Here is a 71,942-nt window from a genome sequence, read left to right on the forward strand (position 1 = left end):
CAGGGACATGTGGGTTTGGATTTTGTTTTCCCTTCTTAATAAAAACCTTCATTTAAAAATTGCGTGTTGTGTTATCTTTGATTAATATTTAAATTTGTTTGATGATCTGAAACATTAAAGTGTGACAAACATGCAAAAAAATAAAAAATCAGGAAGGGGGCAAGCACTTTTTATATATACACACACACATACCATTTCAGTGTGATATCAACTTTGGTAGACCAAACAAGTTTATGATCATTTAAGTGAATGTGTGTATGGGCTGAATGTACATAAGTTACAGAATGGGTTGAATACATGATGTTAGCTAACGGCATGATTTGTATTATTTTAGAACTGTACATTTCTGACACATGGATATGTACGCTGGTGCCTCGGATAACAAATTACTCTAAATTGTAATGTAGACATGCATTTTCTGTAAAGCTGCTTTGAAACAATGTGCATTGTAAAAAGCGCAATACAAATACATGCAAATTGATTTGAAGAAGGCCAGTACATCAGATGTTTTCTCCCAGAATGCATATGTATGGCATTCAATGCTGAATACATTGAAGGATTTCATATTGATAATTCTTCAAAGTTAAGCAGCATTGGATTTTATAATTACATATCCTCATCATAGAACAATGCAAAAGTTAAGTATAAATGCTAAAATAGTATACATCCAAAGAAACAGATGTGAAAAAACATAGTACAAAAAAAAAAGGTTTATTTCAACATCTCTTGGAGCTCTCAGAGGTCCACTGCGCCAAAATCAAAAAATCAAGTTAGTTATGAAAAACTGAAAACCAGTCAATACAGAAATCATTACAAAAATCAAAATAGAATAAAATTGGTGACATAAACCGAAGTTTCCTTTAAACAACATAATATTATCGGTGATCATACATTTGCTCTCCTTTCTACAAATGAAGAAGTCCACAAATATAACAACTATCCAGAATGGGGCTGAGTCTTTAAATGACATTACATGCACTGGTGAACACTGACACCATGCAAAGTCCCCCAAAACCATCCTAACTTGACATTTTATTTTCATGTTTAATAGAATGATTGAATGCATCAAGTCCAGTGTCCTCAGATTGGTTTAGGCAGAGATGTGACTTCCTCCAGACACTCATCATAGGCTTCTTTATATTCATCATGCGGTTTGATCATGATAACACAGGTGGGACGTTTGGATCCTGCTGAGGAGCCCAAATCCTACAGAAAGACGAATACAAACACATGAGTATTGTAACTCTGTACATTCAATTTGATCTAAGAAAGGCTAATATAATATCATATACACTTCTCAACTTACAACTTTAGATGGAACATAAGCATAAGGCATGTTTCTGTCTTCACACATGATTGGTAAGTGGCAATACACCTCGATGGGAAGAGTGTCTCCAGCAAATACCACAATACTAGAAGATGACAGAAAATAATGTTAAAAAAAACATACTTTAGTGTGGACTGCTCAACTAGTGACTATGATACTAAAACATGAGGAAAATAAAGCTCATCTTACCCAGTCTCCCCTTTGTTGATAAACTTCTGAACCTCTTTTACTCCTCGTCGGATCTGTTTGGCTTTAGCAGCTGTGAAAAACAACGAGTAACATTTCTAATGAACCACGTGCCTGTCTCAAACAATAAATTTATGTATAACTATATTTAGTATACTTCCATTCAGACTCAAAGGTGTTATAAATAATCAAGAGGACAAAAATAAAACATTTTTTACCTTTCTTGACGCATTTGTAGAGTTTTTTACTTAGTTTACGCGATGCAAGCGGGTTTGCGATTGGGTTTATATTAGCTAATAATTCTTGATAGGATTTTTCTGTTCCCCCAGTCTCCTCTTCACCGGTTTTCTCCTTCTTTACCTTTGTCATTTTTCGCTAAAATATGTTAAAGTTATTATTGAGAGATTAACTTCAGTGCGATTTTGTGTTGCAGGAGAAAACACACGTGCAGTGAATCTGAACGTATTTCCGGTGTTTTTTCACCACTCCAGTATTTCGTCGGCATGTAACGCGAGTTCAGTTTGGAAACACTGACCCCTAGTGCACAGGATGAACAAATGATGAGATTTTATTCAGTCAAGACCTCGCACACATACTCACAACTAATCGTTTTCATTATTTACAAAGAATACATCTGTAAAAACCTTAGTTTACATGAAAATGTAAATAGCATACAGTTTTTCTTCTCAGTTACAAAAACAAACAAAAAACTATCAGGGCAAAATATTACAAACAAAATAAATACATATAAATATTTTTGTGAATTTCATCTCCCAAATAACATTGTTCAATTCCACTTTGGATACATATACATCTCATGTGCATTTCTCCCCTCCAAAAGAGAAAAGTTCTAGCATTTGTTTTTGGGTAAATGGTGGCCTTATAACACTTACTTGACACATTCAACAACAGCCAATGACTTTCAGGGAGCATTACAATAATGTTCTATATGTTAACATGAACTACTCACTTTTACTGCATTTATTAATATCGAGTTAACATTTAAATGATGCATTATGAACTATATATGAATTAGAATAGTATATTTTTTAAATGAACATTAACCAAGATTAATAAGTGCTGTAAACATGACTGATGCCTACTTCATTAATTATTGTTAAACATATAGAACCTTATTATAAAGTGTTAGAAACTTTCTAATAAAATACTGCGCCAAAACTACTAATCACTTACAGAAACCACCATGACAAGGGTGTAAAGTGCATTTTTCCAGGTCAATTCTCTTTAACACACACAAAACAATAATGAATCTTTCCAAACATTAAATGGGCATTGGACATTCTGTAAATCGGGGGTTCAAAAAACAAAAACAAAACTAAAACACAAATAACAAGGCCTAATTAATCAGTGTAGATTAGAAGTTAGGAAAAGAAGAAAACGCAACTTTTATAAATACATATAAATAACCATTACTTCAAAGAGTAAGTCAAATGTGTAGTTGTCTAGAGATGTAAGAACATACTAAGGGTGTAAAAAAAAAAAAAACATAAGAGGACTGAATCAAGGCCCTGTCACTGCTCCTGTGTCTTCACAGCAATGCCCACATGGGCGTGGCGAATGGTACGTCCATGCAGCATGTAACCGTCTTGCTTCACCACAGCTATGGTGCCAGGCTCCACTCCCTCTGCTGGAGTATGACAGACGATTTCATGCTGATAAGGGTCGTAGGAGCCTCCCACGGGTGTCATCTTCTCCAGTCCATGTTTGGTGAAGACGTCCTGCAGCCGTCCCTGTATGTATGCCAGGTATTGTGTCAGCTGCTGTACTCCATCTCTCTCCTCGACTTCTGCGCTCTTCTCCAACAGGTCTGCCACCTCCACAATGTCACGGCAGAAACTCTGAATCCCTGCAGGAGGAGCATAATGTTTAATGCAATACTGTTATAGCAATGCAATGTGAACACATAAGAAATATGTGTGGCTAAATTAAAATAAGGTTACCAAATAGTTTGGCGTCCTCGACAAATTTCTGTGTTCTTCTTCTAACATTGTCCGAGTCAGCTAGGGCTCGTTTGTATCGCTCCTGTGAAAAGAGTTTGATTAACAATTGGCAAAAACAACCAAACTGCAGATACAACTTTGATTAAAAATCAATATAATGCAGATAGGGTTAAACGCCTTAATTATAGCAATTAGTGTTCATTTTATTAGTGAAATCTATGACGGAAAATGCTTTACAACTTTTTTTCCATGACTAAGACAAGACGACACAAACATCATTAAACAACATTTGTGACTATATCAAAATGCATTATCTGTGTGATGATAAAAGATCTTTTTTGCTCTTGTTTTAATAGAAAAACATGAATGTAATTTGGTAATATTAAGAATTGTACTGCTTTAAATTTTGTTAAGTATATTGTTTACCAGTTCTAATAATGTAGTGTGTGTTAATTTTGATAAATAGCCTATAATAAATCTAGAGGAGGTAAAATAAACCATGTGTATGAGTTTGCATTATATTGACATATAGGTATATAATGTGACTAAGTTTCCATTGACTAAAACTATGCTCAGACATGTTGTCGACTAGGGCTGGGCGATATTTTGTTAATAATATCTGATAAGCTACGCAATATCGCGTTCATTATCGAAGGTGATTCATCTGCGATAATGAACGCGATATTGCGTAGCTTATCAGTGATCTACGGCTCTGTTTATTAAATGCCGCTCCATTTAAAAGCAGGTGATGGCGATTTAGCAGTAATCAGGGAACCGGCTTTACTGACGAAATGCGCGTGACAATTGCATGCGATATATCGCCCAGCCTATTGTCGACTAAAACTTGACTAAACGAAAACAGGACAAGTTTGATTAAATATGATAAAATTTGACATTTGACAGCAGTAGCACCAGTGTCACTAAGTTCTACAGATGGTGGCACCAAGCACCTGATTTGGTAGCGCTTTTACAATATCATACTGAACTGACCGACAGCTCCAGTGATTAAGAAAGGAATGCACTTTACTTGCTTTCTGTGTAATTCAGTTGCAAGTTGAAAAAAAAAAAAAAAAAGATTTTGTGACTTTTCCTACTTCATACTTCAGTACAAAAAGCTAAACTTTGACAAAATGGATATTTTAAAATAGTGGATTCATAAATATAAATATATATATAATATACATATAAAATATATATATAAATATAAATTCAAAAGCACATGCGTGGAGAAAAAAAAAAAAATATATATATATATGTGTGTTAGAGAACAGAAATGGCTTATAAGCCAATAAGTGGTTTTAGTGTTAATTTCATTATTAATTTTAAACAAGTGTTTGTTTGCAACCAAGTACATCTCAAAACTTTTAGATTTACAAATGGGGACAATCTTTTAAGGATGAGCAAATAATGTTTTTGGTCATCACATTAAAAATTTACTGTAAATTGGATAATATTCAGATTTTTGAAGTTCTGGAAAATGTTGTGTGAAGCACTTCTTGAAAAATGCTTGAATTTCACTCTCAAAAGGTTGTATGAACCCTGAAATGAAATGACTACTTCTGCCAAAATACCATGTTTAAAGCCTTTTATAACTTGTTCATTCATGGCACAGTGTTTTCACGTCAGCGCTGTCTGTCTAATATCTATGGTTTATAACAGAGAATTATGTGCTGAATTTGAATGCTTCAGACTAGATCTCGCAGCGATGTTATTAATTCTTTCTCATTTGATTTAACAGTGCTGAGTAGTAACAGTGTTGTGTGTGATCAAAAATCGGCCCAAGTAATTGTTCTGAGCTCACACTGCATTGTCTATTATTGGTCCGAGCTGTTAAACGGTTTCCTTCTGCTTTCGTTTGGCTGTTTGATGTTTCTCATTTGCAACAGAAATGGCAGCTCTTATCAGTTGGGCAATGTGGTGATCGCACCAGGGCAACCTCTAACAAAATGTAGTCACACTGGCAGGAAAAAAAGGTTTCAAAATGAAACCATCTGGTCACAGTCTGGAGCTAACAGCAATTAAGATGTTTGTGTAATTACGATGTATATGTGAAGAATATTTACTTGAAATTCACTAATAAATACATAATTCAGTAAGGCACAGATACTGACCAATGCTAATGCTGCTGAAATTACTAAATACCAACCTGGTCGATACAGCAGTTGATAATTATCCCTACACAAACAGTACGTGACTGAATTTAAAAAACCCAATGTGAACTTACCGTGAGGTCGTGAACCTGCTCTTCCAGTTTTCTAGCTCTCAACTCCAACGTCCTGACATGTGTCACAGAGTGACTGTGGTCGTCATCTCCATCATCACCATGGCAGTCGTCACCGGTACTACGCTGTTCCGCCGCAGTGCTGAAGAGGCCTACAACAGACCTGGAGGACAGGAAAAAGAAAACAGTTGTAAAATGCTCAAAATGATCACCGCATCAAAATCTAAATTGTACTTTATATTAGGCAGCTTCTAAAGCCTCAAAATGCCTCTTTTGAACACAATACTGCAATGCTTATGTAGCATGTAACATGTTTTTTTTTTGAGACCAAAACATTTTACACTGTCAAAGTTTTAGTCATAAATACAGTGTTCTCTATGGCAGGATACAATGGAGATAAAGACCCCCTCAGGGTAAAAGGCCACTTGGGTAATTGTTCCCCCTAAAAGCACCGGTAATCCCACAACAAATTGTTTGGCATAAATGGAGAGGAATAGATTTGTTGTGATAGATGTGAAACATGTCACAATGGAGATTTATTTGTAAATTAAAACTATAGATGATGTACACAGTAATATAACAGAATTAACTAATTAATTCCCTCATTTTAATTTAGTTAAAGTATGACTTCAGTAAAAAGTACGGAAGAGGATTAGGGCCAAGCAATAATAAAAAATAAAACCATCTCGAGATTAAAGTTGTTAAATTTCGAGAAAAATGTCTAAATAAAATGTTGAGAATTAACTCATTAAATTACGAGAAAAAACTCATTAAATTTCAAGAAAAAAGTCGATAAAATGTTAAGAATAAACTCGTTAAATTACGAGGAAAAACTCGTTAAATTTTGAGAAAAAAGTCGAGATAAAATGTTGAGAACAAATTCGGTAAATTATGAGAAAATTGTCTTTAAATTTCGAGAAAAAAGTCGAGATAAAATATTGAGAATAAACTCATTAAATTTCGAGAAAAAAGTCGAGATAAAATGTTGAGAATAAACTCGTTAAATTACGAGAAGAAAGTCGTTAAATTACGAGAACAAATTCGTTAAATTATGAGAAAAAATGTCTTTAAATTACGAGAAAAAAGTCATTAAATTATGAGAACAAATTCGTAATTTAACTAATTTGTTCTCATAATTGAACGACTTTTTTCTCATAATTTAATGACTTTATTCCCAACATTTTATCTCGACTTTTTTCTCAAAATTTAACAACATTTTTCTCATTTAACGAATCTGTTCTCGTAATTTAACAACTTTTTTCTCTAAATTTAACGAGTTTTTTCTTGTAATTTAACGAGTTTCTACTCAACATTTTATCTCGACTTTTTTCTTGAAATTTAACGAGTTTTTTCTCGAAATTTAACAACTTTAATCTCGAGATGGCTTTATTTTTTTATTATTGCTTGGCCCTAATCCTCTTCCGTAAAAAAGGGAAAAAACTAGAACATAATTTAATTATTTCAATCGCCAGTTGTATCAATTGTTCATTTTTAATTGTTTATTTTAAGTTATTTTGAGTTTTTATAATACATAAAAAAACATAATTTAAGAAATACAACTATTTGAGACAAATCTTAATATGTGCCCTTTACCCATTGTATCCTAAACAAGAATTCTTGAATTTTAAATGATTTTCAATGTGTGTTCAATATGATCCAAAAGATCACAGGTGGATGAAGTATCTTGGGACAATAGGAGGGTTGTGTCGGTATGTGCCTCTAACAAAGACAATCCACAGGAATGCAATAAAAACCATTAAACATTCATTCATCACTCCGTTTAACGTGTATAACGTTAGTAGTGAAAGTAAATGAGCCGTAGGATTGATGATTACAAAACGGAAAGTAAAGTTATGAAAACACTAAACAAACCCTGAAAGAGAGAAAACCCATTAGAGTCTTACCGGTGTCTGACACGACTGAAATACAGATTGTAATAGCATTGTTACATTTCATTGCCCGCTAGAAGGACAAAAGGTTTTAAAGAAAGACACAGATGTGATTTAAAGGTGGCAGATGTGATTGATGGGGTATTTTTGCTAAACAACTTGTGGCAAGAAACACCATTTAAAACTACAAAACCACAGATGGTCGACGTGTTTGTTGTTTGTGAACAATTTAATCTCGTCTGGGTTGTATATTTATTGTTTACATTGAGGTTTGAGTCCCGCTAAACCGTTAACTCGCTCGTTAGCAAGTTAGCAGCGACGCGTCCCCCACAACACTTTAAACGGTAAAAATGGCGAAAATATGAACGAAAAACATCTCTTTCTTGTAGCATTTGCATATTTGTCTGAGTATTACACTATAAATCATGTTTTACCTGGTGACAGCACTTGGTGTTAACCTGCACAAATCGATCGGGTATCTTCTCGTTACGGACAGAAAACGCACGGCCATTTCCTCAGTAGCGTATGTGGGTGGCCGGGACGTGCGCGCGTGACCTGCTCGACGAGTCACTGTTCAGAATCAGTGAGTCGATTCACTAAAACAACTCACTTTACTGATTCTGCAGCAAAAAAGATGAAATCCTTATTCTACGGTCATTTATCTTTTATTGTAAAACAATTAAATCAGACAGGTGTTGTTTTTTCCCCTTCATTACTGTATTTGACTGATTGAATCCTTTATTAAACACAATAATCTGCCTGAGGGGGGTTGTAATCCTTTTGTGCCCCAGGCAAGGACCACCCACTCAGATTCACAGCAAGCTCAGAGACCCCCTAAAATAAAGCGGTCGATTTTATCCGTAACACGGTATTAAAAAGCATTAATAATATTTGAGGTGTCTTGGCAAAAGGGGAGATTGAAACTTTATCACTTTGAAGTGCCTTAAAGGTGCCCTAGAATGAAAAATTGAATTTATCTTGGCATAGTTAAATAACAAGAGTTCAGTACATGGAAATGACATACAGTGAGTCTCAAACTCCATTGTTTCCTCCTTCTTATATAAATCTCATTTGTTTAAAAGACCTCAGAAGAAGAGGCGAATCTCAACATAACACCGATTGTTACGTAACAGTCGGGGTGTACGCCCCCAATATTTGCATATGCCAGCCCATGATCGAGGCATGTGCACGCCTGGATGTGCACAGCTGAATCATCAAGACTAGGTAAGCAAGCAAGGAAAACAGCGAAGAATGGCAGATGGAGCAATAATAACTATGATGACATGATCCATGATAAAATGATATTTTTAGTGATATTTGTAAACTGTCTTTCTAAATGTTTCGTTAGCATGTTGCTAATGTACTGTTAAATGTGGTTAAAGTTACCATTGTTTCTTACTGTATTCACGGAGACAAGAGCCATCGCTATTTTCATTATTAAATATAATGTATAATTCATAAACACAACTTCATTCTTTATAAATCTCTCCAACAGTGTAGCATTAGCCGTTAGCCACGGATCACAACCTCAAATTCATTCAGAATCAAATGTAAACAATATAACAGTATACAATACTCACATAATCAGATGCATGCATGCAGTATGCATGACGAACACTTTGTAAAGATCCATTTTGAGGGTTATATTAGCTGTGTAAACTTTGTTTATGCACTGTTTAAGGCAAGCGTGAGCTCCGGGGGTGGAGAATGCGCGATTTAAAGGGACCGCAACCTGAATTGGCGCATTTCTAATTATGTCCCAAAATAGGCAGTTAAAAAAATTTATTAAAAAAAATCTATGGGGTATTTTGAGCTGAAACTTCACAGACACATTCAGGGGACACCTTAGACTTATATTACATCTTGTAAAAAAACATTTGATGGCACCTTTAACAGGTTGCGGTCCTGTCGTGTGAGGAAGATCCATTTAGATCTGCTCTGATGGATAGATCCGTTTAGATCCACTCTGACGGACAACAACAACAACAAAACTCCCTAAGACTTCCTAGCTCTTCCATTCAGATAGCAAAATTCTCTGTTTTTACTGTTATTTCTATTCCTCATGTTCTATTTTTATTCTTCTTTATGTAAAGCACTTTGAATTACCATTGTGTATGAAATGTGCTATGCAAATAAAATTGCCTTGCCTTGCCTAACACTCCACATCAATCACATTGAGAATGTATTTTCAAGGAAAACTCAATCCATGGACCCCCTACAGTAACTTAATGGATACCAAGAGGTCTGTGAACCCCCAGTTGACAACCCTGGATCTGCTTGATAAACAATTGATGAATTAATGCTGGTAAACCTAAGGCTTTTTCCCCATTTCACAAGATTTCAGAAGCAAACCCTATTTTAGTTGATGTTGTTATTTCAGTGTAATCCACAATGAAAATGCTTCTATAAACAAAACTCCAACAAAGCCATTTTTTGAAAACACATTTATTACAGTTACCAAGATATTGCAGAGATAAAGAAAAAACAATGATTCTTTTCTTTAAACTGGTTTTATGTACAAAGTAGAAATAAATAAATCTGGTAAATTAAGTGCCCTAGTGTAAAAAAAAGGGGGGAAATCCTTTGAACTCAGTTCAGTTTCACATAACATATAAAAGAGCGAGATATAAACACTATATCTCAGGACTGCACAAAGAAATCAGCAGGAAGTCCACATCAGTATCCTGTGGCATTATACAGTAAGAAGTGAAACGACAATTTCAAAGAATTCAGGCACCTATTTTAACTTTTATATTAAACAAATAGATGTTTATAAAACACTTTGTTTCCTGAACATTCCCTTATCCTTGCCATCCTCATGCTATTTTTTATTTAACATTAATTTTCATTTACATACAGACTACCATACGGTCAACTGTCCTGTGCATAAGTGTAGTGTAATGGACAGCCAGGATGATCACAGATGAAATCTTTCCTTTTGACGAGACTCTCTTGATGACAGCACTATAATTACATCACTTTCTTTGACTCCCATTCCTAAATATAAAATAAAATACCAATATTATTATTTACACATTTATACATCTCAAGCATCAGTTATGAATGTTTCATTTTATCTACATACTGTTAGAGATTCATTCAATCATATACCTTGGCTTTCTGCATGACATTTCCTTTGGCGGACGCATAAATGGACGGGGGACGTTTCTTCATTTCAGATGCACAGTTAACCGGCACAGTGGCATCATTGTAAATATGTTCCTTTTTTTTAACTGGAACCTACAGGTATTAAGATACAAAATGATTTTCAGTGTAAATTCAGGTTACTTTGAGGGAAAAGCATATTTAGAGTCAAAAATGCATGTACTTTAACGATGGGTTTGCTTTCCACAGGTGCCCCCAGAATTCCTCCAGTCAGAGACTTCTTTAGTTTCTCTTTCACCTCTGTGAGTCGCAATTCCAGATCCACTCGCTCAGCTTCCTTCTGACGGCAGCTTTCTTCCAGCTGGGCCAGATGCTGCTCCATGGCTTTCTGCTGTTTATCTGTTGCACATATGTACAAAACATATAACATTAAAGTGTCCCTATTAATTTTTTTTGGATATTAACTTCCATGTAGTGTATTATATAGCTGTTTTTGAGTGTAAAAGGTCTGAGTTATTGTCTCCAAAAAGAACCAATTTAGAACTGCATGAAACAAGTCATCTGTAATTCCAGTCTTACTTTCCACACAAAGCTATGCAGGTCTGTAACAAATTTGCATAATGCCAGCCTATGTTTTTCATTTGGCTTCCGTGAACAATGTCAACTTTGACCTGCCCTGAAACGCTGTAGCTGAGGCCTAGAAGAGTTTGGTTTACGTTGTTGAAATGCACTTCCTTTTCATGCACTTCCAATAGCTGAGGATTTGGGCTCAAACTGATATGGCAAAACCGACGCCATTGTTACTTTTCGTATCACTGTGTATCATACTAGCACTGAGGAAGCCTCCGGAGCTGAAATTCAGATATGGCAGTGGTTCCCAAACTTTTTAGCGTGGAGTACCCCCTGAAGGGATTACCATCCTTCCACGTACCATCCTTCCACAACTTTACCATTAAGCGACAATATTTGTCCCCTAAACAGTGGGACAAATCAGTGCATTATTTTACCTTTATGAATAACTTTATAAAATAAATAATGTTTTAAATAATAATAAAAAAAATGTTCAATAGAAAAATATGCAATGATGGTAAAACGAAGTAAAACTTTTAAATATTAAACTAAAACCGCCATTAGGTGGCAGCAAGTCACTGTTTTTATGAGTGAGTCATCGAGTCATTCATTCAGTAACGAAGCAAGTGGCTGTGAATGAATCATTGACTCTCACGATTCGTTCAAAGCCGCAGAATTGTTTTTGAAACACAGACGTGTGTTGTAGTTCTGCTGTGGTTTTCGTCAGAACTATTATTTCATTGCAAAATAGAGTACTTACAGTACTGTGTTTAAAATGTACATTTTATTTTTTGACCTGTTGTATAATAATGTCACGTTTGCAGTCATGTGGATATTTGGGAACAATTGCGTTCTTGCTCGTTAATATCATCATTAAATACAAGAACTCACACAAGGTATGTTTTTGTATCGGAGAAAGTTTGAGTCTTAAATCGAAATTAATCAATTATCGGTGTCTATATTTGTTCTTCATGCGAGTAAATGCTAAATCCTCACTTTTACAAAGGTGCATTGTCGAGAACGACGTGATTTAAGGGAGCAGATTCTGCACGCAATCTATCATATGCATGCTGCTTATGTGGATACAGTCATTTTTGACTGCAAATGATGAGGTAATTTGATTAAATGTACTGGATTTATGACATTTTGGCAGTTAGAAATAGATGCTCGATTTTAATATTATTTTAAGGTAGAATTAAATGAACTACTCAGCATTTTGTTCGCGTACCCCCTTTTGTCACCCCAGTTTGGGAACCACATATGGTAATGGCCGTTTTGTTTCTGACACATGCTGTAAGCGGTAGACCAATCATAACAGACTGAGTCATCTGACCAATCAGAAGAGAGTAGCTCATAGAAAGGAGGAGTTTTTTAGATACAGAATCATTTATAGAACTGTTTCAGACACTGTTTGAAAAGAGGTGATGCTACGGTGTATATCATGAGAAAATTAGTGTTTTTCAACCTTGAATGCATGTAATCTTTTTGTAGGAGACCTCCAAAACAAAAATAGGAGCCTTTAAAGGATTAGTTCACTTTCAAATGAAAACGACCAAATAAAGTCCTTCTGAAGCAAAGCGATGCATTTGTTTAAACAAGTATCCATATTTAACAAGTTATTAAGTAAAATATCTAGCTTCCGCCAAACCGCCTTCCGTATTCAACTTAGGAAGAAAGCGCAACGCAACTCGCAGTTCAAAAAGCTTATGCTATGTCCTAAGCCTTCCCTGTTTTTTTTTTTTGGTTTTTTTTGTAACTTAAATATGGAAGGTGGTCTGGCGGAAGCTAGATATTTTTCTTCATAACTAGTTAAATATGGATTTTTTTCCCCCCACTAACGCATCGATTCATTTCAGAAGGCCTTTATTAACCCACCGGAGCCGTGTGGAGAACGTTTATGATGGATGGATGGATGTGGATGGAGGCACGTTCTCAGCTCATACTCATTGGTATCGCTCACTGCCATTATAAAGCTCGGATGCATCAGGATATTTATTAAAATAACTCTGATTGGGTTCATCAGAAAGAAGAAAGTCATATACACCTAGGATGGCTTGAGGGTGAGTAAAGCTTGAGCTAATTTTCATTTGAAAGTGAACTAATCCTTTAAAATAGCATAATAGTGGCACTTTAAATGAACAGCTCATGTAACTGAGGGTATTGTCAACAGGTGGCGCCAAATACTGCAAAATTGTAACAAACCAACTTGCATGTTTTGGATTAACACTCAGACAAATAATTTCTCTTTTATTCTTCGAGTCGGTCACCTGTAGCGTTTTTCAGCCCTTCCTTCACCACCCTTTTTTCTGAGCGCAGTGACAGCAGGCTCTTCCTGATTTCTTCTTTTTCTTTCTCTAACTGCTCTTTCTCACTGAGATACCGCCGTGCATCTTCTTCCGCCCTCGTCTTTCCATATTTACCATAGTTATTCACAGCTACAACACGAAAACAAGACAGAATTGGTCATAAATGGCAATTCAAGAGAATTTATTCAGTAAAATTATGAGGCAATGACTGTGTTTGTGTAGACGATACTCAAAAGTCAGCCAAAAAAGTGATTTTCCTAAAAAAAAAAAAAAACTTACAGGAACCGTGTCGCTTCACTGTGATCTGTGTGTCACCCTTGGCTGTATCCACACTGGACATTGAGGAATAACGCTTCAGTTTAGACTGATTCTCATCTACTTGCTGTTGGAAAAGAGGGGAAAAATTGAGGAGTAATTACAGTTTATGTGAAAAACTTGAAGTACTTTATATAAACATTTAGACTTCTTGGCTTCGAGTATGATTTAAATATATTTAGGCATTACAAAGGTATATTTAAGGATTTCCTAAAAAGTTACTTTTTTTTTTTTAAAGGAACATGCTTGCAATGACAGAAGACTTGTAGCTGACTAGACATAAGAAAGACAGTTGCACAACATTACCGCTCAACAAAGGAAGAAGTGGTTGTTGCTTCCTAGTCCATAAAAAAAAAAAAAAGAACTACAGCTCTGAGATAACTGTGGTTATTCTTGCTGAACTGCAGAAAAAACACCCATGTGGGCCGAAACGTGCTTTTCAATAGTCATATAAAGCTGAATATTCAGCATCATTACTCTGGTCTTCAGTGTCACATGATCCTTCAGAAATCATTCTAAAATGCTGATTTGCTGCTCAAGAAACATTTCTTATTGTTATCAATGTTAAAAGGTGTTAAAAAAGGTGTGCTGCTTAATATTTTTGTGGAAACCATGTTACATTTTTTCAGGATTCTTTGATGGTTAGAGAGTGTTAGGGTAACGCATTACAAGTGTGTGATTTTTTTTCCCCAAACCAGTTCAGCGCAAATCCCGCCCTGGAGCCGATTCTAAACATTTTATTGGCCATGTCAATCACAATAACGATTGCCTACACCCAACCCTGATCCCTAAAACCTACCCGTCACAGTAACCTCAGCCAATGAAATTGGTTGCAGGGCAGGGATTTCCACTGAACCGTCTGGGGGGGGGGGGGAAATGACGCATTTACAAGTAACTTGAGTTATGTAATCAGATTACTTTTTTCAAATAACTGGTATGGTTATTGTAGTTCTAGACTAAATGTAAGCATTTACTCATCTCACTTGCACAAAAACAGTCAGTATTCCTCAAAATTAAAAGAAAACAGTGAAATGCAATCTCAGAATACTGCACAAACCTGCAATAATTAAATATATTAAATTAAACAAAATATACTATGTCTTTGCTGCTGACCTTCGACGATCCAATTTAACCATAAAAACATTTTTATTGCTGAAGTAAGAGTTTAACTTTCTTCTCCTGTGTCCTATTCTTCTTTAATTCAGAATGGCAGCACAGCTGAAAGGTTTGTTTGAGCTGCGCCCTCTACTGTACAGGCGTGAATTTGCATTTTATTTAGCCGCTTATTTCACTATTGGGGTGAAAGGGCCTTTACATTTCCCAAAAATATAACTTTTTTGCTGTTATTAAAAAACAAACACATGTTACATTTTCTCACCTAGGTTGGGGTGTATTACTTTCCATAAAAAGTAACTAAGTAATGCAATTGTTTTTTAGGGAGTAACACAATATTGTAATGCATTAAAGGTCCCCTAGAATTAAAAATTGAATTTACCCCGGCATAGTTGAATAACAAGAGTTCAGTACATGGAAATGAAATACAGTGAGTCTCAAACTCCATTGTTTCCTCCTTCTTATGTAAATCTCATTTGTTTAAAAGACCTCCGAAGAACAGGAGAATCACAACATAACACTAACTGTTACGTAACAGTCGGGATCATTAATATGTACGCCCCCAATATTTGCATATGCCAGCCCATGATCGAGGCATTACACAAGGGCAGCCAGTATTAACGTCTAGATCTGTGCACAGCTGAATCATCAGACTAGGTAAGCAAGCAAGAACAACAGCGAAAAATGGCAAATGGAGCAATAATAACTGACATGATCCATGATATCATGATATTTTTAGTGATATTTGTAAATTGTCTTTCTAAATGTTTCGTTAGCATGTTGCTAATGTACTGTTAAATGTGGTTAAGGTTACCATCGTTTCTTACTGTATTCACGGAGACGAGCCGTCGTTATTTTCATTATTAAACACTTGCAGTCTGTATAATTCATAAACACAACTTTATTCTTCATAAATCTCTCCAACAGTGTGTAATGTTAGCTTTAGCCACAGAGCATAGCCTCAAACTCATTCAGAATCAAATGTAAACATCCAAATAAATACCATACTTACGCGATTAGACATGCTGCATGACGAACACTTTGTAAAGATCAATTTTGAGGGTTATATTAGCTGTGTGAACTGTGTTTATGCTGTTTAAGGCAGTCGAGAGCTCGGGGGTGGGGGAGCGTGAGCATTTAAAGGGGCCGCAGCCTGAATCGGCGCATATTTAATGATGCCCCAAAATAGGCAGTTAAAAAAATTAATAAAAAAATCTATGGGGTATTTTGAGCTGACACATTCAGGGGACACCTTAGACTTATATTACATCTTGTAAAAAAACGTTCAATGGCTCCTTTAAAGTAACTTCCCCAACACTGGTTAGAAAGTTCAAATTTATTTTAAAATAGAATAGCTGGTGCTGCGAGGCTCAACACAACAATTGTTTACTGAAATTTTTAATTTATCTTAACACCTTACCAACACGCTTTCATAGGGAACTTCGTCGTAAGTCCGTGGGTCTGTGGAGGTGCTGCTGGAGGAGGTCGCCCACCTATGGCATGAAAAATAGAATTAGAATGAAAATACAAAAATTCTGAGTGAATTTCTATATACATCCCAACATAAAACAGGCTAAATATACTCACAGAAAAGAGTGTCGTGCTGCGTTCTGGATGCTGCTGATGGTGTCCACATCCACATAGTCATAATGCAGTGCCTCAGGAGTGGTGGCGCTGCCTGCTTCAGCCAACAAAACCCCCAGCCAGCGGCCCATCTCCACAGAACAGCTCGCCTGAGGTTTTTATTTTACAAAATTACCTTTTTTTTTTAAAGACAGACCTTAAAATGTAACCGAGATCCTTTTTATTACCTCCAGGGCGGCCACTTCTGTGCTCGCTCGCATGATACGGAAAGCAAAAGGATGTTTGGGCCCAAGGCCGGGTAAGACATCTACACCATGGAGGGCTATAGAGCTAACATGGGTGTGAATATCCCCTCGGTCCTTATGAAGATACAGAGTCCCATTCCTCACACAACACCAGCGCTCCTTCCAACACTGATTCACCAGAACATTCAAGTAACCTGGGAAAAGAAAATCCATTAGAGACTTGCAGGAAAGTCTCAACAGATGAAAAAGATCAACAGCTAATCGCAAAGGGAAGGTGGATTTATGTCTGCTCACCACAACGGGGATTGTCATCCAGGTGGGAAAGCGTGTTGGTTTCGCCCGGCAGAGGCGGCTTCTTCTTGGAGAAACTGATGATGCGGTTGATTTTCCTGCCAGCAGCTCGACTCATAGATCCAGTCAGCTCAGAGAATGTCCCTTTCTTGCCCTTTCCTACAGGAAAAAACACAGGAAGCATCATAAGAGGATGCATATAGTGCAAGGACAAGACACAAAACATGTTTAGATTATATTTATGAAAATGCATTTGACTTCTTATGTTGGCAATGCGGAGTTGAAAGAAAAAAAAAAAGCACACTTAAGTGTATGGCTGTTGCTTGCAACATTGTGTTTTCAAGTGTTTTTACACATGCTTTAAATCAGGATCCATCTGTAACTCTAAAACATAATTTTAGAGTTCATTTTTTAAAATCCTGAATTAAAATTTTTATGATGTTTTATAATGAGATGTTTCTAAAACATTTTATAAAAACAAAAAAAAAAACTTTGGATGATATAAATAAGTCATCATATATCAACAGTACAAAATGGTATTAAAATTGTGTAGAAGTCATGTTTCTCATGTTATGAGAATGTCCAGAAAAATTAATTTCATTGATGTCATTTGGAGTAACCAATATAAAGGGACCATTTTGGATCAAGTCATGTGGTCAACATCATTTAGACACCTGCAAAGGACCACATGGTCGTGAAGCAAAGTAACTAACTCTCTCTTAACTATTTGAAAAATTCATGTTTTCACTTGCTCATACGCATGTCCCGAAACATCAGGTCATTCGGTACAACCGCTATAAAACATGGAAAATGTTGCAATATTTTAAAAACTTGTACTAAATATATAATGTTTGATTGTCCTTTTGCTAGCTTGCTAGATATCAGCCTGTTAGCATTATTTGAAAATACTGTTATTCGGTATAACCAAAAGTGTCATTTGGCAAAACCGAAATTTTGGTTAAACCGAATGACTTTTTTGTAGTGACAAATTTTGTCCATCTTGTAAAAAAAAAAAAAAAGTGTTAATTGATAAGTGATAAGAAAAACACATAATCTCATTGTTAGCATTTAATAAAACTTTCAAAAATTAATTATATCTCCATTATGTTTTTTTTTTACACTTTTAAAAACCTTATTCGTCAATGACCCAAATAAATAAAGCAATAAGCCTCCAGAAGCCATAGTTTACAGTGAATTTAGAACAGCTAAGGGCCATTTTTAGGAACGATGCAGAGTGGAAATTCACGGGGCTTATTGCTTTTATAAAACGGTTATTCCACATATTGTAACTTGTGGTTCTACTGTATGTCTGTTTTGTTTCACTGTGTTTTGCTTCGGTTTAGCCTGTTCTTGCTTGCCAGAGTTCCCTGTGCTTATTAGTTTCCATAGTTCCTAATTTACACACCTGTTCTGTTTTCCATTGATTACTCAGTCTGTGTATTTAAAGGGATAGTTCACCCAAAAAATAAAAAAAAGGAAGATATTTGGAAGAATGTTTGTAACCAAGCAGATCTCGCCCCCCCATTGACTACCATAGTATTTTTTTTCCTACTATGGTAGTCAATGAGGCCAGATCTGCTTGGTTACAAACATTCTTCCAAATATCTTCCTTTGTGTTCAACAAAAGAAAGAAATTCATACAGGTTTGAAACAACTTGAGGGGGAGTAAATTATGACAAAATTTTCATTTTTGGGTGAACTATCCCTTTAAGCCTGCAGTTAATTGAGTTCTTCGTTTGGTCAGTATTTACCATGGTTGTGTGTATTATATCTCCTGTGTGTTCCTGTGTCTGTGTTAGTTAATTATCTCTGACTGTGTTGGTTAATTATCTCCTTTGTCGAGGGCATCATTACAACCACCCATCGTGACACATACCTGGCAAGTTTTCATTACATAAACACACAGACACCAAAATGTAGTGCTATTGATAAAAATATTATTCTTCCTCCAAGCAATGTAGTTCTTCAGAAGTGGAAAGTTGCAGTAATACTGATGTAATGCGGTCACTCACAGGTGTATGTTCATAGAGTAATTTAAAACGGTTTCGAACGCAGCTCAAATAATCGTAATCAAGGACCGGAACTATCCTTTTTTTTAAAACAATGTCTAACATGGGCTGATATTTGATATGGTATCAATATAATGTGCATGCCAATATAAAACCTAAAAAATAAGAAAAAAAGGATGTGACATACAAAAATGGACAAACTTTAACCTCAGGACCCATCAAAGACACAGGAAGTACTGCAGAGAGCAGCTACATCCTTCCTGAGTTCCTAATGCCATTGTTTCAGAGTGACATCACAGAACTAACAAGAGGAAACATGCTACACCTGGAAAACTGACTCTGACCCCAACAGTATTCAATAAGTAAAGAAGCTCATCATTTATGTCCATACCGTTCTCACAGATCTCGCGGGTAACGTCGCCATTGGCTGCGCTGTCAGAATCAGAAGTATGTTTATCTGGTGACATCATCTGTAGTAACCAGGAAGCAAACAGAACAATTATAGGGATGTTCATGTCAACATTGTAATCAATATAGTTTAGGTGTTTAGAGTCCTCTGGCTACTGGATGTTAGTAATCTGTTCAGACTTACCTTATCCAGCTCTAGTTTTCGCAGTATCATCGGAGAGGATGAACTCTCTTTTCCATTAATGTTGTTTGCCAGGTTACTCACTTCCTGAATGACCTACGCAGTTTTAAAAGAAGAGAGTCATACAGCTAACATTTGACAGAAACGGGGTATTTAATTTGATCTATGACACTCTGTGAAGTCTGAAAACTATGAAAGCCTGTTTCTGCCACTGAATAAAAAAAAAAAAATAAATTGTGACTTTTTATCTCACAATTTTGACATTTTCTCATAATTGTGAGATATAAACTCGCAATTGCGATTTATAAAGTCCAAATTGCGAAATATACACGACTTTTTTCCTCGCAATTGTGAGTTTATATTCGGGCTGTTCAACGATAATCACGATTATCGTGTACAAAATAAGAGTCTGTGTTTACGTAATATATGTGTGTTTGTTTTGTGTTTAATTATTATGTATATATAAATAAACATACATTCATGTATATATTTAAGAAAAATATCTTACATTTCTATAAAATATTTACATTTATATATTATATATATACAAATATAAATATATGCATATATATTAATACATACATGCATATTTTTCTTAAATATATACATGTAGGTGTGTGTCTTTATATATGCATAATACTTATACACAGAACAAACACACATATATTACGTAAACACAGACTCTTATTTTGTACACAATAATCGCGATTATCGTTGAACAGCCCTAGTTTATATCTCACAATTTTGACTTTTTTTTTTTTTTTTTTTCACAGAATTGCAAGATATAAACTTGCAATTGCAAAGAAATAAGTCAGAATTGAGAAAATGTCCGAATTGTGAGCTGAGGAAAATGACTTCCAGTGTTCCCACACTTTTTGACTAATGAATTTCCATGACTTTTTCTGTCATTTATAACTATTTTTTTTTTCATAGATATTGCACTTTCAAAGACCAATTTCTAGCCAAAGAAATAAAAAATATTTTTATTAATTGAAATAAAGCTGAAATAAAATAAAATTAAATATTAGATGAATAACTTAAATGAAAATTAGAAAAGTTGCCAACTAACTGAAATAAAATAAGTTGAAGCTGAAGTATTAAAACTAAAACCGAAAAAAAAAGAAATTAAAGCTAAACAGAAATATTTAAAAAAAATAATAAACATGACAAAATCTCATATAACAAAATTACTAAAACTTAAAATAAAATAAAAATGAAAAATGAACATATTAAAATAAAATAAAATTATTAAAACATTAATAAATACTATAATGTAAATAAATGTTACATTCACTATAAAATTTCCATGACTTTATTCATTTCATTAACTTTTTAATGCCTAGAAATCACAATTTCAAAACTCTCTATTTCCACGCTATGGGAATCCTGGATTTCCTACATATCTGTGCATGTTTCATGTCTTATTCTTCTCACATAATAATTTCAAATCAATATTTCTAGACAATATATTTATTTATATAATTTGTAAATAGCCATTATATTATGCTATATCTTGCACCTTGAGCCAGCTCTCGGCCTGTTCTTTGCTCTGCACAGCCAGCACTAGTGCCTCTCCTCCCGGCATGGAGAAACGAAGCTCGTGCTTCTTGCGGCGTCCATCTTTAGGCACATAGATGACATTGCAGAGATTCAGGGGCAGGTCAATATGTGGAGAGCGATCTTTGGGATTCTTGAAGCACTGTGGAGAATAAATACTAAGTTTAGAGCTTGGCAAATTAAAAATACATTTCTACTCATCCAGATATTTTCGAATATAGATTGTCGGTCTTCTTTTAAAAATCCCAGTGCGAATCACCTGAAGTCTATTCTCGCGGATGATCATTAGCTGCTTGGCCCACTGACCGAAGCGCTTCTTGCGCAGCAGAAAGGCACATTTGCGGCAATCTTTCATTTGGCCCAATGGACTCTCCTCTGAGGGCCACTGGTGCGTCCTCTCTCTGCTTTTAGCTTCCTCATCCTCTTCGTCATAGGACTCATAAGAACTGCTGAGTGCATCTGAATCATTGTCTGTTGACATTGAAAACCATTAAAATGCCACACAAATATAGAACATTTTGATTTGCACAAGCATGAAAAACAGCACAGGTTCCTTACAGGAGTTTTTGCTGGCCCCGTTCAGACGAGTTGTCGGGTAATTGTTGTCAGCGTCTTCATAATAAGCATCCTCTATTGAGTTTGGAGGGCTGGAGTTGTCTGGTAAATAAGTATACTGTGTTAGGTTTCATAGCTGGCTGTTACTTTGCCATCTTAGGCTTGAATGTGTTTGCACTTACTGCGTGTAGTTATATACTGGGGCGCTGTGCCCGGTCCGAGCGGGACGGCTTCTTCATAGTAATCGTCAGGAGGTGGTGTGGTAGGAATTGGAGGAGGTGTGTCTGTGGGACTCTGACAAAACAAAACCTATAATTATTCAATTCAACTTTGCATGCTAAAAAATATATAAAATTTTCTTTTAATGATTCTCATTTGGCATTTTATTTTTCTATTTATTTTTATAATTATTTTAGATGCTTTAAGAATACGCTACTGTCCGTGGTCTGTACGAAAGAATTAAATTCTAAATGGATTAGTTCACTTTAAAATGAAAATTACCCCAAGCTTTACTCACCCCCAAGCCATCATAGGTGTATGACTTTCTTCTTTCTGATGAACACAATCAGAGTTATATTAATAAATATCCCGATGCATCCGAGCTTTATAATGGCAGTGAATGGGACCAGTGAGTATGAAGCTGAAGAAAGTGCATCCATCCATCATATACGTACTCCACACAGCTCTGGGTGGTTAATAAAGGCCTTCTGAAGTGAAGCGATGCGTTTGTGTAAAAAAAAATATCCATGTTTAAAGGGTTAGTTCACCCAGTTACCGAAAAATTATTACTCACCCTCATGTTTTAAATATGTTTTTAGTACCTTTATGGACCTTGAGAGTTTCAATGGCTTTGCCGTCAATGGAGGCCTTACTGAGCCATCGGATTTCATCAACAATATCTTATAATTTGTGTTCTGAAGTTGAACGAAGGTCTTACGGGTGTGGAACGACATGAGATGACAGTGTTGGCGGCAAAAAGGCAACGACTTTTGTTGCAGTTTTTAATTCCTATGGAAGTTGTAAAATGCTTACTCTTCTCCGCTTGCTCTACGCCAGTTTTTTGATCTGAAGGAGGGGTTCAAGCAGACCAATCACAGCTCTTGGGATCCGCGTAGAATTGTCGCATTGTTACATTTTTGAAGAGGTGCACGTCAGGCTAGCTACGGCGTACACTCGACTCAGAAGTATAAATCAGCCTTAACTGAAGTTGCGTATGGAAGGTGTAGGATGTTGTGTAAGTTTTTGAACTGCGAGAGTTTTACAATTTCTTCGTAAGTTCAATACAGAGGGCAGTCTGGCGGAAGCCTGATATTTTACTTCATAACTTTTTAAATATGGATATTTTTCTTACACAAATACACCGCTTCGCTTTAGAAGGCCTTTATTAACCCCCTGGAGCCGTGTGGAGTACGTTTATGATGGATGGATGCACTTTCTACAGCTTCATACTTGTTGGTTCCATTTTCATATTAAAGGTGCCCTAGATTATGTTTTTAAAAGATGTAATATAAGTCTAAGGTGTCCCCTGAATGTGTCTGTGAAGTTTCAGCTCAAAATACCCCATAGATTTTTTTTTATTAATTTTTTTAACTGCCTATTTTGGGGCATCATTATAAACGCGCTGATTTTATGCTGCGGCCCCTTTAAATCCCGTGCTCTCCGCCCACAGAGCTCGCGCTTGCCTTAAACAGTGCCTTAACAAAGTTTACACAGCTAATATAACCCTCAAGAGATTTATAAAGAATGAAGTTGTGTTTATGCATTATACAGACTGCAAGTGTTTAAAAATGAAAATAGCGACGGCTCTTGTCTCCGTGAATACAGTAATAACCGATGGTAACTTTAACCACATTTAATAGTACATTAGCAACATGCTAACGAAACATTTAGAAAGACAATTTACAAATATCACTAAAAATATCATGATATCATGAATCATGTCAGTTATTATTGCTCCATCTGCCATTTTTCGCTGTTGTTCTTGCTTGCTTACCTAGTCTGATGATTCGGCTGTGCACATCCAGACGTTAATACTGGCTGCCCTTGTCTAATGCCTTTCATAATGTTAGGAACATGGGCTGGCATATGCAAATATTGGGGGCGTACACCTCGACTGTTACGTAACAGACGGTGTTATGTTGAGATTCGCCTGTTCTTCGGAGGTCTTTTAAACAAAGTTTGAGACTCACTGTATGTCATTTCCATGTACTGAACTCTTGTTATTTGACTATGCCAAGATAAATTCAATTTTTCATTCGAGGGCACCTTTAATATAACTCAGATTGTGTTCATCAGAAAGAAGAAAGTCATATACACCTAGGATGGCTTGAGGGTGAGTAAAGCTTGGAGTAATTTTCATTTTAAAGAGAACTAATCCTTTAATGCTTTTGAAAGACTGCATACATTTGATCAAAATATGGTAAAAACAGTAATATTTCTGTGATGACGAAGCTGAATTTTCAGCATCTTCAGTGTCACATGATTCTTCAGAAATCATTCTAATATGCCGATTTGTTGATCAAGAAACATTTCTTAATATTATCGATGTTAAAAACAGTTGTGCTGCTTAATATTTTTGTGGAAACTGTGAAATATCTTTTTCAGGATTCTTTGATGGACAGAAAGTTCAAAGTTAAACAGTAATGTTTTTGTTTTTGCTTTTGTTACATATTCTAGTACCGAATTTGTGGGCAAGTGCTTGGACGCCTCTTCTTGCTCCACAGCTTTCATCTCTTCAGGCGAATCCCTGAGATCCTGCAGGTCACAATCTGAGAACAAACAACAAAACATCTGAACAATTACAACACATGTGATTCATAAGACACCATGGGAAAATGATTATAACTAACAAAGCTGCCATTCTTTTTTTTTTTTTTTTTTTTTGCTATTTCTTTGCAGGCCCAACTACAAGAATTTATATATTACAATGTTTTAGGCACTTTTTTAGCAGTTTGCATAACTGTTATTTTAACACTGAATTTTTAAAAATGTCTATAATACCTGTATTTAATAAACAGAAATATACTCACCAAATTCTTCAAACAATGATTCAACAAAGCTGGTACCATTTCCATAGAGAGATGTGTTCATGTATATAAAGTCAGATCCATTCACTGTAAGTAAATAAATTTGCAACTTTACAAGTGTGATTTACCCTTTACACATAAATTCTTACATTAAACTCAACATAGAACATTTTTAGGATAACATTTTTTATGAGTAATTTTTTAAAATAGTCCTTTTCTTCAGAGTAACTTTGCTGTCTGAAATACCTTTACATTGCTATAATTATTAACATGTGAATCCTTTCAGTGGGGCCATGGCCAATAGGTTCAGCTCAGCTGTTATATATTTGCTATTCAATCTCACCAGATGGCTGCAGCTGTTTGACCAAGTTTCTGACCACGCTCATCTTCTCTGCGGTGGCTGAACTCACGCTCTCGTTCTCCAGCAGCTTGAGAAGCAAACTCAGCTCCTTCACCAGGTGCTCCATACCTGCACAAAGATTCAAGGGAAGGACAGGATCAATGACCAGAAACATGTTTGCAGAAGATGACAATCGCTAGTGATCTTAGACTTTTGGACCCCTTTGCATTTATATACACATCAGATTTTATATACATCAACTTTTATTTTAATTTTATTAAAAACTTTTCTTTGCATTTATCTTCTAAGCATGTTACTGGGAGTGACTGGGCATTTCCATTAAGTCCATTTGACCTTCATGATCCATCATGAGACCTCAGCTGTTGGAAATCTGATTTCTTTGGCTGTTTGTTGAAGAAATCTTGCCAAAATGCCAAACTTGATATCCTGAAGGTTTAATGCAATAAACAAGCAAAGAAAAGGGGTATGACCTGAATTGATTTCTTATGGTAGTGCTCTTGCAAATATGTGTACGGTGAACAATAGATGCAGTGTTATGAATGGCCTAACAAACACAGGAAACAAGAAACCCCCTAAAGACAAATGACATTTTTAGAAAGTCTTGGAATAAGAATGCAACAACATCTATAATGGCTGTCTTTAGGTGCGGACATGTCTCATTATTAATTTTAAGAAGGAAACCTGTGGAAAAGTAGCTTGAATGCCCAGACCTGAAATGTACAGTTAGATGCTGGTTTTAAAATTCTGATTAACATTTACTGGTGATTTAATATTATTTCTCTTTGGGTTAAGAGACTCCAACTATGAACACAGTTTTCACAATGTTGTGGGAACTGATAATAATTATTATTTTTTTTTATATATATATAAATTTTCACATCTTAAGATTTTGGTATAAACACTATAAAGGTGTACTCCTACCAGTTTTTATTGTAATTTTTCTAAAATTAAACTTTTTCTGTGCTCATTTTAAAGTGACTGCGTGTCCTGTTGTTTTCAATACTTTTTATGTTCAAGGTAAATAATTGTGCACTGCTTGTTGGCAGTCAACTTCAGTTTCTATCCTCATGATACATCTCCTCAATTCCCTGTCTTGTCTTGTCAGTTGCATTCTGGGAGAGCCAGATTGATCATAGTCACTTGGAGCCATTTCAGTAAAATTGTGCCATGCACAAGACCCACTCTCCAATGTAATCATATGATTTTGTTAGATTGCACATTGACAATGATGAACTGGGTTGTGCTGCTCACATTATACTGGACAATACAGTAGAAACACTTAAACAGAATCTTTATACAGCTTCGGGACCTGTGGAAAAATTGTTGTCAACTTAATTTAAGTTGGTCAAACATAATATAATAAGTTCTGTAAACTAATAATATTTTAACTTGTGGATCCAAATTCAATGTGTTTGCATTTTGCATTAATATTACATAATAGTGACATAAAACTTTACAAAATGGCTGAAAAATCATAAATACAATCACTAGTAATATGATTTAATGGTTTATAACTTTTGACCAATAGGTGGTGCTGTTACAAATTTGATGTGGCATGGTCAGAGTAAGGTGACAATGAACCACCATACAGCTTGGTTGGGTGTCAGTATGCCAAAGCATTGCAGAGAAACAACCTCAGTGTCCTTTTAGCATCATGCCATCAAATTTGTTGATGCGGTATACAAAAACATCTATCAATGCGAAATCCATAACTTTTTGCCAGCTCGGTCTGAAGATGATCAGACTCGAATTTGGTGAAAATCAGACAAGTGGTCTATGAGGAGTTAGAAAAAGTATTTAAAGAAAATCAAAATGGCGGACAGGAAGTTTGGCCGACTATGGCAAAATTGTTTTTTATGTTCTCGGCATGAACCAAGGAATGTATTAAGACCAGTTTCATTAAAATAGGCTAATTAAATCAAAAGCTATTAGCATTTTTTTTAAAATTTCATTATAACTTTGACCACAAGGTGGTGCTGTATTGAAATTTTTTGAGTACTTCAAGGGAATGGTGCCGATGGCACATACCGAGTTTGTACTGATACACCAATGCGTTAGTAAAATATAGCATTTTACAACAAAATTCAAAAATGACCAACATGGGAAAATAGGGTATCGTTCGACTAAGTATGTCGCACCGAATCTAAAGAGACCAGTCTTTTTGGTGAAATCATTTAAAAGTTATAAGCAAAAATTTTCAATTTCAATTTTCAATCTCCTGACCACTAGAGGCACTGCGCAGAAACTGTGCAGGTAGCCTCGGGTCAGTTGTCATAACATACACCAAGTTTGATCTGAATTCGCTAAAGCGTTGTGGAGCCTCACGTCCACTTATGTGCGCACTTCGTCAAATTTGTTTGGCTGTTATTCGAGAATGGTTTGACCAATCAACTTTTGTCGACATTGTCTGAAGATGATCTGGTTTGATTTTGTGTATATCGGAGCAACGGTCTAGGAGGAATTTGAAAAAGTAGATTTTCCGGAAAATTCAAAACGGCGAAAAAATTTTCATGATGGAAAATTACGTCATAAGGTGCAAACACACATAATCAAAACAACACAGAGCTGGTGGTAGAATCCTCACCACCAAACTTAACATTGTAAGTTCTTGCTGTTTAATATTTTAAGTTGCTCATAATAAATAGAAAGCTGACTTTATTTAATTCTTTTGTGTAATGTCAACCTTTAAAGGTGCCATCGAATGTTTTTTTACAAGATGTAATATAAGTCTAAGGTGTCCCCTGAATGTGTCTGAAGTTTCAGCTCAAAATACCCCATAGATTTTTTTTAATTAATTTTTTTAACTGCCTATTTTGGGGCATCATTAACTATGCACCGATTCATGCTGCGGCCCCTTTAAATTCTCGTGCTCCCTGCCCACGGAGCTCGCGCTTGCCTTGAACAGCATAAACAAAGTTCACACAGCTAATATAACCCTCAAAATGGATCTTTACAAAGTGTTCGTCATGCAGCATGTCCAATCGCGCAAGTACAGTGTTTATTTGGATGTTTACATTGATTCTGAATGAGTTTGATAGTGCTCCGTGGCTAACGGCTAATGCTACACTGTTGGAGAGATTTATAAAGAATGAAGTTGTGTTTATGCATTATACAGACTGCAAGTGTTTAAAAATGAAAATAGCCACGGCTCTTGTCTCCGTGAATACAGTAAGAAACGATGGTAACTTTAACCACATTTAACAGTACATTAGCAACATGCTAACGAAACATTTAGAAAGACAATTTACAAACATCACTAAAAATATCATGTTATCATGGATCATGTCAGTTATTATCGCTCCATCTGCCATTTTTCGCTGTTGTCCTTGCTTGCTTACCTAGTCTGATGATTCGGCTGTGCACAGATCCAGACGTTAATACTGGCTGCCCTTGTCTAATGCCTTGAACATGGGCTGGCATATGCAAATATTGGGGGCGTACACCCTGAATGTTACGTAACAGTCGGTGTTATGTTGAGATTCGCCTGTTTTTCAGAGGTCTTTTAAACAAATGAGATTTACATAAGAAGGAGGAAACAGTGGAGTTTGAGACTCACTGTATGTCATTTCCATGTACTGAACTCTTGTTATTTAACTATGCTGAGGAAAATTCAATTTTTAATTCTAGGGCACCTTTAATACATTTGATAGTTCATTCAATGCTTAAAATGTAGTTTGTCTGACAAAATGAAGGTTGGATTTTTTTAGACTGCATGCATCATTCCAAAAAGAATTAAATCTCTTTCTCAAAACAGATTAAAGAGATCAGAGTCACACATCTTTCACATGTAAGCACTTCACACCACACCCCGACTCTGCTCAAGAGAGAGGGATGGGAAAGGAAAAGTCCATCTTTCAAGGCTGTACCTGCCACTCATTTAGCTTTGCTGATTCAGGAATTATTATTCTTGGCCAAAAGTAATTACTGCAATATGTGACCTTTCTTTTGCTTCTGCCCTGACAGCGTTTTTTCTATCTTTCTGAACCAGATCAAAAAACCTGTTGCATAGCTCATGAGGTTTCTTTTCTAGACCCTCACCGCTCCAAAAACAAACACTGCTTTGAAGAGAGGGACACAAGCCGCTACGCAAACAAGAGGAATTCAAAATAAAGGATCTTTTCTGCGTTTGCACTTCTATTTTGAGTTCACTGGATATGTCTTGATATGTAAAAGTCCATGTTACACACTACTGTTAAAATAGTGACTAAAAATTAGGACTGGGACAATACACCCTACTTCTGATTCGATACTATCCTGGTACTTGGGTGCCTGCCAATACGATATGTATCGCGATTTTTAAGAATTTTTAAGTATTGCAATTCGGTATTCCTATGTATTGTGATTTTTCGTCATTTTTTTTTAACACTAGACCATTTGGAAAAGTTGAATCATACACTTATACAGACTGTACATGATGTATGAGTCGTATTTACAAAAACAATTCATCACATCTTTCTGAGCTTTATTTCAGAAGCATCATTACAGTACTACATTCTCTTGAATAAACGATTCAACGACAACCATTTTTTAACAGTGCGGTCAATGTTGATATTGTGGCAGGCCAAAGACTTTGTGATGCGTTTTGCTTTCTGGGTGGTCTCACGTCGCTTTCTCTTGTCCACTTGAAAGGGATATTACGCATAGATATTGACACATAGATGATGACGATGATGTCGTCTGTTGGAGCAAAAGTGGGTAACTTCTGTCCACCTCGTCTATAAGCAAGGATAATGCAATTTATTTTTAAATAATATTAATTCTGGAATTAAAAAAAAAAAAAAACGATTTAAAAAATCGTAAACAAAAAAATCGTGATAGTTAGGTGAATTGATTTTTTCTCCCAGCCCTAATAAAAATGGTGCAATTAAAAGCTGCTTAAAAATAATTATGCTGCAATTAAATATTAAACAATTGGTCTACATTAAATATAAATTTTTTGCATTAATCATTACTTTTAAATTTTACACAGCACATTGGGGAACAGAGAACATCAATGAAAGACTGTAAGAGAACTTGTGTCAGCATATTTACTTAGAGGGCTGTGCAAATTTGCTCTTCAGTGAGTCATTTAACAAAAACCCTAATTTAAAAAAAATACAACCCTGTGTAAGATGATGCAAGAGAAACAGTGAAATGAGCCAACAAATGTATATGCCACAGTGAACAAACATACGGCTAAATAAAGGTGAAAACTACACCACTGATTTCTATTACTAGGAATTTTTAGGTGTGCCAGAATTATAATCATTTAAACATTCAGTGTAATCAGTTTTAAACAATAAACACATTCCAAAATTGTTAATTCTGCAATAAATTAAAACATTTTCCAGAATAAACACCTAAGTGCCTATTATTTATGGCTCAGTAAATGAGACATAATATCACTCTAAGACAGGAACCTTGCTGGTTGACTGTCAACAGAGGAGAGACCGTATAATTCACAATGCAGATATCCAAATGCCTTTGCAGTTCTGTCGGCAGAGCACAAACACAGAGCTGACAGAGATAAAGAAAGCAAACCACTGAATTGCTCACCGGTCCCGACAGCTGAAGGACATGAGAAACCCAACATTTTCAGACAAAAACAAAACTGAGCTGCATTGTGCTGAGGAGGATTTTTGTGTGTTACTCTGTCCTCATTGGTGTGATTTCATGTGTCAGATGTCTGCACTGGGTTTCTTCAAACACATTATTATCTACAATCTAAAATTAGAAATTCTTGTTTTTTTTATTTCTTGGAATATTGCAGTATTTTTATGAATCTGTGCAAATCTTTTTTTATTATTATTATTCATATGCCCTTGTAATTTTTATTTAAAAATCCCTGTTGCAACAACATCTCTATTCTTCTTTGATGACGAGGGCGGGACAACCTGTCAGATCACAGTAATAGCAAACCATAATCATCCAATCAAAACCCGATGGACAAAATCAAGTCCCACCCTAAATTTTTCTTGTTCCAGAAGCTGTTTCATTCAGATATACGTCACAATAGGGAAGAAAAGACTATCTCAACTTCCGTTTCATGCCGACTTTAAACACTCAGCCAATGATAAGCTATCTTTCGGTTGTCTTTCATTGAATTGGCTTAATGGCCAGTAAACTCCTAAGAGTTTTCCTCACTCCCAAAGAGCAGGAAACGTGAATATGTGTGTGTCCGTAAGGGGAAACAAGAAAAAGTGAGGGGCGGAAGAAGAGTAGGAGGCGGAAACTCGGAGAGCAGAGAGAAGGATGACTCTGTTATTGTACTGAGAGAGGCGCAATCACAACTCCAGGGCCGCAGCTCTCCAGAGGGCCATTGTCTGGGTGTGCACTAGCTGACACGGGCAAGGGAGTGACCCGTCCCTTTTCCGAGCAACTTAAATTCCCACACAACACCCTCTGTGCCTCTGTGTCTTCTGCTGGCCATGTTTCTCTCTGGAAACTGGGTCAAGTTTGTGGAAACAAGCACAGTCAGCTCAGTTACAAGTTACAACTATTGCTTGTGTGTAATGTGTGGGAATGTGAGATTGCTGAACCCCATCTGTATCTGACTGCTTCAGTGACTTTTTGAATGTGTCTACACTGTCTGCTGACTCTCACAGACCAAAGACATACTGTATTTAAAGGATTAGTTCAGAATTAAAATTTCCTGATAATTTACTCACCCCATGTCATCCAAGATGTTTATGTCTTTCTTTCTTCAGTCAAAAAAAAATTAAGGTTTTTGAGGAAAACATTTCAGGATTTTTCTCCATATAGTGGACTTCAACAGGGTTCAACAGATTAAAGGTCCAAATTGCAGTTTCAGTGCAGCTTCAAAGGGCTCTACATGATCCCAGTCAATTAATATGGGTGTTTTCTAGCAAAAACAATCGGTCATTTTCTAAAAAAAAGTATATATTTTTCAACCACAAATGCTCGTCTTGCACTAGCTCTGCGATGCGCCACGCTTTACGGTGAATGTGATTTCACCAAGTACGACATGTTCCTGGATCAACATCTTTGTTGATCCTGGAACAACATTCCAATCAACCAATCAGATTTGAGGGACAAGTTTAACGTTTATGTCAAGTTTAGGCTTGCAACCAGGGATAGGTGCTTCTACATCAATGTTATTAACATCTTTCCCCTCTGATTTTAGGGATAGGTTATGGGTAGGACTAGGTTTAGGGGTGGGAATAGGGTTAAGACAAAATATGTTGATCCAGGAACATGTCTTACTTGGCAAAATCACGGTGACCCACACATTACATAATCATGATGGAAAGGTCAAACATGATTACGCAATGCGTGGCACAGTGCAAGACAAGCATTTGTGGTTAAAAAAAATATATTAATTTTTATTTTTTTTTAGAAAATGACGGATCATTTCGCTAGACAAGACCCTTATTCCTCGGCTGGGATAGTGTTGAGCCCTTTGGAGCTGCACTGAAACTGCAATTTGGACTTTCAACCCATTGGTCCCCACTGAAAAAATCCTGGAATGTTTTCCTCAAAAACCTTAATTTCTTTTCAACTGAATAAAGAAAGACATGAACATCTTGGATGACATGGGGGTGAGTAAATTATCAGGAAATGTTCATTCTAAATTGAACTAATCCTTTATCCTTAAAGTGACAAAAGAAAGACTTTGTTCATCAAAACTTTTTCTTTAAAGAATAAAACTCAACACTGCCATTATGCTGCAATCAACAGGAAACAATATTCAAATGTTTTGTTTACATGAATTAAATTTTAATTATAAATGATTATAGTACTATTATGAGAGCATATAAAACAGCCATTTTTATACAGGAAATCTGCAATTTAGCAACTTACATTCAAAAAAGATTAGACAGAATTACTTTGTTTGTAGTTTGCATGGACTGGGCACATTTTTAAACAACATTCCAGCTGAACTTTCATTGAGTGGCTCGGCAAAGTAGCTAGACAATGTGGCATTGTGAGGTCTGAAATTACACAATGACATCACCTTTGAGGAAAACAGGACAATGCAGTGCGAAGCATTCAGAAACATTCATTCACTCAAATACATCACTGAACACAATCACATATACACTAACACTTGCAAAACAAATTCTAGGGAAAGCAGCTGTACGGTCTTGAGGCAAGGGCATTGTGGGTAAGGGGATATGTCCTGCAGCTGTAGCTTCCTGTCTGGGCTGACGACAGCAGTTTCTATCATCCCTAACCTTCTGCTTCCTATTCCTCTCCTCCACACACCCCCAAAAATGACATACCATCCGTCCTTCGCTAACAAGCACACACTCTCTCTCAGCTCCGGACTCTCCCACCTGGACCGGTTCCAACAAAACACTACAAAATCATAGCACACCACATATCTACAACACGCACCATCTGTGCCTGTTTAGTGGTCTTATCCACAGACCATGTTGGGTTTCTCCTGTAACAGTGAGGAATGAGAGTTCAGATCCTACAAGCTTCATATGCAGAATGCCGTGACCACACAACCCTTAAAAAAGATTATCAGCTGTCTGATTCAGGGCGGGTGGACATCACGTGCCATACTTCTACAGGACACACAAGCAGGGCTGATACATAGAAGAGGCTTTGATGAGTCAAGGTCACATGGAGGCCACATGGATATAAGGGTGAGATGGCTATAATTTAAAACTCACTATTTTAGTGGATGACAGCTTGCTGGGTAGGCTCAATTACAGAGGAACAACAGGCCACATAATTGAAAGGGAAAGGATGAAGGCTTTGAGGATGACAACATGGTTATCGATGGCTTAATGAGCTTGGGAAAAAATCCTCCAACAAGTTGCAGTACATTGCGGTTGTCTGAACACATGCTGAGCAGGGTTGTGCACCATTCAGAATTAGTTTATTTCATAAATCATAAACAGTCTCTCCAAACGCGTGGTTCCAGATTTCCCCCAACTCTTACGTAAGAGTAGGGACTGGTGACGATCTGCCCTGCTAGCATAGATACCGCCCTGAATGTCTGCGCCAAAAAAGCATTACAAATGTTCTGTTATTGGATGTTCCAACGAACATAAGCCTGAATTTCTGGCTGAATTTCAATTATGAAGGAAATTTGGCGAAGAAAGTCGCCAGACTGCTTCACAAACGAGGGTCAATTCAACGCTGGATTTGCACAAAAGATTAACATGACGGCACATGCTAGTCGATGAGTTGAATCAACTCCACATCAACTACATAAATTTATCCACTAACCGTTCAGGAACGTCCAGTTGCATTCTAAAAGTTGTAACTTCTTCCAGAGTCTCTCCATCAGTGTCCGATTCTAGTTTGAACAATGTAAAGCTGAACACGTTACTGACAATCGTCATTTTGGCTGCCTGAGATTCCCCAGCTTTGTTGTTGTTGAGCAACCAAAGTGTGAGCTGTTAAAGCTCCGCCCTCTTCTGGAATGGGTCCGGGAACTGCAGCTCATTTGCATTTAAAGGGACACACACAAAAATGGTGTGCTTTTGCTCACACCCAAATAGGGGCAAATTTGACAAGCTATTAAAAATGATCTGTGGGGTATTTTGAGCTGAAACTTCACAGACACATTCTGGGGACACCAGAGATTTATATTACATCTTGTAAAAGGGGCATTATAGGTCCCTTTAAAAGGTTTATAGACCTTATGAACAGAGATAATGATAGATAGGTTTTTTAAAACATTTACTGGATCAAGAACTTCAAGGAGAGAGTTCAACTCCAATGAAGAAGGCTTCAGGATGTCTCAGAGTGTCCAGCAAGCATCAGGACTGTCTCCTCCTGAGGAGTCGGCTGCGAAATCGTGTCACCACCAGTGCAGCAGAGCTGCTCAAAATTGACCCTTCACCGGGAGTTTGATTGAAGAGCGATCTAACCAATCATAATGCCGAATCCGCCATTTTGTCCGACAAAGCAGTCAGGAGTTAGAAGATTAACCTTGGTGGACTTGAACTTGAAAAATGGTCATCTTTCCGCGTTTGAAATGACATTCCTTCTCATGTTCATTCATGTTTATTTGATGCTATAAATGAACTAGTAGGAAGAGATGATCGGTTTACGAGCCATTTGAGCTGAGGCGCTACAGCAATCTGTCACAACACATTAAAGAGCCACAAAACGTTTTTTTATTGTTCTAATTTCTTAAAAAATTACACAGTTTGAAAGTTTGTTTAATATCATAAGTAACCTGCTCTGTCTTGTCTGTCGACGTGTCAGTGTCCTCTTTGCTCCGCGATGTATTTTTCACTCTGTGTGGCGTGACAGCGCCATGGCTTGTCAGACAAAGCAACAGTAACTAAGAGGGGCGGGTCTTTGCGAAGGGTCAATTGGCAGCAGGTGGGTGTGGGTGCATGCACAGTGAGGTCAAGACATTTGGACAATGGCCTGGTGTCAAGAAGGGCAGCAAAGAAGCCACTTCTCTCCAATAAAATCTTCAAGGACAGACTGAAAATCTGCAGGAAGTACAAGGATTGGAGAGCAGAAGACTGGTGCAAACTTATTTTCTCTGACGAAGCCCCCTTCCGACTGTTTGGGACATCTGGAAAATAGATTGTCTGGAGAAGAAATAATGAACGCTACCATGAGGCCTGTGTCGTGCCAACAGTGAAGCATCCTGAGACCATCCATGTGTGGGGTTGCTTTTCATCCAAGGGAGTGGGCTCTCTCGCAGTTCGGCCCAAAAACACTGCCATGAATAAAGAATAGTATCAAAACGTCCTGAAAGAGCAACTCATCCCATCAACCCAGGAGCAATTTGTTAATGATTTTTGTATTTTCCAGCATGATGGAGCACCATGTCACAAGGCAAGAGTGATAATGAAGTGTCTTGGAGATCATTACATTGAAATTTTGGATCTGTGACCAGGCAACTCCCCAGATCTTAAAGGGTTAGTTCACCCAAAAATGAAAATTCTGTCATTAATTACTCACCCTCATGTCGTTCCACACCCGTAAGACTTTTATTCATCTTTGGAACACAAATTAAAGGTGCCCTAGAATTAAAAATTTAATTTATCTTGGCATAGTTAAATAACAAGAGTTCAGTACATGGAAATGACATACAGTGAGTCTCAAACACCATTGTTTCCTCCTTCTTATATAAATCTCATTTGTTTAAAAGACCTCTGAAAAACAGGCGAATCTCAACATAACACTGACCATAACAGTCGGGGTGTACGCCCCAATATTTGCATATGCCAGCCCATGATAGAGGCATTAGACAAGGGCAGAACGTCTGGATGTGCACAGCTGAATCATCAGACTAGGTAAGCAAGCAAGAACAACAGCGAAAATGGCAGATGGAGCAATAATAACTGACATGATCCATGATATCATGATATTTTTAGTGATATTTGTAAATTGTCTTTCTAAATGTTTCGTTAGCATGTTGCTAATGTACTGTTAAATGTGGTTAAAGTTACCATTGTTTCTTACTGTATTCACGGAGACAAGAGCCGTGGCTATTTTCATTTTTAAACACTTGCAGTCTGTATAATTCATAAACACAACTTCATTCTTTATAAATCTCTCCAACAGTGTAGCATTAGCCGTTAGCCACGGATCACTATCAAACTCATTCAGAATCAAATGTAAACATCCAAATAAATACCATACTTACGCGATTAGACATGCTGCATGACGAACACTTTGTAAAGATCCATCTGAGGGTTATATTAGCTGTGTGAACTTTGTTTATGCGCTGTTTAAGGCAAGCGCGAGCTCCGTGGGCGGGGAGTGTGAGCATTTAAAGGGGCCGCAACCTGAATCGGCGCATTTCTAATTATGCCCCAAAATAGGCAGTTAAAAAAATTAATTTAAAAAAATTCTATGGGGTATTTTGAGCTGAAACTTCACAGACACATTCAGGGGACACCTTAGACTTATATTACATCTTGTAAAAAAACGTTCGATGGCACCTTTAAGATATTTTTGATGAAATCCAATAGGTATCTGACTCCTCCATGACAGCAATTTAACCACCACTTTCAAGGTCCAGAAAGGTACTAAAGAAACAAATGTAAAAAAATTGTCATGTCATGGAGTCAGGAACCCCACAGATTTCATCAAAAATATTTTAATTTGTGTTCCAAAGATGAATGAAGGTCTTACGGGTGTGGAATGACATGAGGGTGAGTAATTAATGGCAGAATTTTTGGGTGAACTAACCCTTTAAACCTATAGAGACTGATTGTTTACTTCATGCACTGTGCGACCACTGAAATTTGAGATGTTTCATTTACAGTCCTACACACATCTTTCCACACTAAAAGCCGTTTTCTGGTTGGAGGATAATGCTATATTTCAGACTTTGTAAACAACAGAGATGACAGTTTACTCACATTTACTCACATAAAACATTTGGAGGACTGAGTGTCTCTTGGAGAAGAGTCTAGTTGAGATTTGCAACCAAGTATTATGCAATATGCTCAGAAAATGAACGCCAGTCGATAGACACCGGAGGAATAACCTGCTAATCAGCACAAACATAAAAATGAACAAGAGAACTGTTCACTCATAACCAGATGGGATTTATAGTGAAGGAACAGAGCAGTCTTTTGCTATATCTTTCACCATCTTCTCTGTTTCTACACTGCAGTCATAAGACTTAAGGCACGCGGTCATGAGAGTTGCATTTGTACATTCTACCCAACAACAACCGCAGCTGTAAAACCTTCCATGACTGTTGTTTGACACAATCCTGAACTTTCACTGTGTTCTCATGAAAAAGCAACTTAATCTTTGATTCTTGCATGAGAAATCTTTGATTTAGTGTGATTGATTTGGATGAAATAAGCATTTTTAAAATGGCAAGCAATGAAGAACTGCCATTAGACATTAGAATTGTATACAGAAAAGGGTCATTCAGGACACCTCTCTTTAGAGAGACATAAACATTATCACAATTCTCATCAGATGTCTCATTTACAGTTTAAGTCCAGTGTTATTTTAGTATTATTTATATACTATTATATTATTTATTATATTTTTATTAACTTTAATTTTTAGATTTTTGGATTTAGTTTAAATTTTATGTACTTTTGTCATTCGTTTTTTTATTTATTTATGTTAATTTTAGTTAATTATTTCAATTTTAGTTTGCTTAATTTTCATTTAAGTTTTTTCTGTTTAAGTTTTTCATCTAATATATTTTATTTTGTTTTAGCTTTATTTCAAATAATAAAAATGATTTTTAATACTTTTCATTAGCAATAACAACTGATATTCAGAGGTGTAAAGTATTTGAGTAAATGTATTTACTTACTGTACTTAAGTATCTTTTTGGCAACTTTGTAATTTTACAGAATATAAAAGATATTAGCAACTTTTACTCTCAAACTTGACTGCATTTTTGAATAAGTATATGTACACTTTACTCCAATACATTTGTGATGAGTAATGCAATTACTCAAGTTGTTACATTTTTCAAGGCACCTAACTTTTTCTGCAGCAGTTTATCTGCTAGACAGAAGTGATATTGCCATCTACAGGACATGTGCATTTTGCCCTTACTCACCCAAACTGCAGATGGCGATAATTGCTGAATCACAGGTGTTTCATTTATTTTTCATTTATTCCAGAGCAAGTGCAGTTCAAGTAGGTTTTGATTATTTCATTCCTTTTTGAGCACTTAAACTGAGACCTGAGTGTTCGTAGACGTTTAAGAGGCTGTTGTGTCGACCTTGATTTATAGCAATTTTGAGGTGTTCAGTTTTATTTTGTTTAAAATAAACATATGATTGCTCTCTCACAAATCAACTATTTCTTGTTTTCACTGGCATGACTCTTAAAGGGATAGTTCACCCAAAAGCCTGTATAAATTTCTTTGTTCTGCTGCACACAAAGGAAGATATTTGGAAGAATGTTTGTAACCAAACAGATCTCACCCCCCCATTGACTACCATAGTATTTATTTTCCTACTATGGTAGTAAATGGGGCGCGAATTCTGCTTGGTTACAAACATTCTTCCAAATATCTTCCTCTGTGGACAGCAGAACAAAGAAATTTATACAGGCTTTAATCAACTTGAGGGTGAGTAAATGATGACAGAAGTTTCATTTCGGATGAACTAACCCTTTAAGTGTTGAGGACTAGTGCATCTTTGGGCTTACAGTACAAGTAAAATACTTAAGAACTGTTAAAGGTGCCCTAGATTCAAAAATTGAATTTACCTTGGCATAGTTAAATAACAAGAGTTCAGTACATGGAAAAGACATACAGTGAGTCTCAAACTCCATTGTTTCCTCCTTCTTATGTAAATCTCATTTGTTTAAAAAACCTCAGAAGAACAGGCGAATCTCAACATAACACCGACTGTTACGTAACAGTTGGGGTGTACGCCCCCAATATTTGCATATGCCAGCCCATGTTCCCAACATTATGAAAGGCATTAGACAAGGGCAGAACGTCTGGATGTGCACAGCTGAATCATCAGACTAGGTAAGCAAGCAAGGACAATAGCAAAAAATGGCAGATGGAGCAATAATAACTAACATGATCCATGATAACATGATATTTTTAGTGATATTTGTAAATTGTCTTTCTAAATGTTTCGTTAGCATGTTGCTAATGTACTGTTAAATGTGGTTAAAGTTACCATTGTTTCTTACTGTATTCACGGAGACAAGAGCCGTCGCTATTTTCATTTTTAAACACTTGCAGTCTGTATAATTCATAAACAACTTCATTCTTTATAAATCTCTCCAACAGTGTAGCATTAGCCGTTAGCCATGGAGCACAGCCTCAAATTCATTCAGAATCAATGTAAACATCAAAATAAACACTGTACTTAAGCGATTAGACATGCTGCATGACAAACACTTTGTAAAGATTCATTTTGAAGGTTATATTAGCTGTTTGAACTTTTTTTTATGTTGTTTAAGGCAAGCGCAAGCTCTTGGGGCGTGGAGCACGAGACTTAAAGGGCCACACACCCTGAATCGGCTCATTTCTAATTATGCCCCAAAATAGGCAGTTAAAAAAATGAATAAAAAAAAATCTATGGGGTATTTTGAGCTGAAACTTCACAGACACATTCAGGGGACACCTTAGACTTATATTACATCTTTTAAAAAAAAGTTCTAGGGCACCTTTAAAATCAGATACTCTAAGGCCCGGTTTCACAGACAGGGCTTAGATTAAGCCAGGATTAGATCTTAGTTCACTTCATTTAGGACATTTAGGTAGCTTTTATAAACCTGCCCTAGAAAAAAAAAAAAAAAAACATTACTGGTGTGCATCCTGAGACAAAACAATAGAACTGACATATTTTAGGATATGTCAGTGCAAGTTGCTTTCAGTTAAAACAGCTCAAACATGCATTTTAGTCTGGGACTAGGCTTAAACCATGTTTAACATAAGACTTTTACTAGAGTCGTATTGGAATTGATGACTCGTAACTTGTAATAGAGTCATTTTCGCTGTAAGGTATCAGTACTTTTACTCAAGTATAGTTTTCATGTACTCTTTACACCTCTGCTGATATGAACCTCTAGCAGGTGGAAGATTGGACAGTTTGGAATTATCCTTCAAAAACAATGACTGACTTTCCCTTAAAGGTCCCGTTTTTCGTGGGTTTTTGAAGCTTTGATTGTGTTTATAGTGTGCAATATAACATGTGTTCACGTTTCGCGTGTAAAAAAACACAGTATTTTTCACATAATTTACTTATCTGTATACCACTGTTTCCACTGTCATAAAAACGGGCTGATGACTTCCTTGTTCTATGAAGTCCCTCCTTCAGAAATACGTAACGAGTTCTGATTGTGCCAGCGGTTCCTGTGTTGTGATTCGACAGCAGCTTAGCGCATCTTGCCCGGAAAGGTCACGCCTCTTACCATAACGTGGAGATGCACGCGCTCAGTGTTATTGTAAACATGTCTTTAATTTTACCCTATCAATTTGAGCCGGAATCAGACCCGGTGATTGGACTGCGGGATGAAAATAACAGTGTTGCGACGACATGGCGACAAACACACTCTACAAACGCAACTCTTGTGTATTCCTGTGGGCGGAGGTTAGTCAAAAAACTGTTTTAGTGACGTCATTAAAGAAGGAAGTAGAGGGATGTAGTCCAAACTGGCCGTTCGATGTAGGCGACTTCTGTTAAATAAAATATCTCGCTTGGCATTGAACTTTGAGCTTTAAAATTTTACAGATTTTATTTATACTCTAACAACAACATTACACACTAACTAAAGTTTGAAACATGGGATCACGAAGAACGGGACCTTTAAATTGTTCCAAAACTGTATGACTATCTTTTATACTGTGGACCGCTAAAGAAAATAGTTTGGACCCCACTGACTTTGACAGTTGAGACACTCAGAAAGCTAAACTTCCTATCTTTCAGACATAATGCTCCTACCCATATCTTGGCTACTACTTTGCATGACTAATGGGATTGAGGAAGGTTGATTAGGAAAAGCTCTTCCAGCTTTATCCCAGGCCTCAGCATCTGACCTCCTTTCATTATGGGGTTAATACATTGGTCATCCCTGTGATGACTGGCTTTGATTTCCACTCTTTGAGGACACAAGTGTGGATGGGCCTACAGGGTCACACACAAAGACCTTTCCGGCCCCTCTGTATCGTAATAACCCTATGTGATTTCTCTACAGACAAGAGCCGCCCTTGACGGCTGCGCGCGGTGCGAGGAATGCTGGAGTGAGAGACACTGTCAGGCCTGTGCGGACCCATCAGGCTCGCAAGCTGCAGAAGAGAGAAGCCTTTGTCTATTTGGCCATGGGTATTTATAGATGTAAGCCATGTGCATAAGGAACTGGAGGAATCAGAGCAATTTAGACCCCCCTCCCATCACCACTCCCACCTTTCAGAGTTTGAATGAAGTCTTGACTTGAATCAAAGCATATTGTCATATATCTCACTGTGAATCAATTCATCAGTGAATTAAGTAGCAATTGGGAAAACTAAACCATTATTTTAAAGGAGATGGCATGATCTTACACTACCGTTCAAAAGTTCACAGTCAGTTAGAAAAATTTATAATGAAAAAATATTAATCAGCACAACCATTTTCAACACTGATAATAATAAGATATGTTTATTGAGCAATGAATCAGCATATTAGAATGATTTGTGAAGGATCATGTGACACTGATATATTAAAATATAGTTTTTCACTATTACTTTTTCACTGTACTTTGGTGAGCATAAGAGACTTCTTTCAAAAACATTAAATTAATCTTACCAACCCTAAACTTTTGAAAAGGTACTAACGCTCCTCACAAGGAACAAATACACACATAAAAGGGCATTTCCAAATCCCACCATGACTAAAAACAGCAACAAGTGGCTGATGGGCTGTTTTTTCCTGGCATCCATGCAAACAAACTCAAAGCTGAACACATTCTCAAGCGGATTTCCTGCATGAGAGGCAAGGAAGTCTTCTTTCAGATCATGAATAGACATCATGCTGAACTGGCCTTCAACCAGCTAAAACAGCAGGATGAAGGAGCTGATAGCTGGGTCAATGGAAAGTTAGGAACATGAAGAATACAGGATGAGAGATATTTTTATATATTTTGCAGAAATGGCTGTGAAAGGTCTTGCACTTTTGAATCAATATAATGAGGTGGTGTTAAAATTTACTGTAATGATTCTTGTTAAACATGCTTTCCTTGCACTGAACATGTTTATTTGGGCCTTTAACAAATTATAATTTGGAGGAAAACATAAGAAACGAGAAGAACAATATTTCGTTTAGTCTATCTAAGGGTCATCAGACAGATTTTTTTTTTTTTTATGTGTATTTATTTAAGATTTATACATAATAAACAAAGTATGCAATTACGAGTGAATGAATAAATATTAGAAATGTGTTAAATTTTATTTACTGTACAAAATCATGACAACAGGATTGACTATTCAAGTCTGTCCCCTACTTGAAGGGTTCACGTGCTGAAAGGGTGATGATGTCATTATGATGTCATTGTGCTTTTTATGGAATTGTACATCTTTTCCATATGTTATGATGCAAGATTGACATCTCCTGGGGTCATAATAAAAAAATTAATAGTTTAATAAATGTTGCATCCACTAAAAGCAATATTAAAATGGCTATAATTGACATATTATAATAGCCAAATGAAATCATTGTTTACACTTGGTTTTAAGAGGGGGACAATACCAATTTTGCGACGTTCAAATTAGTTTGACACACAGTAATGAGTTTATTCATTCATTAGGATATTAGCCTTCTATTGCATCACCAACAAAACTGTGCAAGTGTTGACGAGTTTTCCTTTTTAGCCCGATAAATATAAGAATTTTGAAATAACATCTGGTTCACCCTCAAGCATAGGTACACAGAAAAGGTGCTTAATAATGTTAAAAAGCTAAAATATTGCATTATAACTTATTTCGAGTAACTGTAAGGCAATTTTCGAATGAATAAAATTTCAGACTTACAAGAGGAATCGGTAATCTCCATGACGAAGAGGATACTTTAGTTGAGTACTCCGTCAGCACGCTTCAGCAGACCCTCACTGTAATGTACACCAGCATCTTATGCAGCGCGCGTGTGGCCAACACTACACTTTTGACAGGGGCGCGTGCAGACCACTCCAAATCACTACTAATCCGGGTCCTAGTGCTCGTCAGGTAGTGAGTGGCAAACAACATCATCCAGCTGGTCTTTGGTCTTTTTATGTCATTAAAAAAAAACACACACAAAATGTAAAGAGGACAGTCATATGAAATTGGGTCAGGGCTCAGGGTCAAATGTAATCTTCCATCCACGGCGGTTTGGATGTAACATCAACATGATTACTGAGATAGTGGCTGGCTGATGCTAAAGTTTAGCACCCTCCAGAGGCTTTAATTGAGTGAAACAAATATCTGAATAATAATTTCGGGAATGAACAATGCAGAACATACACTATGATGATATCTTAGCTAATGTTTTTACTCTAAGTAAGATGTTTTATAAAAAGATGCAATTGGCTTTCATTCATTTTTGACCATTATAACCCAAAATGGGGGGAAAAAAATATTATATTATGAGTCATTCCATGAAACCGGTATGATTCGAGTCTCTCTGACCTTTTTCAGTGTATTTTATCTATTGGGTCACCAAAATATATTTTTTAAAAGCTTTTTGTATTAATTGAAATGTCTCCTTTAATAATGTTTAAAAACATGACATTCTATCTTCATATTAGAAATTGTTTTTTGTTTTTTTTTCAGTTGACACCACCTATTTTGTCATGTCCCTCAAGGCCTTCTGTGAAAGTGTACTTGGGATTTGAATAATAAAATGAGGAAAAAAGTCCATTCATTTTGCCATTCCCATAAATATCCATCTGTGCTTTTTTGCTGGTAATGTTTTTTTTTTTCTTAGTAAATTCATGATTATTCATTAAAATCACATTATTTAGTTCTGTACCTCAGTAACCCCTCAACCCCGTTACACAAACCATTCTCCCCCTATAAAAATAATGAACTGATACTTATGTGACATCATTAATAGGAAGTGACATCAGAAATCTTCTGAACAACATTGTGAAAAAACACAGGCGAGTTACCACCTTCTTTACTAATTATAACTAAATTATGTTGTGAAATTGTGTTTGTCAAGCTTAACGACTCAACCCTGTTACATCGAATAAAGATAGAAAACTATTACTTGTGAAAATTATCTTTGATATTTCAACATTATTCATGATTTCTTAATATCATGCATGCTCTCCATTTATTCACCAGATTTAGAGCAGTGGCCAATTTGGGCAAAAAAATAATTGAATACTGATTTTAGTTCAAATTCTGAAGTTAAGCCTTTGATCAAAAATTATGAGTTTGCTGTCACAAAAAGTGCCCATTTCAGGCTTTAGTATAGCAAAAGTGTGAGATTTTATGTAACTTTTACTGAATTAGTGTGAGGGACATCTGATTAATAGGAAAATGTTGATTTTATCACAAATACATTTTATAATAATATTCAGAGAGCTCCCATAGTGTCCATAAATTAAAATAATGACCAATAACAATAGTGATTTGATGCCTGAGATGGGAAAATATGTTTTTCTGGAAGTTAAATATGTCATTAATGTTGTGGGGTGTTCAGAAAAGTAATATATTTTGGTAAAAAATCTAAAAATGTGTAAGTTCAAATCGTACCGGTTTCGTGGAATGACATATATATTATGGCAGGTTTATTATACTAATTATTAACTAAAACTAGAAATCGTTATTTGAAATAAAACAAATGTTAACTGAAATAAAATGAAAAAAATAAATAAAAACATTTTATTTCACTTAAGTGCCTACTAAAATAACTAAAACTAAAATGAAATAAAAATAAATAAAAAAATATAGGCTATAGACATAAGCCTTTTATTACAAAACTGACAAAACACAACAAAATACCTAAAACTAGGCTATCTAAATTCAAAATATTAATAAAATTATTATGTTTATGCTATTATGTATACCCATATTGTGTGTATATTGGGCTAAGGTGCAACTCTTTATTGTGTAGTTTGTGTATATGTGTATGTGCTGTATTGTATTTTATAAATCCTGTATTGTGTATATATTGTATTGTGTACATTCTGTATTATGTGTATATTTTTGTACCGTTGATATTTGCATTTTGTATATTTTATGTAGCCTACCTGTCATGCCTTGTAAAGTGCATTGTCTGGAGTATTTACCCAAGACTTTCACACACACACTACACTTGTGTGTCTTACTGGTGTGAAAATAAAGGTGATTTTGAATAACACTGGTTTAAAACATAAGCAGGTGTCAAAAGTAATTGTTATCTATGTAGGCTGTTATTTTGGTAGCCTAGGCCTACTTTTACATGTTTTAAAGCAGGTTGTTTAATATTGCCACATAAAAATACCAATACTTACTAAGTAGGGCTAGTATTTCATAAGAAAAGCGCTTTATAAATGCTTCATTCATTCATAAACATTTTCTATTCATCACGAGCAGCCTGTGGTCTACCACAACACTGAAATCGACGAAATATGCTAAACAGAACTCGGTAAAGTGTACTAATAATTTTTTAAAGGGTATTTAAAAGAAAAATCTATCTGAGCAAAATTTAATTTTAAAATCCTGACATTTCTGTTCAATCCCACACCTTTTCAGTCTCTCCTCCTCCAGTTATGAAATCTTATGGAACCCTGAAGAGCCCACCCCCCTCACCGTCTTCTCAAACCTCATAGGTCAATTGCCTGTCAGTCATCACAAAACAGAACTTCTATTGGCTAGCTGGGAGATGAAGGGTGGGTCATGAAGCACGTCTCCCAAACTGCTGCACACATATCATCGAATCGGTGAGAAACGCAGGATTTCCTGTGGTGTTGCTGAAGTGGACACATTCAAGTTTTAGATTCGCAGAAGTACCTAGCCCAATTTTAACATCCATCGATTTAATGTCTTAATCAACACCATCTCATCCGTACGTGCCATAGACTACACCTTGACGTAGTTAGTCTGAAAGAAGTAATCAAAAATGTCCGAACCCACAGTGGCCGATACTCGCCGGTTAAACTCCAAGCCGCAGGACCTGACGGACGCCTACGGCCCTCCCAGCAACTTTCTGGAAATCGACGTGTACGACCCTCAGACAATAGGAGTCGGCCGCAACCGCTTCACCACTTACGAAGTCCGAATGAGGGTAGGCTGGCCCAGTGAATGAATGTGATTGTGTATGTGTGTGTGTGTTAGAGAGACTGCGGCTCGGTTCGGCCTAGTTAGCCTGCTCGCTAACATGCTAACTAACGCCTCATTCGACGCGAAAGAGTCTTTTACCCTCGCAAAGCTTTTAGAAACATGGTTTTAATTTATGAACTGCAGGTTTTGATATATATAAAAAGGTTTTCTGTGAAAGCAAGCTGGATTTAAGCAATGTGGCGGGTAGAGATTTAGCTAATTTAGCTGTTGCTGTTACTCTGTCAACCATCAACAACCTCTAGCGAGATGGTTATCTTGCATCTAGACGTTGGGATAAACATGTGTGGATTCTTTATTATTAGAAATGCATCGTTGTATCAGATAAATGTCAAATAATAATATGTTAGATGTATTCGAGTATGCATCGTGTACACAGCTAATATATCTGACTATATATTATTTAAGAGTCATGTGACTTATTCTGCTTTCTCTGTTGAAATCCAGACAAATCTACCAATTTTTAAACTGAAGGAGTCGTGTGTCAGACGAAGATACAGCGACTTCGAGTGGCTGAAGAACGAGCTGGAAAGAGACAGCAAGGTATGACAGTATAAAATACTCGTACTCAACAAATGGTTGTCCTTGCGTGTTCTGTGCAGAGATTAGAAATGGTTTACTTGATGAAAAAGCTTTTAAGAGAGACTTCATGTAGACCCTGTAAAACATATGAAATCAGAAAAGTTGTTTTTTTGTTTTGTTTTTTTAATGGAACAGATAATTGAATCTTTAGATAAAATATTAACATTATTTAAAAAAAAAAAAAATTTTGTATCATATTTGATACATATCTTTTATAGCTCATGTAGTATGATATAGGAGAAGATATAGCTCACACTCGAGGAAGAAAAAAATCATTTTATTCAGAGCCCCAAAATGAGCAAAAATATGCAAATATGGTGCAGTTGCTGAAATCTATATGGTCAAAAAAGTAAGATGAAATCCGTCTAGCTTGTAATGTAAACCAATGAAATCTTTATAGCAGACCACTTACATAAAATGCATTATAAATATCAGTTGTCACTCTACATCTTTTAAAGGATTAGTTCATTTTCAAATAAAAAATTCCTGATAATTTACTCACCCCCATGTCATCCAAGATGTTCATGTCCTTCTTTCTCCACTTAAGAAATTAAGGTTTTTGATGAAAACATTCCAGGATTTTTCTCCTTATAGTGGACTTCAATGGACTCCAAATGGTTGAAGGTCAAAATTACAGTTTCAGTGCAGCTTCAAAGGGCTTTAAACGATACCAGACGAGGAATAAGGGTCTTATCTAGCGAAACAATAAGTCATTTTCTAAAAAAAAATAAATAAAAAATACAACTGTATATGCTTTATGAACACAAATGATTGCCTTGCACGTGCTTCTGCTTTCTGCATTCTTCAAAAAGCTTACGCTGTATGTCCTACGCATTCCCTATTCAACTTACATAACGAACGCAGCGCCAGTTCCATATTTTCTGTAAGTTGAATAGGGAAGGTGTAGGACATACAGCGTAAGCTTTTTGAAGAATACGCAAAGCGGAATGGCGGAACCACTTGCAAGGTGATCATCTGTTTATATAAAGCATATACAGTTGTATTTTTTTCGAAAATGACCGATCGTTTCGCTAGATAAGACCCTTATTCCTCGCCTGGTATCATTTAAAGCCCTTTGAAGCTGCACTGAAACTGTAATTTTGACCTTCAACCGTTTGGAGTCCATTGAAGTCCACTATAAGGAGAATAATCCTGGAATGTTTTCGTCAAAAACCTTAATTTCTTTTCGACTGAAGAAAGAAGGACATGGACATCTTGGATGACATGGGGGTGAGTAAATTATCAGGAAAATTATTTGAAAGTGGACTAATCCTTTAATAGTATGTCTTAGGAAGATGATATTTAAAGGGTTAGTTCACCCAAAAAAGAAATTTGTCATTAATTACTCACCCTCGTGTTGTTCTACACCCATAAGACCTTCATTCATCTTCAGAACACAAATTAAGATATTTTGATGAAATCTGAGAGGTTTTTTTTATCCTCTATTGAAACGACTGCAGTCACGTTGACTATTTTAACAATGTTTTTACTACTTTTCTGGACCTTGAATGTGGTAATTTCGTTGCTTTCAATAGAGCAGGGGTTCCCAAACACATTCCTGGAGCCTCCCCAGCACTGCACATTTTGCATGTGTCTCCTTTGTCTGACACACCCATTCCTCATCTTGGAGTCTAGACTAATGAGCTGATGATCTGAATCAGGTGTGTTTGATTAAGGAGACATGGAAAACATGCAGTGTTGGAGAGGCTCCAGGAATGTTTTGGGGAACCCCTGCAATAGAAGATAAAAAAAAAATAATAAAAAAAACCCCTTGAATTTTGCCAAAATATCTGAATTTTTGTTCCGAAGATGAACGAAGGTCTTATGGGTGTGGTAATTAAAGACAGAATTTTCATTTTTGGGTGAACTAACCCTTTAAATGCTTGGTTTTATGATCAAAGCTCTGTAGTTTCAATTGTGGGGGCAAGACCTATAATACAATACAATGATTGAGAGATGTACGAATAAGCATTCAACAGAAGCCTTTGATACTTGTATTTTAACATGATTTTTTTTTTTTTTTTTTTAAAGGAAAATGAATACTTGTCAACCTAAGTTGCTTCAGTCCAGGAACTTTTTATTTTGAAATATTATTAATAATATAAAAGTTATTGTGCTTACTTTATACAAAATTATTAAAGTTTTTACAGCATTGTAGAAGATTGTCTGCAACAGTTTTTTTTTTTAGCCAAGTTTTGATCATGATGATAATTTTGAGGCCTTAGAATTGAATTTATATTTTTATAATGTGTGAAAATATTTCCTAGATTGTTGTGCCTCCATTGCCTGGAAAGGCATTGAAGAGACAGCTTCCCTTCCGTGGAGATGAGGGCATTTTTGAGGAGTCCTTCATTGAGGAGAGACGAGCTGGGCTTGAACAGTTCATCAACAGGTTGGCTATCGAAATGATGCATAATGGACACTGCTAAATTATAAAAGTAAAAGAGACAAATGAATAATATTTGAGGGTCTGTAATGACTACACAAATATATTGTTTGTTTTTTCACATTTACTGTCAAAAAGACTTCAGTTAGTACGATTTCATGGATTGCACGCATAAATATTTTGCTCATGTTCCTCTTCAGAATTGCAGGTCATCCTTTGGCCCAGAATGAACGCTGTCTTCACATGTTCCTGCAGGAAGAAAGTATTGACCGGAACTACATTCCCGGAAAAGTACGGCAGTAGGGTTTTCCAAACTGGGACGAGGGAGGGTCTTCTTTCTTCGGTTGTCAGCTTCTATTCCCATTCGTCTGCAAACAGTGCAGAGTAACATTTATTTTTACACCGAGCAAAATCTAGATACATGATGAACCGTGCAGGACTTGGTTTTATTAAACCAATCATGTTTTGTACATGTGTCTGAGAGTTTCTCTTTACACACACATTGTATATCTTTTACATCTATACAATGTACTTGTTAGTGTGTGCGCGCGTATACATTATATAACTATACATTAAGCTGTAGCAATGTAAAGTGAAGAGGGTTGGCTCATATCTTTGTCCTCTCTGGCGACTGTTGAGAGAACATGTGCTTTTCGAGTTCAAGAGTTGAGGTGTATTGCATGTCATTCCAAACAGCGCAAATGCAACATTAAGGGAGCAACGAAGAGCTGAATTTTTGCAGCGGATTAGAAAAATGCTCATAAATATAAAGCGTTGAACTGTTTTGATAAAGCAGCAAGCTCAAATGTTCTGGGGTGTGTTTCAAACTTGTATTTTTTTTTTTTATCGTACTTGTTTTTGTAGTCACGTGACCATCAGCAGGACTGTAAAATGCTAGTCAGTATTCAGAATCACAAACGGAACTTGGAAACGTTGCTTATTGCTCCCCTAATCGCCCCATTGCGTCGTTGAATATAATTTGAATGATCATATTATTCAAATGTGCATGTTGCATTTCAATCTGGTTAAGTCTGTGAACGCACTTCAGTTTTTCTCAGACACAAGGATTATGAAGAGATTAGAGCCTTTTAATTCAATTTTATGTGAAAAGATTTGGTTCTGAGACTACGTTGGAAGATTTATGCTGTTGTTAAAAAAAGTCTGTGTTAGTGAACAAATAAGTTACAAAAATGAGTAAATATCAAATATATATCAGGCCTGTTAAAGGGATAGTTCACCCAAAAACTGAAAATGAAAATTTGCTGTCAATTTACCCGCTCTCAGGCCATCCAAGCTGTAGGTGACTTTTCTTTTTCTTTTTTTTTTCCAGTATAACAGTAAAGATTTTTTGCTGAAACCGTGGAGACAGAACTCTGTGATTTCATAGAATGGAAGTCAATGGGTGCCTTAATTTTGAGATTCAAAGACAACATACAGACAAAACCAAATGAATACCCGCTGCTCCCGACGATACATTGAGGTCTTAAAGGATTAGTCCACTTTCAAATAAAATTTTCCTGATAATTTACTCACCCCCATGTCATCCATACGGAAGAGGATTAGGGCCAAGCAATAATAAAAAAATAAAACCATCTTGAGATTAAAGTTGTTAAATTTCGAGAAAAAAGTCGAGATAAAATGTTGAGAATAAACTCGTTAAATTACGAGAAAAAAATCGTTAAATTTCGAGAAAAAAGTCAAGATAAAATGTTGAGAATAAACTCATTAAATTGACTTTATTCTCGTAATTTAATGAGTTTATTCTCAACATTTTATTTCGACTTTTTTCTCGAAATTTAACAACTTTAATCTCGAGATGGTTTTACTTTTTTATTATTGCTTGGCCCTAATCCTCTTCCGTACATCCAAGATGTTCATGTCTTTGTTTCTTCAGTTGAAAAGAAATTAAGGTTTTTGATGAAAACATTCCAGGATTATTCTCCTTATAGTGGACTTCAATGGACTCCGCTGATGAAGGTCAAAATTACAGTTTCAGTGCAGCTTCAAAGGGCTTTAAACGATACAAGACCCTTATTCCTCGTCTGATCTAGCGAAACGATCGATCATTTTCAAAAAAAAAAACTTACGGAAAAAAATGAAAGTGGCGCCGCGTTCGTTCCGTAAGTTGAATAGGGAAGGCGTAGGACATTCAGCGTAAACGTATTGAAGAATACGGAAAGCAGAAGCACGTAAAAGGTGATCATTTGTGTTTATAAAGCATATACAGTTGTATCTTTTTCGAAAATGACCGATCGTTTCGCTAGATAAGACCCTTATTCCTCATCTGGTATCGTTTAAAGCCCTTTGAAGCTGCACTGAAACTGTAATTTTGACCTTCAACAGTGGAGTCCATTGAAGTCCACTATATGAAAGAAAGACATGAACATCTTGGATAACATGGGGGTGAGTAAATTAGGAAAATTTAATTTGAAAGTGGACTAATCCTTTAAGAAGCAAAACGATTGATGTGTGCAAGAAACTTAATGTTATTTACAACATTATTACCTGTAATCCACAGCCTCAGCAAACGGTCCTGAGCACGTTCACGGCAATCTAGAGCATGAGCTTCCTGTCGCATTATGACGTATGAGCTCAAACTTTGGCAATCTATTTAAAAAAAAAAAAAAAAAAAAAAAAAAAGTCAATCTTCCAGACTGAGATTAGGTTGTGGCATCCAGGATAAGTAGTACTTTGATGAACAATACAAAATACGCTTCAGCTCACCTGCGAGTTTGCTCCTGCCTCCTGCATATTACGCCATTATGTGACAAGCTCACACTCCAGACTGCTGCGAATTCGCTCAGGACCGTTTGCCAAGGCTCTGGATTAGAGGCTGTAATGTTGTAAATAATGTTCAGTTTCTCGCGCAGACTGATCATTTTGCTTCTTAAGACCTCAATGTATTGTGTGGAGCCACAGGTGTTAATTTTTTGTCTGCATATGTTTTTTTTTTTTTTGGAATCTCAAAATGACAGCACCCATTGACTTCCATTATATGAATCCCAGAGGACCACGGTTTCAGCTAAAAATGATCTTTTACTGTTCTACTGAAGAAAAAAAGTCACTGGGATGGCCTGAAGGTGAAATTAACAGCAAATTTTCATTTTTTTTTTTTTTTGTGAACTATCCCTTTGTGTGTTAACCAATAATAGGCATTTAGTAGTTGGAAGCTATGTTCTAAAAACTTCTATTTGGTTGAAGTACAGTAATATGTCGTCCTCAGCCAGTATGGAGTTTTCCCAATTAATAAACAAATGCACTTGTTTTTTGGTAGGAAATAAGTGCTTGAGACCTGTATAGTATGTGAGTCCAGGTTAAACTCCAGGATGCGTTCTGATCAATCATGTGAAAGGTTCAAAAACGGCTCTCTAAGAGAGGACAATATATGTGCCAACTGTGTAAAAGTTGTCCTGCCAAAGTTCAGTCATTTTCCTCAGAATGACTCTATATTTATGTTATCCTGTGTTCATTGAGTTGTGCCTGTGACGTTTGTCTGTAAATAAAGTAAAACGAAATAGAGAACACCGGCTGGAGATTTTATAACATCAGTACATTTTTGTCCTTATTCTGTTTATTCTCTCTTCCATTTTAGGTGTGAATAAAGTAAGTTTTGTTTTTTACTCTCAGTATGTTGTAACTGATGTGGGGAAACAATGTCTGCATGAATGCTAATGATCAAATCAGTTATATTGTGGGGAAAATTCTGTCATACTTACAAAACTCATTTCAATGTCGTCTTACATCCAGTTGCTTTGCTAATTTATTTTGCATCTGCTTTTCATGTTCTTAACAGTAAAACTACTGTTGGCTGCATGTCTTGATTTGCATGCTTTGTGTTGTAAATTCTGGTTTCTTAAAGGGTTAGTTCACCCAAAAATGAAATTTCTGTCTTTAATTACTCACCCTCATGTTGTTCCAAACCTGTAAGACCTCCGTTCATCTTCAGAACACAAATGAAGATGTTTTTGATGAAATCCAAGAATTCTGACTCCTCAATAGACAGCAATTTAACCACCACTTTGAGACATCATTAAAACAGTCGACATGACTGCAGTGGTTCAACCTTAATGTTATGAAGCGACGAGAATACTTTTTATGTGCAAAAACAAAACAAAAAAATAACATGAACTATTTTAACGATGTCTTTAGTACCTTTCTAGACCTTGTGGCGGTTAAATTGCTGTCTATTGACGAGTCATATACCTCTCGGATTTCATCAAAAATATCTTCATTTGTGTTCCGAAGATGAACGAAGGTCTTACGGGTGTAAAATCACATGAGGGTGAGTGATTAATGACTGAATTTTCATTTTTGGGTGAACTAACCCTTTAAGTGAGTCTGTTTCACACAGACTGTTATTAAAGGGATAGTTCACCACAAAATGAAAATTTTCACATGATTTACTCACCCTCGAGCCATCCTAGGTGTATATGACTTTCTTCTTTCAGACGAACACAATCGGAGATATATTAAAAATATCCTGGCTCTTCCAAGTTTTATAATGGGAATGAATGAAGTACTCCACATGGCTCCAGACGGTTAATAAAGGCCTTCTGAAGTGAAGCGATGTGTTTTTGTAAGAAAAATATCCATATTTAAAACTTTATAAACTATATTAACTGGCTTCCAGCAGACAACCGTACGCATCAATTTGTGGTGGAAGAGTGACCTCTGAGCCGACGCAGTGACGTACGCTGAGGCGCAGAGGATTGCGCAAAACAAAACACCGGTCACGAATTAGAAGTCTAAAATAAGATTTTTTTTAAAGATAAATGTTGGAGGCTTTCGATATAAGAGAGGAGGAGCTTGAGTTTGTTGACCAGCTCTATTTGTTTGAACCACGAGAGGAGTGTAGAACACACCAAGCCGACGCCGACGAACTAGTGGCGACGAAAGCAGACTGCGGGGTTGGCTCACGTCGGCAGCGTCTGTATCCAAAGTTGCCCTGACACACCAAACCAACGCTAAACAGCCGACGGTCAGTTCTGCGCCTGCGTGAGATGAAATGCCTTTCCGAACGAGCAGGTGGCAGCAGCTGAACAGCCAATCAGAATGAACCGATGGGCCGATGAGCTCCAACGCCGATTCAACATGTCGAATCGGCCGAAAAAAAGCCGACGAGGACCAACTTCAGCTGACAGTGTGGAACACACTGAGAAAACTTTGTCGGCTGACGAAGAAAAACTGCCCGACGGCCGACCGTCGGCTTGGTGTGTTCCTGCCTTAAAGGATTAGTTCACTTTTAAATACACCTTTCCTGATAAATTTACTCACCCCCATGTCATCCAAGATGTTCATGTCTTTCTTTCGTCAGTCGAAAAGAAATGAAGGTTTTTGAGGAAAACATTCCAGGATTATTCTCCTTACAGTGGATTTCAATGGCTACCAACAGGTTGAAGGTCAAAATTACAGTTTCAGTACAGCTTCAAGGGCTTTAAACGATACCAGATGAGTAATAAGGGTCTTATCTAGCGAATTGATCGGTCATTTTCGGAAAAAAATACAACCGTTTATGCTTTTTAAACAAAATATCGCCTTGAACGTACTTTCCGCTTCCGCATTCTTCATAATGCTTACGCTGAATGTTCTACGCCTTCCCTATTCTACTTACGGAACGAACGCGGTGCCAGTTTAGTTTTTTTTCGTAACTTGAATAGGGAAGGCGTAGGACATTCAGCTGCACTGAAACTGTAATTTTGACCTTCAGTCTGTTGGTAGCCATTGAGATGCACTATATGGAGAAAAATCCTGGAATGTTTTCCTCAAAAACTTTCATTTCTTTTCGACTGACGAAAGAAAGACATGAACACCTTGGATGACATGGGGGTGAGTTAATTTATCAGGAAAAGTGTATTTAAAAGTGGACTAATCCTTTAAGCTTACAATACTCCTACATCCTGCGTAATACATCGCGTCAGAGTTACTCTTCCGCCAGAACTAGACTCACGTATGGGCGTTGCTGGATGTCTGTTTATTATAGTTTACTGTAGTTTTAAATATGGGTATTTTTACAAAAACCTATCGCTTTGCTTCAGAAGGCCTTTATCAACCCCCTGGAGCTGTGTGGATTACTTTTATGATGAATGGATGCAGTTTTTCGGGCTTCAAAATCTCAAGCACCATTCACTACCATTATAAAGCTTGGAAAAGCCAGGATTTTTTTTTTTTTTTTTTTTAATATAACTCCTATTGTGTTTGTGTGAAAGAACATAGTCATATACACCTAGGATGGCTTGAGGGTGAGTAAATCATGGGATAATTCTCATTTTTGGGTGAACTATCCCTTTAACATTATCCAAGTTTTTGTCTAAAATAAAATGGAATAATGGAGGCGGCAGCACAGTTTGCACTGAGTTCATTAGTTCTGTCAAGATCTCTAACCGTTTTGTTTCATGTCTCTTGGCCTGTGATGAAGGTTTTGGTAAAATCCCTCCCTGTCCTGGACCCATCTGCTCTACCAGCTCTTTTCTGCACATCAGTCAAAACCTTTCACAGCTGCTGTCCATAATATCCTGTATATATTTCTGTTCTGGGATAGAACTAAACTACAACATCTATTTCACTCTGAGGATGAACTCAACTTAATGCTGTATTTATACCTCATGCACTCATTTTGTGGAAAGAAACATGTTTTTTTTTTGTTTTTTTTTTTGGGCTGATCTTTGAACAAATACTCCTTTCCTTTAAAAATAGGTTTAAACTCCTGGCTTTAACCTTTCAGGCAACCCACTGATTTTTCTTCAATAAAAAATAAAATAATAAGGAGAATTTGGAACATTGCTCACTGTATTCTGAATTAAAAGCTTGTCTAAGATTAATTACATAATTCAATCCTAAAAAAACAAAAAGTGACATGTTAAAAAGTTGAGTAGTTGCATCACAAATCCAGAGAACAATTATCAAACTAACTTGCCAAATGTAGCACCTCAGATACTAAAAACTGGGATTGCCTCTTGACAATGTCTTCCTTTACATTCCATATTTCATTTGTATCCTTTTGACTTTGATTAAATATGTTATAACAAGGCTTTTGCAACCATTGTATTTTCTTTTGTTTAGCGTCAGTGTAATGAGTCAAGCTTTGGGAATGTATATATTCGATCACTGTGAAAAACTGAATTCCATTATGACAAAATGTGTTACATTTGCTGTTTTGTCTCTACTATGCCATCTCTTAAAATGAGTTGTGTTATTTTCTGGCTCTTTCCATTCTGGTTATTTTCAGGACTGTGTGTAAAGAAAAGGGCACTAATTGATTTTTAATCCGATAGCCATCCTTTCTACCCATGAATAAACCCCCTATGTCTCCTTCAATGGATTCTCTCATTCTGTTTAATAAGACCATATATGCTTTATATTTTATAGTTAATCGAGTGTAAATCTTATGACAGTATTTCACTGAACCGATCAAAAGGGCTGTTTTCTTGAATGTAACCACGAGGTGGCAGCACTGCAGAAAGATGCTGCATGCATGAGAAAACTGTTCGTCAATCACCATTTCATTTGAAAGAAACTTGCACGGTTGTTTTTAATTGTTACATTAATATTACACTATATTAATATTTTAAATTCTATTATATTACCTGTCAAGAGTTAATAATTAGTATTCAATATAATTACTATTATATAATTACTATTATATACTATTATATATTTGTTTTTGAAAGAAGTCTCTTAATTGGACTGCATTCATTTGATCAAAAATACAATAAAACTAATATTCTGAACAATTATTACAATTTCAAAGAACTGTTTGCATTTTAATATATTTTAAAATGGTATTTATTCCTGTGATGGCAAAGGTAGAGTTTAAGCAGCAATTACTCCAGTCTTTAGTATCACATGATACTCATTTTTTTTTTTTTTTTTCAGATTCTTTGATGAATAGAAAGTTCAAAAGAACAGCATATTTGAAACTAATCTTTTGCAACACTATAAATGTATTTACTGTCACTTTTGATCAATTAAGCATATCCTTGCTGAGTAAAAGTATTAGTTTCTTTCCTTCTTTTAAAATTTTAGGCCTACCTCAAACTTTTGAGTGGTAGTGTTTTACGGTTTCCACAAAAATATTAAGCAGCACAACTGTTTTCAACATAGATAATAATAAGAAATGTTTCTTGTGCACCAAATCAGTAGATCAGAATAATTTCTGAAGAATTATGTGACTGAAGACTTGGCGTAATGATGCTGAAAATATACATTTTAAAATATATTAACACAGCATAAAATTTACACTGTGAATACACTTCGGTGTTGGCGAGTATAAACGGTGTCAATCGCCAGTTGGCCGGTAACGTGAACAATGCTCGGGACACTGTTGCATCTTCACAAAAGGTAAGCCTTGCCAAATTAAATATTAAATCTCAAGAAGACGCGAAAGGAAACTCAATTTGTCACTCACGCTGTGTGGAAGTTTTCTGTGCTCAAACATTCGAAATCTGCGTCTCAGACCGTGCAAATACTGAATTGAGCTGTCTTTCACATCATCTTGTGCTTAAACAGACATATTAAAACAAAATTACATCAAAATGCCTGTCTTGGCAAGTATCCCTGTAAACATAGTTATGTCTTAACTGAACATAAAACATATGTAACAGTATATTGGATCCGTGCATTAGCTCTTAAAGTGACAGCAGCCTAATATTCCTGCTGCTGTCTTTTTTTAAAGGGGTCATGAATTGAGAAATCAACTTTTCCTTGAGCATATAAGAGGTCATCATACTATAAGAATAGTTTCAGAACTGAAATGTCCTTGTTAGTCCAATAAAGCTTTTATTGACACCAGGCCCAGCGAACGGCTGATCCTAGAATGTACCTATCATAAGTGAAACATCGCCTCTGCAGAAGAAATCAATACCTACTTCATCACTGCAACATGAGGAGAGAATAACGATACAGGACTAAAAATAACATTATCTTTCAAAGGATCCTAATGCTAGTAAATATGGTTATTTTCAAGAATGTGAAAGTCTTAAGTTGAGCTTTATTTATTTGTATTCAGTACATTTCACTGTGGATTCCTTGGTAAATCAATCGCATTTCGGCACAAGCTTCGCAAACAGACTTTTACGATATGGACTCGACAGTAATGCGACAACATGTAAGTAACTGTGTTAATACTATTGCCTGATCTGATATGTAATGATTCATGTACAGTCAGATGTTCTTTGTCTATGTGTCCGTAAATTAAAGGGTTAGTTCACCCAAAAATGAAAATTCTGTCATTTATTACTTACCCTCATGCCGTACCACACCCGTAAGACCTTCGTTCATCTTTGGAACACAAATTAAAGGTGCCCTCGAATGAAAAATTGAATTTATCTTGGCATAGTTAAATAACAAGAGTTCAGTACATGGAAATGACATACAGTGAGTCTCAAACTCCATTGTTTCCTCCTTCTTATATAAATCTCATTTGTTTAAAAGACCTCCGAAAAACAGGCGAATCTCAACATAACACCGACTGTTATGTAACAGTCGGGGTGTACGCCCCCAATATTTGCATATGCCAGCCCACGTTTCCAACATTATAAAAGGCATTAGACAAGGGCAGCCAGTATTAACGTCTGGATGTGCACAACCAAATCATCAGACTAGGTAAGCAAGCAAGAACAATAGCGAAAAATGGCAGATGGAGCAATAATAACTGACATGATCCATGATAACATGATATTTTTAGTGATATTTGTAAACTGTCTTTCTAAATGTTTCGTTAGCATGTTGCTAATGTACTGTTAAATGTGGTTAAAGTTACCATCGGTTATTACTGTATTCACGGAGACAAGAGAGCCGTCGCTATTTTCATTTTTAAACACTTGCAGTCTCTATAATGCATAAACACAACTTCATTCTTTATAAATCTCTCCTACAGTGTAGCATTAGCCGTTAGCCACGGAGCACTATCAAACTCATTCAAAATCAGAAGTAAACAATATAACAGTATACAATACTCACATAATCCAATGCATGCATGACGAACACTTTGTAAAGATCCATTTTGAGGGTTATATTAGCTGTGTAAACTTTGTTAAAGGACTAATTTTTATATTCAATATGCTAGTTCAATAGTATATAACAATTTCAAACTTTAACCTGTGGAGGGCAGTAATACACATAGCAGCGTCTACACTGCTGGAATTCTAATAGAGGAGAAGAAGAAGAGAGCTAGTTCAAGATGAGCATTTAAGGTTAAAATTTATATAATTTTCAATTTTTTTCAGAAAATGAGCAATGGTTTCACTAGATAAGACCCTTATTTCTCATCTGGGATCGTGTTGAACAATTTGAAGCTGCAGTGAAACTAATTTTGACCTTCAACTGTTTGGTGCCCATTGAAGTCTACTATAAGGAGAAAAATTCTGGAATGTTTTCATCAAAAACTTTAATTTCTTTTCGACTGAAGAAAGAAAGACATGGACATCTTGGATGACATGGGGGTGAGTAAATTATCAGGAAAAGTTTATTTAAAAGTGAACTAATCCTTTAAGGCACTGTTCAAGGCAAGCGCGAGCTCTGTGGGCGGAGAGCACGGGATTTAAAGGGGCCACAGCATAAAATCGGCGCGTTTATAATGATGCCCCAAAATAGGCAGTTAAAAAAATTAATTAAAAAAAATCTATGGGGTATTTTGAGCTGAAACTTCACAGACACATTCAGGGGGACACCTTAGACTTATATTACATCTTTTAAAAACATAATCTAGGGCACCTTTAAGATATTTTAGTTGAAATCCGATAGCTCCGTGAGGCCTCCATAGGGAGCAATGGACACTTCCTCTCTCAAGATCCGTTAATGTACTAAAAACATATTTAAATCGGTTCATGTGAGTACAGTGGTTCAATATAAATATTATAAAGCAACGAGAATATTTTTGGTGCACCAAAAACAAAATAAACAAAATAACAACTTATTTAGTGATGGCCGATTTCAAAACACTGCTTCAGGAAGATTCGGAGCACAAATGAATCAGTGTATCGAATCATGATTCAGATTGCTAGTCAAACTGCCAATGGCTGAAATCACATGACTTTGGCGCTCCGAACAGCAGATTCGATACACTGATTCATTTGTGCTCCGAATCTTCCTGAAGCAGTGTTTTGAAATCGGCCATCACTAAATAAGTCGTTATTTTGTTTTTTTGGGCGCACCAAAATTATTCTCGTCGCTTTATAATATTAATATTGAACCACTGTACTCACATGAACCGATTTAAATATGTTTTTAGTAACATTACCTTTATGGATCTTAAGAGAGGAAGTGTCATTGCTCCCTATGGAGGCCTCAAGGAGCCATCGGATTTCAACTAAAATATCTTAATTTGTGTTCTGAAGATTAACAAAGGTCTTACGGGTGTGAAACATGAGGGTAGGTAATACATGACAGAATTTTCATTTTTGGTTTAACTAACCCTTTAAAGCAGTGACTAAACGATCAACAAACAAGTTTATCAGTGACTGAGTTCTGGACTCGTGACAAAACTCCCATTTTATTCAACAAATCTTAGTTATATCGCGTTTGCACTAGTGCAAAAACATTTAAAAAAAAATCCTAATAATTCCAAACTAATTCAATATTAGCACAATATTGATTACAACTGTGTTTTCAGGCCTGTTTTCCCTTGTGTGAATTGCTCTGATCAGCCTGGATTAGACATGGGGGAGAGAAAGTGTTGGCGGGCAGGTAAAGTCTACCTGAATGAGCCGGTCATGTAAGCTGTGTAAGCGCTGCTTGAATGTGGATAAACTGACACCATTAGTTCTTACAACTGCAAGAAGAGGCGTGTTAAGAGGATTAATATGTTCCTCATTTAGATCATGGATACTTTTGGATATGCTAATAGTTTAGTCTAATCGGTGGTGTGTCACATGGACAAACAAGCTCAAAAATGAATTTATTTTCACTGTAAACTGTATGTATTAGCATGTATAGTATAGTGTTTGATTGTAATAGCCTATTGAAGAACTTGAGGAATTAGGCTATAGTATAATGCTTTCACAAAAGCTTTATTTAAAGTCATGTTTGTTCATACTGTGTAAAAAGATTGTCACAAAGGGATAAATATTCATTAAGTAACACTTGCCATTCACTTTAATAGACTTTATCTGACTATGTAAATGTAGGAGCAGTAGTTTGGAAATGAGTTTGCGCATAACGCATGATTGACGCTTTAGTCTGTGAAGTGGAAGCTAAATAGGATATTTTTGATGCCTACACAAACTGACACAACATATCCACCAATGTCAAAGACCACAAGGCTTTCTTTGATGCACAGACTTTAACCCTCTCTATGAAAACATGCTAAAAGGAGCAGCCAAATGGACAGAAGTGAGATTACAAGCTCTTTGTTAACTCTGAAACTGCAGTGGATGAGATCACAGAATGCAAGGCTGTGACCTGGTTTCCACATGTTACCATTGTTTTATGATGGTTCAGTCAACTTGACGGGATGGAAAAAGATTAAACAAGAATTGAGGATATGCACCAGACATTTTGTCTGGACGGGAACCAACAAAACTGACAATGTTTATTATAATACATTAAATAAAAGGTATAGTTCCACATGTTTCCTCAGTTTGTTGAATATGCACATTCAATTCAGCTGCTTTCTTTTCTAAAAAAAAAAAAAAAGCGGTTGCGACTGCAAGGTCCAAGTTCATTTCTTGGAAAAGTTTCAGATTAAGTCTATGTTTCTGCGGATAATGGGCCCCCTGCTTAGGCGTGCAATCTGAACTTTACCAAGGCCGACGGCAGGAGATTTATTTTATAACACTAGCAGAACCTCCTCGCATACACTACACCACAGAAAGAGATCCCACATTAAAGTTTATTTTATTTAACAGCAAAGCTAAAGTGGATACCATAATAAACCTGCTAGGCTAAGAAAGTATCAACAGTGTGAAACACTGTGACAATGATAAGAATATCTGTATATAAACATAAGTAAATAAATATAGTTGTGGAAATAAAGACTTATCTAATAGTGCACACAAAGGTGATTTGATACTGCATGCTCTTTCAATGAGGATATGTTCAAGTACTGAAGTAATTCTCATTTTGGTATTTTTCTGGTTAATGTCTAGTTTAAACAGTCCATAAATTATACTCAGACTGGGACACACCCTGAAACTTGTCACCTGAAAATGTTAATTAAATTCAGCCGCAGCTTTGAAACGACTATAAAATCAGCTAAGATTAGATTCAACTTACCATTGTGCTGAGTCAGTGGCTCTGACGATAAAGTTGAACCTAATCTAATCTGCTTTTATAGTTGTTTCAAAGCTGCGGCTGAATTTAATTTACATTTCAGGTGATAAATTTCAGGGTGTGGCCTGGAGCAGGAAGCCTCAAAGGAGTAGTTTAGAGAAAAACAATGTAAAAATAAATAAATAATAAAAAATACATAATACATATACTGAGTATAAATAAAACATAATAATGTAACATTATAATAACAAAATGTTTCACATAACATTTTACACATATATATAATCAACATTTTTCACAGTAGGGTTCGTGGCATCTAAAAGCAGCGACTTTTAGTCAACTATAGGACACTAAGAAAAAGACTTTGCATCAAAGTTACTGAGAAAATCTTGTCTGTCCCTTGCTTTTATCAGCAGGCCTACTTATATTTCATCAATACTTAAATGCAGAAACTGCTTTACTTACTTAACTAGGTATGTTTTGGCTAGATAGCTAACTTTAATTTTAATCCCACGCTTGAACTTTAAATACAAAATCGTCTTTATTTACTAGTTGTATTTGTTGAGTTCTAATGGTTTTGCGTGTTTTATGTAGATTTGTCGATACGAAAATGAATCATTTACTAAAATACTATACGTTTCACGTCAGGCGGGACATCTTGCGTGCGCGTGGCAACGCCCTCAAAGCTGATTGGTTCGTCGGATGGATTCCACGCTTTGTTTATACTACGTCATGACAGCGTCAAAACGTAGTCTCAGAAGCAGAGGATGAGCAGTGAACACTCGAGCACAGCCAGACAAGGTAAATACAACAAACTGAAGTTATCGGCATCTTCACATCAGAAACCAAGAGGTAACTTTTCAGCTTTTCACTCTTTTGAATTTATTAGCCATCGGCTTTTAATATAACTAATAAGATCGTTTCAGTCCATCTGGACTCCACGATGCAGAATGGATCCTTTATTGCACTATACGGTAAAATATCTGATGCAATCGAACTCGTTCATGTAATCATATTCACAAATTAACCTACAGCCCTGATATTAACATAAGCCTGTAATATTTGCATGCATCTATTAGACGTATAATGGAATAATAATAATATCTGTAACTTATATATATTTAGAATGATTAGTGCAATTATGTCAGCAGAACAAGGAACAAATAATGTTAACTTAATAACTCCGCAATTCATTCATATACTACGAAATGCATGCCATTATGTTTGCAAATACTATTGTTGTAAATATCCTACACACGGTGCATTTATTTTATCATGATTTATTGTATTTCTTATTATAAAATGACATTTATTGACATATCCCAAATTATGCTGGTCACAACTATCAGCCCGTCTTTTATTCTGTTATTTTACAGCATTATTATTATTCGGAGTAAGTAAAGCATATGTCGGCCGTAGCGCTCTGGGAAGAACGACAACCACTGATGTAAATATAATTCAAATGTCTATTTAAATTTATCGTACGACTCGCTTTTGTTCCCTACATTTACTGTAACGTTATATAAGATTTGTTTCGCAAAACGTCGTGTTTTGTTTCATTCATTCTCCTCACGCGAGTTCCCGCTCATGGATACACACGTTCCGTGTGGAACGACGACGTCACTGCCCGGAAGTTGTATCTGTTGTAATAGTTGCATCAGCCCTGAACTGACTGGTACCAGTTCAGACTGGCCAGATCACACACCTAAATTATGCTGTTTGAATATTACGTCAGAAGGGTACCTGAAGCATCCCGTGACGTTTGTTGTATTTTGTTTGTGTTGCCATGTGTTATATCTGATATAGGCTTTCTATTAATCTATTGTATCCATCTTAAGATATTTGCTGTATTTTAGAACGTGATAGTTGTTTCTTGCTGGTATGATTTGCGTCAAATGTTTTATTTCAGTAATGTTTTATTATTATTAATGCTAGAGAACAGAAAATGTATACAATTAATAATAATAATTACTACCACTACTATGTATTGGCCACTTGAGAATTAAAGTTTGCAAATATGCAAATAATATTTTTTTTAAATAAAACCTACAAATATAATATAAATAATTATTATTTAATAAATTAAATATATAGGATACTTGACCTGTGAATATCATTGTTTCCTGTTTAATGGATGGTGCTGGTGTAATGAAGGTTTTAGAAATTTCTGCTCACTTTGGCTAAACAGAAATGCGTCCCTTTGCAAAATCAAACACTGACAAATAAGAGAGCATGAGACGGAATGACAGGAGTGCAAAATTCAGTTCCTGGAGGGCCACAGCCCTGCAGAGTTTAGCTTCAAGCCTAATTAAACACATTTGATCCAGCTCATCAAGTCCTTCAGGCTTATCTGAAAACTACAGATATGTGCATTGGAAGTAAACGCTGCAGGGCTGTGGCTCTCCACGAATTGAGCTTTGCATACCTGCTGATAAAAGGCAATTTGTTCAGCAGAGTGATGTATGCTTCGTTATGATTGCATCGTCCATGACTTCTAATATGATGCTATTCATACCATGTATAACTCAATGTCAGCTTCACATTGCATCATTCATTGTTTTGCCTTATTTTTTTTGCAAATAGCATTGGTTGAGCAAATTGGTAATCGTCAGTTAACGATTACATTCATAATAGTGAAAACCTCAAGCTTGTTCATGTGATGAAGCATCTCTGGCTGGTATTTTGCAGTCTGTAGAGCCCTGTTAAAGGGTCTGTGTGATGGCTTTAAGCCAGCTATTTGAGAGGTTGCCAGGTTCAGTCACAGCGGCATGTGCCACCCTGAGGCCCGAGTAAGTTCGTTTCATAACCATGAACAGTTGAGTTTTTGAAGAATGAAGTTCTCATGCTGGTTTCTGCTTGTAATATGGCGCCAGTGTCCTGTGGATCCTTCAACAGGTCGTAGTATCTCCTTCCTCAACTGCGTATCTCGTTGTTTGGTGTGAGAAGATATATTTCCCTGTTCTATGTTTATATGCACTGCATGCAGACTATGAAATGTCCATTTACCCACAGATATCATTTCATGCTTGTAGTTCTTATCTACCTGCTAAATCAAATATAAGGGTTATTAGAATGAACAAGAAGTAATACTGACCCTGATTTAGTAAGAAGCCTGGGAATGATTGTTCCTACCATATCCTGTCATGAGGAGTAACAGTAATAAGACTGAATAGGATTTTAATGTCTCTCAAAGGGTCAAACATAACGTCAGGTATGTCACAAATGGTTTAGAGTATGTAATTGCCGAATTTAATTGTTTTAGGGAAATTGTGCCAATTAAATCTTGAATATGGGGTTAGTGGGGTTTGTTTTGAAAGTTCATATGTTGGACAAACACATTTACTGAATCCGTTCTGCGGAAAAGAGAACCAAAACAAAAACAACACCTAATGTAAAGTCCTCACTCTCCTGTTAAGAAGGTTAACCAGTTGGCGGGTCTTTATGTAAGCCTCTTAGTATCCATTGAGGTATTTATTTTGAGAAAAGCCCAGTGAGTCACTTCAAAACACTAGCATCTCACACTCATGTATGGGTTACATAAACCCTTAATAGACATGATGAGCGCGGTTCCTTCACGTCTAAGCCTGTGCATTCATTGATTAACGTTGTTGCTACTAGCCTACTTTATGAAGTGTTAGGCATAATCTTATTATTTCTTGAAGAAATAATACATATAAATTTTTTTATTATTATTGCTATTTTTTCATCAAATAAAAAATGATAGGCTGAAGAAACAAGTCTTATTAAAAGAATAAAAATTTTGAAAATAAAACTTACAAGCAAACAAAGTAGTTTGGCATAATCTCATTATATCTAGAATAAAATAATATATAATGATGTGACGCAATTGTTTTGTGTCCATATGGTTTAATTAAATTTAGGGTTAAAATTTAAAAATAAAATAGCAAATTACTTGCATACATTGTCTTTTTTGAGGACCAAGTCTGTTTTAATTCATTTTGAGAGAATAGTTGGAGGATGATTGCAAAAATGTCAATGTGGTGTAACCGTAAAAACTTCGTACCAAATAGTTGATCTTGTTTAAAAAAGGTGAAATTAAAAAAACACTTGAAAATAGTTCCAAATTGTAGGTTAGTTTATATTACATCTTTAATCAGCATCATAAACTAGGGATATTTGACGTAATTGGCCCCTATAATAGAAAGGCTAGGATTCAAATGGTGTAACCGGTTACACCATTTGACATTTCAATTTAAAATCAAATTTGACAGGCATTATCATGGACACCTATGTAAGCACATGGCCTTAGAGGGAATATTTTAAAAAGTTAATACTCACATGGTCTTCTTGAACAATTTGAACAAAATGGCTCCTTGAAAGGTGGTTACACCACCTTGACACTTCAGAAATTTGATTTGACTCATGTGATTCCCCAAATCAATTACAATATCTACAACAATGGTGTTAAATTTACTTTTATTTTCTGAGAATTTCTTTATTGAGAATTTCACCTTTTTTAAACAAGATGAATTATTTGGTACAGTTTTTACAGTTACACCACATTGACGTTTTTGCAATCATCTCCCAAATATTCTCTCAAAATGAATTAAAATCAGACATTTGTGACTTTGTCCTCAAAAAAGAGAATATATACAAGTAATTTGCAAATTTAATTTGAAATTTTAACCCTTTTAAATTTAACTAAACCATATGGACACAAAAAATAGTGTCACGTCATATATATAATATATATATATTTATATATATATAATATATAAAACGTTTTACAAATATTATATATATATACATATGAGAGAGAGAAAAAAAAATTAACGACTTATTAATATTTGTAAAACGTTTGTCCATCAAATCAATGTCATGTGGTGCAAGTTAATATATATTAAAAATTTATTATACTTATATAAAATTTTTTTTTTTTTTTCTAAATAAGTGTGTGTGTGCTCAAAACGAATGGAAAATGTTCATAAATACTATAATCATATATAAACAATACTGAAATAACACTGGTAAGGTAAATATATTAATTTTTTGATGGTTGCACCACATGACATTTAAGTTTCAATGTTTCTTGAAAATGGTATAAAAGTTTACAAAACCTTATGAAACCTGCAAACAAAAAGTACATTTTTCAAAACTTGCCACATGTGTTTTAAACTAGATTATGGAAAGATTCTTATATTTCATTCACGCAAGTCAAGTGTAGGCTAAACCGAAATGTTACAATAAAATGTGTAGGTCTCGTTGGTGTGCCAGTTTCCACCGGATAACAGACGTCTTGGCATTCATGAATTTCTCATGGCCAGATCAAAAGCCTTACAGATTTAATTTCGCCTACGTGTCACCCAGCCATCCTCGTGGAGACCACAAGAAAGAGATTAGTACAGCCGCCCTCGCTGTGGCCTATCATAGATGTGTGTGCACTGTACGGCCCAAAAAGAATCTCCTGGTTGGAAACATTTTCAAGGCACCTGATATCGGTGCACTCTATAACCTCCAGAAATGGTCAAAGATACAACCTGGCAACAAAGAAAGACATAATTCCAAACTTTCTCAACTGCTAGATATATCAGTGCCGCATTAAATATGTTGTATATGCGTATTCATTTCATGATTACAAAAAGCAGTGAATTGTGAAAGAAAGCAGCCATTGTGTGCTTTGTGTAAGACCACAACAGTGGCTTAAAGTTCTGAGCTCTTGCCCGGACTGAGCTCGATTCAACCTGCTAAGAATCTTGCCAGCTGCTGTGCCAAGTGAAACAAACCACCTTACAGATAAAAAGAGTCTATTTCAGCCCCTCTATTGTACAGTGAATTACAGGGATGTTTTTGTTTTCCCCCTCCTCTGTCCTCTTTGTCAAACCTGTCTTTGATCCAGGACATGGGGTTCTTTGCGAGCATTTCCACAACTTTCATGAAGCCATTTTTAGCGATTTCATTGTTCTAGTTTTGTTGTTTTTGTGACAAGTTTTTTTTATAAGTGTTAAGTAATAGAACTCCGCCGTGGGATGGGAAGTCGAATCGTCATGGCAGTTTGTGTGAAATATATGAAGATTGAATCAATAGAGTGCTCCATGTTCCAACTTTCTTCACTGTCATTGCATCAGCATTTGGTTTTGATAGCTGTTGCTGCAACTCAAGGCTTAGTTGTGACCTTGTTTGTGCTTGTGTTTCCAAATAATTTCATTTAGACATCACTGTTGACGTCACCAGTAAGAATGATGACCTAGGTAAAGAACTGCATGAAACATCAACAATGTACTACAGTACTACTGCTGGCTCAGACATGACATGACATGACCATGAAACCTGATGAGCTAGCAGGAGTGCTTTGGAATCAGACAGCTCCGATAAGGAGTCAAGCAGGCCAATAAGATACGGAAGGGTTTACACAGAACACTGTGAATGTTGTTGGGAGAGTGCAACAGTCAGTTTACATGTGCAGTTATAAATGAGCTTAAGTCTAAAGATTACAGTGACAATTTAAAGAGATAGTTCACCCAAAAATGAAAATTACCCCATAATTTACTCACCCTCAAGCCATCCTTGGTGTATATGACTTTCTTCTTTCAGCCAAACACAATCAGAGTTATATTTAAAAATATCCTGTCAAGAAATTAATACATTTATTCAGCAAGTATGCATTAAATTGATTTGAAAGTAACTGAGGATATTTATAATATTACAATATACCATGTAATGAGCCCCGCACATTACATGATTTAGTAAATTGAGGGTACGAATTAGTAAATTGTGAGCATGATTTAGTAAATCGAGGGAACAAATTAGTAAATTGTGTGCACGATTTAGCAAATCGAGGGAGCGAATTCGTAAATCGTGTGCATGATTTAGTAAATCAAGGGAACGAATTAGTAAATTGTGCTCATGATTTAGCAAATAGAGGGAAGGAATTAGTAAATCGTGAGCACGATTTAGCAAATCGAGGGAGCGAATTCGTAAATTGTGAGCATGATTTTGTAAATCGAGGGAAAATTAGTAAATCGTGAGCATGAATTAGTAAATCAAGGGAGCGAATTAGTAAATCATGAGCTTGATTTAGTAAATCAAGGGAGCAAATTAGTAAATTGTGCACAATATTTAGCAAATCGAGGGAACGAATTAGTAAATCGTGAGCATGATTTAGTAAATCGAGGGAACAAAATAGTAAATTGTGAGCATGATTTTGTAAATCGAGGGAACGAATTAGTAAATCGTGAGCATGATTTAGTAAATCGAGGGAACAAAATAGTAAATTGTGAGCATGATTTTGTAAATCGAGGGAACGAATTAATAAATCGTGAGCGTGATTTAGTAAATCGAGGGAACAAAATAGTAAATTGTGCGCACGGTTTAGCAAATCAAGGGAGCAAATTCGTAAATTGTGCACATGATTTAGTAAATCGAGGGAACGAATTAGTAAATCGTGCACAATATTTAGCAAATCGAGGGAACGAATTAGTAAATCGTGCACAATATTTAGCAAATCGAGGGAACAAATTAAATAAATTAAGTAAATTGTGAGCATGATTTTGTAAATCGAGGGAACGAATTAATAAATCGTGAGCGTGATTTAGTAAATCAAGGGAACGAATTAGTAAATTGTGCGCACAATTTACTTTTTTTTTCCTGCATCTGCGGGGCTCAGTACATTTTAAATAAATGCTGCTCTTTTGAACTTTGTTTATAGAATCCTGAAAACATGTATCACAGTTTCCACAAACACATTAAGCAGCACAACCGTTTTCAACATTGATAATAAGAAGAAATGTTTCTGAATGTTGTAATATTTCACAGTATGAATGGTGAGCATGAGAAACTTCTTACAGATCCCAAATCTTTTAATGGTAGTGTGTTATTTTTAAAACTTATTCTTTCATTATTGTTCACTTTTGTTGTTTTGTCATATCAGATACAGATTTGGTTGTAGATGAAACTTCCACATTCATATCATGAATTTTGTTGCCTGACCTTTCGTTTAGGAATACTTCTTTACTGGATCAGTGTATAATAGATTCCATTTTTATATCCGGCTGTAACCGACTATTTAATTAGAGGGAGGAAACCTGGAGAGTTGGGACACAGAACTCCTCTGAAAATTCTGGGCAACTTATGTGGTAGGAATTCAGAGAATCACAAAATGGCACATTCACTGAGATTTGGTAATAAGGTGTGATAAAAAAAAAGAAGAAAAAATAGACCTGTCCTGACTAGACTGGTTAGATCAAACCTAGGCGTACTGGCTTGTGCAATTACTCTCACACACCCAAATGTGTCTAATTCTTCCTTCCTGTTTTATGTGCTCCTCCAGACATATAAGTACCAGAGTGCTTCTGGGAACCAGCACAAACAAGTACCTCACCAGATTTGTCAACTCATTTCGCATTAACCATGGCGGACAAAATGGGCTCTTTTTTACACGCGCTGCTGCGCCGTCGTGCTCTGGACTGCTCTGGGGAGGAAACACGGTTTGCTCGGTGTCTGTCCACTCTAGATCTGGTGGCCCTCGGGGTGGGCTCCACGCTTGGAGCTGGAGTGTATGTTCTGGCTGGAGAGGTTGCGAGAGAGAAAGCTGGTCCTGCTATCGTCTTATGCTTCCTTGTGGCCGCACTTTCCTCCATGCTGGCTGGACTGTGCTATGCAGAATTCGGTGCACGAGTCCCTAAGACGGGGTCTGCTTACTTGTACAGCTATGTAACAGTGGGAGAAATCTGGGCCTTCATCACTGGTTGGAACCTCATCCTCTCTTATGTTATAGGTAAGTGTACTCTACTAGTTGATGATCATTTTAAAGAAACCCACTGTAACTGTAACTGAATTAAAAAAAGCTGGTTCTTGTTTTCAGGTACAGCTAGTGTGGCGCGAGCTTGGAGCTCTACGTTCGATAACTTAATCGAGCAGAAGATCTCTAACTTCTTCAGGGCATC

The 71,942-nt window shown here is 36.1% G+C and overlaps 5 protein-coding genes across 8 annotated transcripts in view; 2 read left to right on the forward strand and 3 right to left on the reverse strand.

Moving 5' to 3' along the window:
• Positions 1–695: 695 nt before the first annotated feature.
• Positions 696–2,001, reverse strand: nhp2 (NHP2 ribonucleoprotein homolog (yeast)). The gene is made up of 4 exons (XM_048166041.1): positions 1,732–2,001; positions 1,517–1,586; positions 1,307–1,412; positions 696–1,206 (listed from the first exon to the last, which is right to left on the reverse strand). Exons 1-4 carry the CDS (start codon positions 1,880–1,882, stop codon positions 1,081–1,083), a joined length of 453 nt encoding a protein of 150 aa, XP_048021998.1. The 5' UTR covers positions 1,883–2,001; the 3' UTR covers positions 696–1,080.
• A 62-nt stretch (positions 2,002–2,063) lies between these two features.
• On the reverse strand, positions 2,064–8,174 carry grpel2 (GrpE-like 2, mitochondrial). The gene is made up of 4 exons (XM_048166040.1): positions 8,019–8,174; positions 5,699–5,858; positions 3,475–3,556; positions 2,064–3,380 (listed from the first exon to the last, which is right to left on the reverse strand). Exons 1-4 carry the CDS (start codon positions 8,093–8,095, stop codon positions 3,046–3,048), a joined length of 654 nt encoding a protein of 217 aa, XP_048021997.1. The 5' UTR covers positions 8,096–8,174; the 3' UTR covers positions 2,064–3,045.
• A 1,835-nt stretch (positions 8,175–10,009) lies between these two features.
• afap1l1b (actin filament associated protein 1-like 1b) lies at positions 10,010–43,827 on the reverse strand. Its single transcript, XM_048166596.1, has 19 exons — positions 43,593–43,827; positions 25,193–25,318; positions 24,853–24,936; positions 24,503–24,591; positions 22,006–22,117; positions 21,827–21,925; positions 21,528–21,739; positions 21,231–21,410; positions 19,715–19,807; positions 19,514–19,592; positions 17,117–17,272; positions 16,805–17,016; positions 16,581–16,726; positions 16,414–16,486; positions 13,845–13,947; positions 13,527–13,694; positions 10,913–11,088; positions 10,696–10,824; positions 10,010–10,581 (listed from the first exon to the last, which is right to left on the reverse strand). Exons 1-19 carry the CDS (start codon positions 43,612–43,614, stop codon positions 10,555–10,557), a joined length of 2,286 nt encoding a protein of 761 aa, XP_048022553.1. The 5' UTR covers positions 43,615–43,827; the 3' UTR covers positions 10,010–10,554.
• Positions 43,828–46,418: 2,591 nt separating this feature from the next.
• snx12 (sorting nexin 12) lies at positions 46,419–57,147 on the forward strand. 3 transcript variants are annotated; one of them, XM_048165955.1, is made up of 6 exons: positions 46,420–46,812; positions 47,313–47,408; positions 49,715–49,839; positions 50,034–50,124; positions 53,426–53,436; positions 56,236–57,147. In XM_048165955.1, the coding sequence occupies exons 1-5, from the start codon at positions 46,648–46,650 to the stop codon at positions 53,429–53,431; spliced, it is 483 nt and encodes a 160-aa protein (XP_048021912.1). In that variant the 5' UTR covers positions 46,420–46,647; the 3' UTR covers positions 53,432–53,436; positions 56,236–57,147. The 3 variants fall into 3 exon arrangements, with proteins under 3 accessions (XP_048021910.1, XP_048021912.1, XP_048021911.1); XM_048165954.1 differs by having other exon boundaries at positions 56,249–57,147; XM_048165953.1 differs by lacking the exons at positions 53,426–53,436; positions 56,236–57,147 and having other exon boundaries at positions 46,419–46,812; positions 50,034–50,303.
• Positions 57,148–63,739: 6,592 nt separating this feature from the next.
• slc7a3a (solute carrier family 7 member 3a) overlaps positions 63,740–71,942 on the forward strand; it is a 17,216-nt gene continuing 9,013 nt past the window's right edge. The window contains exons 1-3 of one of the 2 annotated variants that reach the window (XM_048166074.1): positions 63,740–63,840; positions 71,327–71,773; positions 71,861–71,942. The exon at positions 71,861–71,942 is cut by the window's right edge and continues 80 nt beyond it. In XM_048166074.1, the coding sequence (XP_048022031.1) occupies positions 71,407–71,773; positions 71,861–71,942 (449 nt within the window). In that variant the 5' untranslated portion in view covers positions 63,740–63,840; positions 71,327–71,406. Of the gene's footprint in view, positions 63,892–71,326; positions 71,774–71,860 lie in introns of both variants that reach the window. The other variant, XM_048166073.1, reaches the window with a different exon arrangement.

This window comes from Megalobrama amblycephala, linkage group LG18, assembly GCF_018812025.1.
Source record: "Megalobrama amblycephala isolate DHTTF-2021 linkage group LG18, ASM1881202v1, whole genome shotgun sequence".
NCBI lineage: Eukaryota > Metazoa > Chordata > Actinopteri > Cypriniformes > Xenocyprididae > Megalobrama > Megalobrama amblycephala.

What these genes read in the sequence shown, in the direction of transcription:
- nhp2 (XM_048166041.1), bottom strand. Translation starts at nt 1,882, where the DNA reads ATGACAAAGGTAAAGAAGGAGAAAACCGGTGAAGAGGAGACTGGGGGA. An exon ending in ATCAACAAAGGGGAGACTGG is followed by an intron (nt 1,413 to 1,516) that starts GTAAGATGAGCT and finishes GTCATCTTCTAG; the next exon opens with TATTGTGGTATTTGCTGGAG. An exon ending in CTTATGTTCCATCTAAAGTT is followed by an intron (nt 1,207 to 1,306) that starts GTAAGTTGAGAA and finishes GTCTTTCTGTAG; the next exon opens with GATTTGGGCTCCTCAGCAGG.
- grpel2 (XM_048166040.1), bottom strand. Translation starts at nt 8,095, where the DNA reads ATGGCCGTGCGTTTTCTGTCCGTAACGAGAAGATACCCGATCGATTTG. An exon ending in AGCAGGTTCACGACCTCACG is followed by an intron (nt 3,557 to 5,698) that starts GTAAGTTCACAT and finishes CTCTTTTCACAG; the next exon opens with GAGCGATACAAACGAGCCCT. An exon ending in CGAGGACGCCAAACTATTTG is followed by an intron (nt 3,381 to 3,474) that starts GTAACCTTATTT and finishes CTCCTCCTGCAG; the next exon opens with GGATTCAGAGTTTCTGCCGT.
- afap1l1b (XM_048166596.1), bottom strand. Translation starts at nt 43,614, where the DNA reads ATGGAGATTACCGATTCCTCTT. An exon ending in CCAGTATATAACTACACGCA is followed by an intron (nt 21,926 to 22,005) that starts GTAAGTGCAAAC and finishes CTTATTTACCAG; the next exon opens with ACAACTCCAGCCCTCCAAAC. An exon ending in GCAGCACGACACTCTTTTCT is followed by an intron (nt 16,487 to 16,580) that starts GTGAGTATATTT and finishes TTCATGCCATAG; the next exon opens with GTGGGCGACCTCCTCCAGCA.
- snx12 (XM_048165953.1), top strand. Translation starts at nt 46,648, where the DNA reads ATGTCCGAACCCACAGTGGCCGATACTCGCCGGTTAAACTCCAAGCCG. An exon ending in CTTACGAAGTCCGAATGAGG is followed by an intron (nt 46,813 to 47,312) that starts GTAGGCTGGCCC and finishes GTTGAAATCCAG; the next exon opens with ACAAATCTACCAATTTTTAA. An exon ending in CTTGAACAGTTCATCAACAG is followed by an intron (nt 49,840 to 50,033) that starts GTTGGCTATCGA and finishes GTTCCTCTTCAG; the next exon opens with AATTGCAGGTCATCCTTTGG.